Genomic DNA, 55,456 nt, shown 5'->3' with positions numbered 1-55,456 from the left:
ATATGCATATTTCACTCCCCATGCAGACTTTTAGAAATCAATACATGCCCCAATATTGGAAAGACGTGTTCCTTCAGGGTGATTGAAAACACATGCTCAAGCGTGTGGTTTCAGCCCCTCATTTCACTGGATTCCCAACTAGCACAGCCTCTGGGGGAGGATATGCTGGAAAAAAAAAGTGGGCTTGTATTTACCTACAAAGCTCCATATAGTCGTATATAGCGTATAACCCTACTTTCTTTTCTTTCTCTCTTCCTTTCTTTCAATGGTTTGCATTAACTTTCCAAAGTAGTTCCTTTGAGACATTGAGGAGCGTCCTCATTCTAGGAAAACCCATATTCTTCTGATACAACCCATAATACCAGTCCCCATGAGCAACAAACCCAAGCCTTTGTGAGACAGACTGTGGGATTTTTTTAATGATTTTCCACATGCACATGTGTTCGTATGTGCACGTGTGTATCACCAAGCCAGATAGATGCCAGCACTCATGGTGCACACACCACACTGCCCATTACATCCCATTTTAAACTTCACACCCTGAAGCAGAGCCCAACAGGTCCCAAGTTCATTTCATTTTCATTTCATTTGGACAGAGCCTGCATTTTGAAGGCCTCTCAGTCTCCCCACTGGCAGAGAAGGAGAAAGATTAACATGAGAGGTGGCAAAGAGGAAGACAGAGGAGAAAACATTTAAAAACAGGGGAAATGATGGAATTGATTTTTCAGGTGAGGGTAGATGGAATGGAGGAGGAGAGGGCTCACTGCCTCATTCGAGCTTTGGAGCAAAGCAACAGGAAGGGGCAAAGTCGATAGAACCTTCCTTGGCTTCCCTACTCCATATGCCCTCTGGGTTTCAAGAGGATGGACAAGTGTAAAATAGGAATGACCTTAATCCAGCCACAGCACCAGGGAAAGTGGGTAACTGTAGGGAGGTTCTGGGGTGTGGAAGCTGGAAGGGAACAAGGATCAGTAGAGACTGGCCATGCTTTTAAGAGGACAAGACTTGTGTTCAGATGCCCACCCTCAGGCTGCCATGAGAGATGGAGGCCAAGTGTCTTTTGGGCTCTTTGTCCACTCTGGCCAGTAGGTGGAGAAAGGAAGAAGGTCCAGGAGGACCAGGGAATGGATACTTCAGGGGAGAGCTGTCATTTGGCAGCCAGAATCTGAACCAAGAAAAATCAGTTCTCCACAGACTTCCTCAACAGATGGGTGGCCTTGGGGCTGTCCTCTAAGACCAGAGATGGCCTGCCAAGGAAGGGAGCTTGAACACTGGCAAAGGAGACTTTTTCTGTGTGGATATGGCTCTCTCCACTCTTACCCGATGGCAGAACACAGTGGAGGCCAACTCAAACATGAACTTGGGGCAACGAAGCAAATATATTTCAACTAATGGAAAATGTACAGCCATGGACTTTGAGGGGTGTCTTTGACTCCTCCAGGCAGGACAGGTGGCTGGGGATGAGGGAGAGCTGTTCAGTCTTCATGAGACAAAGGGCCAGATGGGGAAGCCAGCAGTGAGAACTTCACCTGACCTGCCATGTCAGCATGCCCCATCTCTCTGCACGACTGTCCCCAAATCCCCAACTCACATTTCTGTATGTCTTAGGCCAGTACCCTAAACCTTTTCCACCTCAGTCTTCTCTCTGCCATTCTTTCTATGGATCTTGAGCAGTGGATACTGCTGCCAAGTGGATACTGGGGAACCATTCCCCCTAAGAAAAGACTGAGCCAGGAATTGCATAACCCCCGTCCCCTACCCCCAGCCTCCCAAGGCTGGTCCTGATTCTTGAGAGGGGGCTCCCTCTTTCCCCCACTTCCTGCTTGCTGGACTTTGAATGGGCCTCTGCCCCTTGCATTGGCCCTTTACTGTCAGCCCTAAGGTGGGGTTATGGCCTGGTTTAACTCCACCAGACCCTTCAGATTTCCAAAGCTCGTGCCTACTGCTCCAAACCCGTGAGTCATCAACGCTTGCAGAGGATGATTCTGTGCAGCAGGCCATCCCTAGAGGAAGCTGGACCTTCTTGGACTCATGGAACTAAACTTCCCAAAAGGGAGATCTGGCCTTAGCCTGGGGTGGGGAGACCTCAGAGAGGGAGTCCTTGAAGGAAAGATGGAGCCTCTTTCCCTTGGCAGGGCAGGAGGGAAGGCAGGTTTGGAATGGCATGAGAATGTTGGGTCCTGGACAGGGTGGCCACCTCCTTGACTGCAAGCTGGTCACTGGCCAACTCACTCCTCACCCAGCAGCCTTGGACTCTGAGTTACCGGTAAATCCTTCCACGGGCTCAGATCTAAGCATTGTCCTCCCACCCCCCATGGGTGGTCTCTTCCCCCTTCTTACTCATGCCTCACTCCAGCAGTGGAGAAGATACCTCTGTCTTCCCCCCAAACTGCCAGGTAACTGAGAGGGGCCTCAGCGGGACGGATGTCCCTTCCCCAGCCTGCCCTGACCAGTAGTTTCTCCGACAGCCAGGCCTAGCAGCCAGGCCTGGGGACATTTAGCCCACACCAAGGAGGGAGGGAGGCCCCGTGGGGTCGCACCTCTTCTCCGCTCTCCCCGTTTTCCCATGGTATCCCTTCAGAGCTAACTTCCTCCGGAGGAGGTGGGCCTCAATCGCTCTTCTCGTACTGCCTCGGCAACTGCCAAGACCCCTTGAGGGAGAGCCTGTTCCCCCTCTCCATCAGCTCAGAATGGGAACTTCAGAGAGGAGGGGGCAAGAAGAAACCCTCTGCTCTCTAAGAGGCAGTTGTTGGCTGCCAAGAGCAAGGAGGCCACTTGTGGAGAAGTGGTGGGACAAGGGAATGGAGGATTTACCAACCAGCAGCCTGGGCATTGTACTGTCTTTATTTTTAAAACCACTAAAGTGCAAGAATTATTTTGCACTGTTTCTCTACTTTTTTTTTTCCTTTTAGGTTTTTGTTTCTTTACAAAAACAATACTGTCTTGGTTTTCTAATGGAGTATTTAGTGTAGCCATTTCCACAGACTCTGGCCTCCTCTCGGTAACTCCTCTTGGATGGGGAAAGGGAAGGCGTGAGGGGCAGAGGGGCAGGGGTTGCCAGCTGCCCTGGGCCCGTTCACCCCACTTCTCTGGCCCCAGGTCAGCAGCCAGAGCCCGGCACCTTCCACCACCACCACACACAGTAGCCCACATGGATAGCACAGTTGTCAGACAAGATTCCTTCAGATTCCGAGTTGCCTACCGGTTTTTTGTTTTTTGTTTTAAACAGCAATAACCACAGCACATATTACTGTAGTTCTTTATAGTTTGACATACATACATACCATAGCTCTGTTCTTTCTTCTTTTGTGTTTTCAATTTTTTTTTTTTTTAATTTTAAATAAATGCTCATAATCTTTACTGGTGAAAAGGATAAAAAAAAAATAGTAAACCAACAAACAAAACCAGTTTGTGGAAAAAAAAAGGCGGGAAAAAAAATCACCTGATTGTCGAAGAGCTTGGCTTCTGTTCAGCCTTTTGTACTTCAGAAAATAAAAAAACAAACAAACAGAGGATCTCACGTTTTATTAAAAAGTGAAGATTACTGTATTCTATTTATTCAACTTATAATTTATGTTACTCCTTGATCTTTGTCTTTTGTCATGACAAAGCATTTATTTAATAAAGTTATGCATTCAGTTAGCCTGCGTCAGCTTCCTGAGAGGGTCCCAGGGAAGGCAAGCAAAGGGCAGGGCCCAGGATTCTCCGCAGCCCAGGTCTGTTTGCCTGAGCTGCTATGACAAATACCACACCGGGTTGATTGAAACAACCAGCATTTATGAGCGCGTAGTTCTGAGGCTAGAATTCCAAATGAAGACACCGGCAAGGCTTGTCTCTTCCCAGAGCCTGTGGTGCTCTGGTGCTGTCTCCTAGCCATCCTTGGGAGTCCTTGGCTTGCATCTCTGCCTCCCGTCATGCTCAGCTGTCCTCTCCTTTCTCTGCTTCTGTGTCTTCCGGGCTTTCTTTATAAGGCCTTCTTTAATCTAGACTAAGGCCCACCCTGGCTCAGGTGGCCCCATCTTAACTACAAATAACATCATCAAGAGGTCCTATTTCAGACACCCACAGGGACATGGATTAAGATCAAGAACATGTATCTGTTGGGATCCATAATTCACACTACCCCAGCCCACAAACCAAGGGGGAGGAGAAGGGACCCAGATGAAGGCAGGGGCTTGGTTTCTCCAGATGGACCCCCTGAACAGAGGGCGGCTGGCTCCGGAGACAGCACCTCCGATTGGCAGCTGGTTGCTCCTTTCTCCATCCCATCAAAACTGCTTTCCCACAAAGGTCTCTGCTGACGTGTGGACTGAGGCAACTTACTTTACCTCTCTGTGCCTTGCTTCCCTCATGGCTAATAACCTTATAGGGTTGGCGTGAGGATTAAATAAGTTAATGTATGTAAAACACTTAAAACAGTGAGTATTAAATACATATTCAGCTATTGTTGTCACTTCTACTATAATTATTATCATCATTTAATCCCAGTCCTTTACCATTAAAATGGACTTAATCCACCTTAAGCAAATAATGTGTCTCTTCTCTTTGGAAAGGACTTTAAGGAAGCTGTTTCTAGAATGTTCTTCAGTCTTTTATTCCAGTGCCTTATAAGCTTTTAATTCCTGGGAGCCTCTGGCCAAGGTGACTCCTACCTCTGGCTTCTACCCAACCCTCCATTGCCATTTCCTCCCAGGGAAGAGGAAAGCTGTGAAACGGCTCTTGAATCTGATTTCAACCCTTCAGCTGCTTAAAGAACAGAGTCTCTACCTTCTCTCTGAATCGCGCTTTTACTCTCCGTCCTTTAGGCCCCTTCCTCCCTCAGGCTCTTCCTACGATCATCCACGTCCCCTCTTCATTCACGGAGCCCAGCAGCACAGTGTACCTCACTCATCCCAGTGGTGACACCTGAGCAGGGACCTCCCAGTCCACTGTGACAGCTGGGGAGGCTGAGCTGGTGGCATCTCCACTCTGCCCAGCTCGGCTGGGAGGCTGGGCTCTCCAGGAATCCCAGTTCCTGCAGCATCCAAGCCACATGGCAAGTGAGGTCATTGGGAGAGCCTTGGCCTTGCCGGGCACCGGCCCACCATCATCGTTAGGCTCGCTGCCTTCTGGAGTGCCTCGTGGCACCGGGTCTCCTCAGGGTCTTCAAGTTGTTGGGTCAGCCAAAGAGGCCGTGTCCAGCTTTTCAGATGTCCAGCTGTCCAGATGCTCACTCTCCTCTTGCCTGGAGGGGGTGTGAATGGAGATTCTGCTCCCCCTCATCCTCCTTGGGGGCTCATCTCACACCCTACCTCATGACCCCTGCCCCACTCCACCACGCTCTCCTGCCCTTGAGCCCCCTCTCGCCCCTGTGACCCTCACCTACTAACTTCCTGCCCTCCTCCCACAGTCAGGTAGGACTTGGGCTTCTGACCGCTCCACCCTTTGTCCACCCTGCCCCAGGGACATGCCACACTACACTTTAGTGTCCGTCTGAGTCAGCCAAGGTCCTTGTGGAAACGGATGATTCTTGGGCCCACCCACCCCAGAGACTCAGACCCGGTGGGACTGGGGTGGAGCCTGGAATCTTCTGCCCCCTGCCCCCTGCCCCCTACCAGCGTTGTGGCTGGTCCCAAACCCACCCTTCCAGCAGCTTCTCTGCCTATCTCCTCAACCCTACTGGCCTTTGTGTCCACACATTTCAGCCACATCCTGAGTCCTGGGACCCACACCTAACGCTGAAAAGCCCACTTCCCCACTCCAGCCGTCATCTCCCAGTAGAGCGGGAGGCAAGCAGCACGGTCAGCATTTTACCTCACAGAGAAGGCGAGTCTTCGGTCTCCCCATTTCTTTCCAGGCCCTCAATCCTCTCTGGCTCTGCTTCCTTCCTAAGGAGAGAAGGGCTCACAGCTCCACTGTTAGCTTCTGCTTGTCTGGGTCCAGCATTGTCACTCCCACACGGTGCTGCTGGGCCCCGCTGGGGAAAGTTCCACCACTGTGTGGGCCAGGATTACCACAGAATCCCCAAGCTCCGCAGGCACCAGATCCTCCTGGGAAACCTATTAGGGGCCCCCAATTCTGTTGTCCATAACAGACTTTCACCCTTCTCCCCGGACAGCTGACCACCTGCCCTCCCTCCCAGCAAATGGCCTTGCCTTCTGCAGACGCAGACCGGCAGGTGAGACCCCCCTCAACCTCCCATCCCAACCCCTACAGAGTTACCCACAAAATCACCCATCACATTCTCTTTCCCTCCTGTCTCAGTCTTCCTCTGTTTCCCAGGGACTACCCCCTTCCAACGCTCTCCCCACTGCTGCTCCCACACCTTTCTCCACAGCCATTCTTCTCCTCCGTAATGGCGGCCGCGCAGAGGAAGAGAGAATGGTGGGGACAGGAGCCACGCCTTGTAGGGGGAGCTGACAAGACTCGCTCACCAACGGGTTGTCAGGTGAGGATGAGGAAGAAATCAAGGCTGTCTGCCCACCCCACCCACATGTCCCTCAGGCAACTCAAATTCAATGTCTCCAAAATTGAACCCAGGTACTTTGTCAGCCCAGGCACTTCACCTATTTCATCATTTTATCTTATACCTTACAAAGTACAAAGCTCAATGACAACCACCAAGATGTCTGAACTCTTCATCTTCCCCCTAAACCTCACCTCCTCCTTCTTTCCTTCTTCCTCCCCTTCTCCTCCTTCTCCCCCACTTTTCTTCTCCTCTATTTGTTCTCACAGAGTGGCCCCACCATACACCCAGTCATCATTCTTGACTCCTTCTCATTTACCCCCTACATCCAATAAGCCACCAAGTCCTATCAGCTACCTCACTGACAATTCTTAAATCTGCCCCTTCCCTCCATTCACCCCCAACCACCCTAGTTCAGATCATGCTCACTTCTCACCTGGGTCACTGCAGTATCTTCCTGCCAGGCCTTTCTACCTACTCCCATTCCATGACTTGCCCTCCATGTTGTACATCTCGCTCAGAGTCCACTTTCTAAGACAGATCCAATCAAATCTGTCCCTGCCAAAATTCCTTTCTTTGCTCTTCGTAGCTTTGGTCCAAGGTTCAAATCCCTCAGCAAAAGTCTCCAGGCCTTTCCTGCTCCGGGCTTCCCCCTGGTTTCATCTTTAGCTCCTCGCCTACCTGCATCATCCCTTACCCACAGGTATCCTCAACCACATGCAGGTCTCCAACTTCATCACAAAGCTCCTGATGAAAGACCTTGCACATGTGTTCCCTCTGCCTGACCCCTTCTCCCCTCCAACACACATCACTCTTTCCCCCTAATTCCTACTTCCTCCTTAAACTCTACCTTTGTACCCCCCTTGGAGACAACTTCCCAGACACCTGACCCAGGTAGACCTCCTAATTGCCCCACAGCACCTGGACACACCTCCACCATATTTGTCCACATGGATGGTAATCCCTGAGTTCCTGGCTGTTCCCTCTGTAAGGATGCAGCCCTTTGAGGAGAGGAGCTGTAATCTGTTTCATCTCCATCCTAAAAGCCTAGAAATGAGCCTAGCACAAAGTAGTAACTACAATTAGGCAGCATTCATTATGGGGCAGAAATCATTTCATATGCTCACACAACTCTTTGAGATAAAAATCATCCCAGTATTTTAAAATGAGGTAGCTGAGGTCCACAGAGGTTAGAGATTTGTCCCAAAGTCACACAGTTCATAAGTAGTAGAGCCCACATTCCATTTCAAGCCTGCCTCACCTCCCAGCATCATATGAAGCTAGTACTCAAGACATTGAGCAGATGCAAGCAGTAACCACGGCAGTGACTTTCTAAGTCAGCGGACCTGAGAACAGGGCCAGCTTCCTGGGCATGCAATATGTGCGGTCACACAGAACCCTGAGCTTAGATTAATGTCCTGCTGTCACCGTCTCGAAATTCATCATAATTTCTGAACAAGGGACTCTGTGTTTTCATTTTGCCCTTGGCCCCACAGATTAGGTCATCGGTCCTGCCTAAGAATCACCCAGGAGGCATGTCTAAATGCAGATTTCCAGGTCCCTCCCCGTGCTTCCAATCCAGGAGGTCTGGGATGGGGCCCATGAATCTGCACGTTTAAGAAGGGCCAGGACCTCCCTATAATTGTGCCTAAGAGCCTCCTCCTGAATGCCTCTTTATTGCTCAGATGTGGCCCTCTCTACCTAAGCCAACTTGAAAGGTGAAATCACTGCCCTCCCCGCTACGTGGGATCAGACACCCAGGGGAGTGAATCTCCCTGGCAACACGGAATATGACTCCCGGGGAGGAATATAGACCCGGCATCGTGGAATGGAGAACATCTTCTTGATCAAAAGGGGGATGTGAAAGGAAATGAAATAAGCTTCAGTGGCAGAGAGATTCCAAAAGGAGCCGAGAGGTCACTCTGGTGGGCACTCTTACACACAATTTAGACAACCCTTTTTAGGTTCTAAAGAATTGGGGTAGCTGGTGGTAGATACCTGAAACTGTCAAACTACAACCCAGAACCCTTGAATCTCGAAGACAATTGTATAAAAATGTAGCTTATGAGTAGTGACAATGGGATTGGGAAAGCCAGAAGGACCACACTCCCCTTTGTCTAGTTTATGGATGGATGAGTAGAAAAATAGGGGAAGGAAACAAACAAACAAACAGACAAAGGTACCCAGTATTCTTTTTTACTTTAATTGCTCTTTTTCACTTTAATTACTATTCTTGTTATTTTTGTGTGTATGCTAATGAAGGTGTCAGGGATTGATTTAGGTGATGAATGTACAACTATGTAATGGCACTGTGAACAATCGAATGTACGATTTGTTTTGTATGACTGCGTGGTATGTGAATATATCTCAATAAAATGAAGATTTAAAAAAAAAAAAAAGAAAAGGAGGGCCAGGAATGGACTCGTTCTGGACCCTTAGGACCACCTCTTAAGGAGCAGTAGACCCTTGGAGGGTAATGGATGCTCAGCTGCAGTTCCTGGTGCTACCACACAGTAGCAGTATAGCCCTGGTATTTGGCTGCCAGCTTAATTACACTCTAAAGAGGAACCATTCCACAAGATGAGAGCTGCTTGCCGTCTTCGATTCTGCACAGCCAACCATCTCCTCACAGGGGTGCAATTCTGCTTTACCTCCGCAAAGGTTTTTAGATTGTACTACCTGCCAGTTAGTGCAATTTCCTGTAGCTGAGAGCCACAGGGGACGTGCTGCTCACGCCCCTAAACTCCACCTCTTTGGAGGGTCGGGAGTGCAAGGGGACTATAGGTAAGTGACATGGAAATGGGCAGGGAGGGTGTGGGATCCTCAGCAATCTGCAAAATGTGACAGGGTCCAAGCAAGCTGGCAACCTCGACGCAAAGGGGCTGGCATGCGAGCTGACCCCACCACTGGCCCCAGAATAATCCCTCCCATTTTAGTGTCCAAAACATGCTCACATCCAGTCTGACATTGATAGCACCCTGTTCTCTGAGGCTGAAACCATGCCCATTAGACAGAGGAGGAGGAAACCTGAGACTCAGAGAAGGAAAGAGAAGCCCAAGGCATATGGAATTGCAAGTGGTGGGTCTAGATGCAAACCCAGGTGTCCTGATCCCAGCACTCTTCTTGACTCCCTTTGGTTTCCATCCCTGGCTCTACATTAGAATCACCTGAGAACCTTAAAATATATCTCCTGCCTGGGCTCTACCCCAGAGGAATTAAATCAGAATATTTGAAGGTGGGACACTGGCATCTGAGTTTTTTCTTTAAGTGCCCCAGTTGATTCAAATATTAGCCAAGGTTGAGAACTACTGGGCTTCCCAGGAGAGCCCGCATGGGCTGCCCTAACCTGGGACACCAGCTGCCGACGACTCCTTTACAACAGCTGATGGAGGAGAGGAAATCGGACCCCCTGCTTCCCCACAGGCCCATCAGGATCCAAGCTGAGCCCAAAGCCCTGTCGGCTCTTCAGCGCGTCCTGCCCTGCCTCCTCCTGCAGGCGGCAGCGTAACTCAGGGTCCGTGCTCCCGGGAGCTGGAGTTAAGGGCCCCTCTTGGACCTTTCTCCTCATCCATAAAGTGGCGCTAACAGCACCTCCTTTTTAGAGTCGGAGGATGGACTACATTAATTAATGTACTTCCGTGGGCAGCTGGCGAGCGCTAAGTGACCGAATCTCCTGGAAGAGCCCTGGCTGGAATTTGCCCCTTTTGCAGGGAACTGGTTTTCTACCACCTGAATGAGAGAAAGCCCACCCTCAATAAAGACCTCAGGGGTCCCTCTGCCAACAGTTGGGGGAGGTGGCCCCTCCTCGGGGCAGAAGGGCTCAGACCCAAGCCCAGAGAGGACAGGGCATGGAAGCCAGCAGGCTCTGAACCACGTGCTGGGAGGAGGGGGCAGAGGGTGGGCAGAGGGCCTCAAAAGGCTGAGCGGGTCATCCCCCCCTCCATGAACCACTGCAAAGGGGGGAGGGGGGTCTCCTAGAACTCACCAGGGGCTTGGGAGCCAACAGAACAAAGTGGGTAGAGTTCGTGCCCTGTGCCTCAGTTTCTCTAGTCCCTCAGCCTTCATTCCTTTACACCCGCAGCCCTTTGTATCCAGTTAGCACTTGCCATTCTGGGAGCCTAACAATTACGTGAGCCCCTGCAAGGGCGGTGCCTGAACTGTCCTGGGGTAACACCTTTGCGAATGGCTGATCCCTTTGGGCTGAGTTGAAATGCCTCTTGCTGAGCAGGAGGGGGCTCTCCTTTATTTCAGGGGCAAGAGAACCCCAATTCCAACGTTTCCACTCTCCCGCTGTCCTTGCTGCAGTATCCTCTGAATGAGGGAGAGGAAGATAAACGTATTCTCTCCCCTCCTCAAGGCCCTTCCTGTTGGGGACCAGATGCCTCACCTGGGAGCCGACTGCGGAGACCAAATATTCCCAGGGGCTGCAGGTTGAGTTGGCTCTGGGTTGAGGACCTCTTGTTTCCATATGCCAACACCACTCAGAAGAAGTCCCATCCTCCCCTTTCCCATTTTAGGGATGGGAAAGAGGCCCATTTTCCCAGGAATCGGGGACAAAGCTGAATTGGAAGGAGGTTCAGCGGCCTCCAGACTGCTTTCCCGGGGAGGCCCCAAAGACTCAGGCACAAGACACACACTTTATTTTTCCTTCCTTTAATTGTAAGTGAAAGAGACACAGAGGTTCAAAAATAAAAATGTCTTTTTCCCACCTCCCAAACATTTACCCCAGCTCCCCACTGTAACCAGCCCTCTGTCTTCCCAGTGGGGAAGTGAGAAGGGGAGGCTGTAGGCATCTCCTGCTGGGGAGGCAGAAGGGGGATGGCAGGGGGTGTGCCCAAGCTCGGGGCTGGTCTCTTTCAAATATAAATACACATGTCAAAACTCCTGGAAAATCCTCCACCACCTCCCATCCAGGTGCTCCCCCTTCTCTGCCGGTGTTTGGAGAGGGGGGAGGGGGAGGGGGGACACCAGGCACGGCTGGCTCTGGTTTACTCTATCTACTGGGTGCGCCCGCGGGCCTCCTGCTGCTCGTTGTAGAAGAGGTGACACTCGGGGTCCCCACGGATGGTGGGGGCTCCCTGGATCAGCTTCCCAGTGTTGGGGTTCACGCACCAGCACTCCCCACGTTGCCCGTTCAGAGACATCTTGCACTGAGGAGAGAGAAGAGGAGAACATGGAGGATACCCAACCCCAGCCACCAGCTCTCCTTCCTTCACACAACCAAACGTTTACTGAGCAGCTACTGTGGGCTCTGAGCCAGCACTTCCCGGTGTTGTCTTTCCAACTTGAATGTGCACCAGGGAATCTTGTCAAAACGCAGATTTTACTAGTTAGGAAGCAAGATTCTGCTCTGCTAACAAGCTCCATGGTAATACTGATGAGTCTGGCTGTCCGGGATGCTCAAAGATGAAAAGACACAGCCCCTCCCTTCAAGGAGGTTCCATCTCCTGGGGACCTGGGGTACATCCTACTGGAGCTCAGTCACAGCATAAGTTGAAAAATGCAAGTGACACTCAAAGCCAGTGCTAGCCCAGTGCTTACTAAGGGCCAGGCACTGTGTAAGCCATATAGTCACTGCCCATTTAGTCAATATCTAATGTCTATCTTCACTGCATCCTCACAGCCACCTTGTGCAGCATTCAGAACCATTACTGCCCCCATTTTACAGATGGTAAAAATAAAGCACTGATAGGTTAAGTAACTCACCCAAGGTCACACAGCACATGAGGCAGAGCTGAGATGTAGACCCAGGCATTCTGGTTCCAGGGTCCAGGCTCTTACCCATCTTGAAAATCCCTTTAGTTAGCCATAAAGTATAGCAGATAGCCCTCTTTCATCACTACTTTTTTTGAGCTCCAAATGAAATAGCTGGCTTGTATTTAGAGAGTGTATAGTGTGTGTACAAACAGCTTTTAACACTAGAATGATATTCAGAGGGGCTAAGAGCTGCCCTGAGACCCTGAGAATGACCCGAGTCTGGCTCCCCATCTCCTGGCTCCAGGCAGCCGCCCTCTAAGTCCACCCTGACTGCCCTTTAGAATCATCAGGGGACCTTTAGAAACTCCTGATACCCAGAAAGCACCCAGACCTATAAGATCCAAATCTCTGAGGGTGGGGCCCTGGCTTCCCAGGAGATCCCAATGTGCAGCCAGGGTTGGGAACCTCTGCTTAAAAACAGTCTCAGGTGAGCCCATACTATGTACCACCAGCCCCCTTCCTTTTCCTTCCTTTTCTCTGCCTGAAGTGAAACAGACATGACTTTCACTCCCTATAGATGGGGTGAGGGGTGAGGTACAGAGGAGCAGGCTAAGTAACAGAGCATCCGATCCATGGAATATTAAACAGCTGCTAACAATGACCACTACAAAGCCTATGTGAAAAATACTGACAATAGAGTGGTAAGAGGAAAACACTGTCCGTGCACATTGATCATGTTAAGGACAGACAGTGGGAGGGAAAGGGGGCTCTTAGGTGACTTCTACTTTCTTAATTTTCTTTAATGTGCTTATAGTGTTATTCTATTCTTATTTTTAGAAATACTGTAAATGGTGTCTCTTCACTCTCATCTTCCATTTCCTGAAATATCTGAAAATCAGAGCAGCTACTTGGCCAATGGATTCCATCAGTGGTTCTCAAAGTATGGTCCATGGCCCAGGAACATCAGCATCACCTGGGAGCTTGTTAGAAATGCAGAATTCCGGCCCCACCCCAGGCCTACTGAAATCTCTGAGAGTGAGTGCCAGGAATCACCACCACCTCCAAGTGATTCTAATGCTTAGTAAAATGCGAGAAGCAGTGGTTTAAACCTCCTTCACTCTTCTAAGAGGCTCCCTCCCAACCCAACGCCCAGGGCTTGTGGCAGATAGCTGGGTACGTGGCGTCGGCCTCTGGCCCACCCAAAGCCAAGGAGTGAAGGCCTCACCCTGCTTGACCTGGTGGCTGGCATCCCCACGGTTGCAGAAGTCTGGGGCTCCTTCTCAGCACTTAGGGCTCAGAAGTGGAGCCAGGGAATGGGGGCAGGAACAAGACACACCCAGGCCTGGGGCTGAGGCCCGCACTTGCCTGTTTGAGGTTGTACAGGCCATGCTTGTCGCAGTTGGGGATGTGCAAGGAGTAGAGGTGCTCCAGCGGGCCCCGCTCGTCTGGAAGGCGCATGGTGGAGATCCGTTCCAGGACCTGGTCCAACTCTTGCTGGCAGGGGGTCTGTGGGCACAAGAGGGCACAGAGGATGGCTGGGGTGAAAAGAATGGGCTCCCACACACTAGCACTAGATGCAACCTCACAAGACTCTCATCCATGGGGAAGGAACTTTCCCCAGGTCACACAGCCAGTTGGCATGCCATATTGTTGTGCCTTCCCTACTCCCTAAAGAAAGTCAGACGGCTTTAAGACTTCCCTCTTCTTGCTCTATAGCAAAGGCTCTCATGGATCAAAAGGGGATCTATTTGCAAGTACAGAATTTAAGTGGTTGTCTCCAGAGGATCTGCACATTGACTCAATCATCCAAACTCCCTTCCTTTCCATAAACCCAGCCAAGGCTGAGGCCCAGGACAGCAGAGCGGAGTTGGGAATTGGAAGGGGTGTAGCTGAGTGAGGGGAGTGTATCTCAACAAGACGGAGCAAGCTCAAGTGAATCCGTCTTCATATCTGGGATTCATCTTCTCTGCCTATATCCCAAAGACAAACCAAAATGTGGAGGTTTTAGAAGGAAAGGACTTCAAGAAAATCCTATGCATGGTCCATTATACAGCCAGAGGCAGAGGCACCCAAAGAGAAGTAACTGTCCCAAAGGTCACTGAACATGATAATGGCAGAGCTGGTGACAGGAGGGCTTTGACTCTAAATAGCACAAGACATACACAGATCTTTTAGGGACGCCCTGCGCCAGCTGTGAGAACCCCACCCCTCTACACAGACAGGACTTCACTGACCCTGGTAAGTGGCGGCCGCAGCTTCTTGGGGTCCTCCAGGCTGAGGTGCTGCTTGCCCCCCTTGCCCATCTGCCGGTGCTGCTCAGTGACCTTCTCCCGGAGCACGGCCAGCTCCTTCATGCCCGACGTAAGGGTCTTGCGGCCAGGAGGACCTCCACCATTCAGCATGTTCACGGTCCCATCCACGTGGTTCTCAGCCAGGCCACCCTCGTCTGCAGCGAGAGGGAGGAAAGAGCTCCACGTCTGGGCTCCGAGAGACGTGACCTCCAGGGGCTCCCCGGACCGCTGACGATGACAAGGTTGGAGACGGCCAACCTCTAATGAGTGCTTCCTACACATCAGGTCCCGAGCTAAGCAGTTCACATGGATTACCTATTGCAATTTTATTGCAATTTTCACAATAATGCTTATGCGGGTACCACTTGCACACTCCTTCTGGGGTCTCTTGTACTCCTCTGTCAAGATCTCCCAGATTCACCTATTTCTAACCCCCAGTTTAAGAGGCTCATCATCTATTGTCCAAAAGAACACAGATAAGGTGGGTTTTAAAGGCTCAGGCAGCAGAGACTATGGGGCCATGCCATGTCTGGTGAGGCAGTGAGAAAGCCGAGAGCTGCACCGCCAACCGGATTCCTTGGTTTCCAACACTCCGCTCTGTTAGTCTTATTTCCCCGTTTCCTCACCTCAGAGCCCACACAGTGCTTTGCTCCTATGGTGGCTGCACCCCATTGACTCATTTGTATCCAGGTCTATCTGGACAGCCCCCTCCCCCTTACAATGCATGCCCCAGGAAAGGAAACATGACTTCCTCAACCTTTCATTTCAGCCTATTGTCCACCCTGAAGCCTCATCAGCTGTTTGTCCAAGGAGCGTCTATTCTTGAACCACACGAAAAGGCTCCTCCTGTGTGCACAGCCTGGGCACAGGGGTCTGAAAGCAGCCCCTAGCTACCATGGCCTTGCTCAGGCTTCAGCACGTCCAGCCAGGGGAGGAGGACAGCAGAATCACACGGCAGCGGTGTAAGCAGGGAGACAAGTCCCAGCAAGACTCAGAAGGGCCGGAATCAAACAGCCCAGCCCAGCCCAGCTGCTGTTGACAGAGCAGAGCAAACAGAGCCCCAGACCACAGTGCTCAGAACAGCTCCCCTGCGGGCCCCAACAAGACAAGGAAGACGGTAAAGATGGTGTGTGTGTGTGTGTGCGCGTGTGTGCGCGCGCGCATGGGGGCTCAAACGGCCGTTCCCAGGCAGTGTTGTACACAGAAAGAGCTGGCCCTGCTGCCAGCCCTTACCTGTGAAACAGAGGCTGTAATGCCCACCTCTGGGATGCAGTGAGCTGAGCGCTCACTCACTCACCAGCTGAGGGATGGGGCACCTCTTCTGTGCCAGGTGCGGCCTGGGGTGCTGCCAGTAGAGCAGCACCTGCTCCCACGGTGCACGCGGACCACCGGCCCCCAGGAGACAAGCTCTACCGTGATCCCGGACAAAAGCAGGCTTTGACAAGGGCTCACTCCCATCTCTCCCCTCTCCACAGGGTCCTAATACCTGGTCAGGTCTTACAAGTTACAGGAACACCCCTTACAAACCTGGCTCACCATTGCTAGGGCAGCTAGACTGGTTACGAGGGCATACTCAGCTTCAGTCCCAGCTCCACCACCTTCTCCACCAGCTGTCTCCCCAATACGGCCTCTCTGTGCCTCGTTTTCTTAACTGTAAATTGTGAACAATGACAGCTCCTACTTCCTACAACTGTCGAGAGCCTATTTAAGGTAAACCCAGGGCATGGAAACGCTACCTATGGGCTGTCTGTCATTACTTCTATGATGCCGATGAAAATGGCAATTGCCTCGGCTGCCCACACCCTCTGCAACATGGAAGCCAGTCGAGGACGAGGAAGCGGGGGACAGTGAGCCTGAGCATCATCCCAGCTGTCGCCAGGTCTGTGCATTCTAAAGTTCTGGCATTTTTCTCGTGAGGCATGTGCAGAACTGGCATGTTAAGAACCTTGGCAGCTCGAAATAGTATTGTTCTGAGAAGCAGGGATGTCTCGTTTCTGAGCCTGCCACAGAATAAAATAAAAAAAATCAAAAGGAAAAGAAGGAATGCATGTGGACAACAGCAAGAAGTATCAAATGGCAGTGAGGAAAGAGGAAAGTTAAAAAAACAAAAACAAAAAACAAGCCTAAGAACTCTGGGGACACTTGGTACAAGGCCAACAATTCCACAGTCATCGGTGACCCCTGAAGATGTCCGTTTTGCAGCACAAAACATGAATTGTGTTGACAATGACAAGCTGGGAAACCAAAAAAAAGGAGGGGGCTAAAATTTCAAATGTCCAGCACTAAAAAAAAAAAAAAAAAAAATCGAACCAAAAGTGTTAAACTTCAGAAAAATTAAAAATTGAATAAACCCTCTGAAACCTGGAATATTCCTGTATCTAGAATGGATGACTACTTCCCCAGGGGCTCCTGGTTCCCTGGGGTTTACCTTAAATACAACCAAGCACAGGTTCAACCCTGTTCCCAGCAGCCGCCACCCCCACCTGCAGAGGAAGGCAATCCCGAAGGCTGTGCCTCCAGATGAGGTAGTCATCCTGTCCCACCGGGTTGCCAGACCCATTAACCCACTCCAAATGCTTCTCATCCATCTGCCCTCACTGCAACTTGAGGCTGAGAGCAGCAGAAACCCAAGGCCCCGTGGGAAGTATTCAGAGTTCCCCTTGCTCAGCTACCTGCCAGGTGTCCCAAAAGGGAGAGGCTGAGTAGCCCTGCCTTGCTGCAGGTTTTCTCTCCACTGCTGCCCCTCTGTCTGCGCAGGGACCCCCCATGTCTGCACAGGGCCCCCTCATCTGCACAGGGACCCCCTCTGGGTCTCGGTCAGGCAGCTGGAGCCAACCATGGAGGACACAAGAGGTGGAGGACAGGAGGCTGGGGGTGGGGGGTGGGTGCAGCAAGAGGCTTGGGAAAATCTGAGGTAACACAAAATAAACAGGAGTGGTCTGATTCAGATAATTCTCTATCCCTTAAAGGTAACCTTCCAAGCATAATGAAGAGGTTGGCACAAGCTCAACCCCCTTCTCACTACCTCAGGGCAGATCCACCCTCTCCAGCCATTCCCCACCCTCAACAGTCTTCTCTGCACCCAGAACTGGGGTGGGACGATTCCGGGCTCCCCTGACTCTCCATCCACGCAGGCACTGGCCCGGGGAACACAGAAGGAGCAGAGCAAGATGGCTAGGGAAGTCCTTTTCTCCCCAGCTGCATGGGGCCATATAGAAAGGCCCTTTGCCTCCTTCCCAAACTACCCAGGATCAAATGGTGAAAGCCCCAATAGGGACCTCCAGGTCACCCTCACCCGGTCCCCTTTATACTTAAGGTCACACTCCGGGGCACAGCCCCTGGCCCACCACCATCACAGCACCCCGCCCAGCTGGTCGGCAGAGGCAGCAAGAACCTCTGGAGCCCTCCACACCATCCTCCAGTCCTGGAGACCTGGGGCTCCGCTTACGTGGTAGCTACAGAAGACAAGGGCACTGGGAATCTGCTACCACAGCACGTTGCCACCATTGCTGGGACAATCCACTCTGGTGATGGAGCTCACCTGGCTCCTCCCTTTCAGGAGGCCTCTTGCCCATGCACTCCCACCCCACCCCACTGCGATAAGACTGCTGGTCTCCATTATGCCTATAATTAGTTTTCTGGGTGAAGAAGAGAAAGGCAGCCCATGTTCAGTCCTGTGTAGAAGCTTCTGGAAAGCCCCACTGTCCTGACCCAATGCCTAGAACATCCTTCTGGGGCAGGGTTTCTCTGTCTCACACATTTTGGACCGGGTAATTCCTCTTTATGAGGAGCTGTACGGTGCATTGTAGGATATTTAGCAGCGTCCCTGGCCTCTACTCACTCGATGTCAATAGCAGCCATCCCAAATCATAACAACCAAAAGGTTTCTCCAGGTATGGCCCAATGGCCCCTGGGAGGCTAAAATCTCCCCTAGGTGAGAATCACTCACTGTTCAGGAGTTAGGCTTTTTCCAAAGGCTTAGAAGTTTCCCAGCCCACTGACGAAATGGTTCCATGTGCCACAGAAAACAGATCTGAGCTCTCCTATAATTCCCACCTACAGCTAAGACCCCTCCCCTCTACCAACCCTCCAGCCTCAGCCATACATCTGGACTTGACTCCACAGCTTCTCCCCCAGGCATCTCAGAGGACTTTTAGGTTGCCTCTCCCTCTTCCCTAAGCCCTCCCGGGCCCCTATATCAGTGACACCAAAGCAGCAGCCTCTGGCTGAGCCCTAGAGGTCAGTACACATTTGTCCTTCAGAACACTCTGCACACTCCGGAGACAGATACACACAGATAAATGTACATTCAGGCCTCGGGGCTCCAGCTAGGGCCAACTCGTCCCTGAGGCAAAGGAGCCTTGTAGTTTAGGGCCCATGATGCTTTTAGAGCCCATTAATGTCTTTTTAATGTCTTTTTAAAAATCAGAAGGGAAAAAAAAAAACCATTAAGGTTGAAGAAAATGTCCTAATATACAATAGTAGTACATTCATCTTTATATCAACAGTTATAAAATACAATTTTTAAATATCTTTTTATGGAGGAAGAGGTCCACCCAGGCAACAGTGCCTAGGGCCCCCCAAATCATACTGCAGCCCTGGTTCCAGGTTCCAGGTCCCAGGAGATGGGGGTGGGCGTGGGGGCAGCTAGGCAGTTTTCTCCTGGGAGGATAGAGTTGGCTTCCTGTTCTGAGATGTCACCTACCTCTCCCAAGGTGAAGGTCAGTTTGTTCACTCTCACGGAGGTCACCTAAATTCAAGGGTGTTTTATTCCATTCCTTTATTGATCCCGTCACTCCCAGCGAACATGCCAGGAAGATGAGGAAATCCAGGGGCCTTGTTTGCTGACACACACTCTTTTTGAAGATAGTAGAGCATCTGTTTCTTTCTCTGGAACAGACTTCAGGACCCAAGTCCAATGGCCAAGTTTTGAACTCTACATCTTGAGTTCGAAGTTCAGGGAAGGGAAACGAAATAGCTGACTGGGAGGAGATCAGAAAGGATTGCAGGCTGAGAAAAACCTTGATTCCATTCCCAACCAAAGAGGTTCAAGAATTCAAGCTCCAAAGTCTAACTGCCTGGGTCTGCATCCCAGATTCTCCACTTGGCTGTGCAGCCCTGGACAAGTTACTTAAGCTCTGTGTATCCTCAATGCTCATCTGTAAAAGGACAAGCAGCACTCACGTCTGGTGGGCTGCTCGGAGGATTCCGGGAGCTACTGCAGGCATATATGGCACCTGGCACGCGGTAGCTGGATACAGGGTTAGCTCTTAACTGCTTCCATCTCCTCCCCCACCCCCCAGGACAGTCACACAAGGGCATCATCACATGTTCCCAAGTTCTTCCCATACATTCTCTTATAGGCTACGGGAGCAATCCACAGGAAAACATTCCAGATGTAGAACTCCAACTAGAGATGGAATTTGCCCTCAGAACAAAAACACCAACTTGTATTTTTTCTGCCTAAGAGAGTTAGGTTCAGAATAATATTTTTTAAGCAACCATTTATGTATGCAGCTCGGCCGGCTCTTACCTGGACCGGCTGCAGCAACCCAAATCGTAATGGGAAAAGGCATCAGGCTTAGAGATGACTGCTGGGAACCTCTAATGTCCCTGAACATGTCGCTCCCTAGTGATTAGTAAGCATTAGCTATGTTCCCCTGCATAGCGATGGCTGAAATGGGTCAACAGGGAGTTTCACGATTATACACAGAAGGTAAAACTTTGCCAAAGACAAGTGGGGGAGACTATAAAGGGGCAGTATTGAGAAATCCTGACCCCATTTGGTAGAGGGCTTGAAAACAGGGGAGAACTTCCATATAGGCAGACTAAATGAGAGCAAATGGATGAGTTGTCGCATTTTTCAGATGCCAGGCATAAGGTCCAGAAGTACTATCGTCTGGGTTCACAGGGGCAAGCACCTTCTCTGCCATCACCACAGGTACTTCCCAGTTGGCATGGAGTCCCCACACTGTCCCGTGACCTACTCTTACAACTCCAGTCAAGGAGGGCAGCTGGAAGCTGAAGAGCTTATGTCTACTTTTTTTTTTAAATAATTCAATTTTATTGATATATATTCACATATCATGCAGTCACACAAAGCATACAATCAATTGTTCACGTCTCCTTCTATGCATTAATACACTCATTTGAAAAGATAACACCGGCATAACTCCCTTTGCCCGATACAATCTTGTTTGATTCTAGCACTGTCCACCTTTTTCAGTGAATCAAAACCCTTGTGGTCGATAAGATTCTTATCTCATAAAACCTCATTTTTTCCTAGTTTCTGAAGAAAGTGTAACCATTTTTCCAGCCTTCTCCTCCTATGATTATCTTTCAACATAAGAGCCAGGCGCTCGAGCCTACCACAACCTCCAGTGGCATTACCTCCTTCACCAGGTATTAGCATTCTGGGCCGTGCCCACCAATGGGCCTGAGGGAGGCCGGCTGCTCTCCTGGTACCACCCTGACTGGACACACAGCTCTCTGGGCTCCTTCTTTGTTAATTTTACCCAAAATGCACTGAACCTTGACATATGATAGAAAAGAATGAATACCCACCACCTTCCCCCTTAACCTCCCGACAATGTCTCCATTGATACCCGTGCCAGCGGAGCATTCATTAACTCCATGGATGAAAAACACCAGCAGTCAAGAGCCCTGAATTCTAATCCTGCCTCCGCCACTTACTGTTCACCTGTGATTTCAGCCAAACCCCTTAACCTTTCTGGGCTCTCTAATTTCTCAAATCTTAAAATGGGAATGTAACTCTGCTAAGGTAAAGACTACTATTTAAATGTGATACAAGATTACTGTATCACTTTGAGGTCAAAATCATGATTTAGAAGAAATGTTTGGGCAGATGATCTATTTCTCAAATAGGTAAATGAAATGAAGAGGTAAATGAAAGGGGGAAGAGAGAGCAATATCTGATGTGTAGACTGCAAATGAATGGGAAAAATATTACGTGTTACAAGAGAGTTCTGCTACCCTATTTGCATATTTCTCCACTTCTTTTTGATGATTGTATAAATTCTGTCCATTGCCACATATCAAAGCCTTCTGCCATTTGATGATGTCCTTAGGTAGCATGGATTTGCCTAAATTATTTAACTTTTGTTTACAACATTTAGGGGAAGGAATGGAGGCAAGGTGGGAGAAGTTTCTTAGGGAGAAGTTTATAGACCATCTTCAGAAGTCTCCAATATACTCACTAATTCTTTCCCTATAAATCCTGTGGGATAATGACAGGCAGGGCTGAGGCTTCCTGTTCTCCAGATTAGAAAATTGGGCAATGGAGAAAATTCTGCAAGGCCATACAAGGCAACATAGTCCAGAACCCAGATCTCTGCAAGGCCACCCTGGATTGAAGGGCCATTGAGCTGGGTGGGAAGTGAGGAGAGACAAATGGCAGGGCAGGGCTCACAGGTAAAACTCGCTAACACACAAGGGAAAACAGCTTTCGTAGGAGAGAACTCTAAGCCAGTCTCTTTGGATGGCTGATTGTGGTCACCAAACTCTTATCTAGCACGTGGCCACTGTGTTCAATAACACAGCCCACCCACAGGGCTGGGAGTGCAGAGGCAGGCCATGCTGAGGGTGGGGGTGGGCAGGGGAGCAGTGAGAAATGGGGTGGGAGAGGAAGGGGGCCTATTTGTTATTTTTTAGCTAAAGTTTAACCTGAGGCCCTCAGTCTCTCTGGGTGAGTGACACTGTTTATGTTTGTTCCCCCGTCTCTTTCAAAAGGTCAGAGGCGGTAGCCTGCAGGGGCCTCTCCGGCTGGAATTTGGAGTTGTGTGTGCACGTCTGCTGCAGTGCAGGCTGGCTCCCAGGACACGGACCAACGCAGTTAATGACATTCTCCCGGTCGGTTGATTGGACCATCTGTCTCCTGCTGACACCCCAGCTTCACCCCAAACTCCCCTCCTATTCTTTCCCACCCTCTGAACCCCAGCTCCCTGCACGGGGTGGGGGGAGACAAAAAGCCAGACATCCATCAGATGTTCTGAAAGAAACTCCCCTTTGGCAACTGACCTGTTGCTCCTCAGCATGATTTCTGAAAAAAAGGTGGTTCCCCTCATGGTAGAATATGACCAACACCAGACCTCTCAGAATGTTCTAGATTCACAAGCCACCCACATTATAATATCCCACAAGTACAGGAACTGGCCTTTCTTATCTCCCTGCCCTGTAGCCACCACAGGCCTATCACTTAGCTAAGTGACGACGAGCTCAGTGAAGTCTGTCACTGCAACATCCAGGAAACATACAACCCCACCTCAGACAGTGAAGGAATTGCTACAGGAGATGGCAGAGGAGGGCAGAGCCCACCAGCTGTCCTCCACGCCAGGCCACCCTCGATGCTTCTAGGTTTCTCTTTGGAACACTGGTTCTTGGGTTTGATGCCTTGGCCAAGAGCTTCTAGGCAGAAGACCAAGGACCCGGTCCTGACTGAGCGAGGCCAGGCAGGGAGCTGAACATATGTGGGCTTCAGGGTCTTCATCTGTAAATTCACCATCTGAAGACCCTGCTATAAAAATAGAGTCCCGCACCTCAGCCCCAGAGATTTAGAGACATCAAGTCTGGGCAAGGGCCAAGCAATCTGTTATTTTTAACAAGCCCTTCAGGCGTCATTTCCAGGGCCCCCATTCCTTTCTTTTTCTCTCTCCTACCCAGGTTTCCTGATGCACTTCTTGATGCAAGAACGATGCCTCTTCTTTTCAAGAAATATGGCCCTGTGTCCACACTTTGCAAAGGCTGAGGCCTCAGAAGCTCTTTCTACCCGTAAACTCACGGGTTCATAAACAGACACACACGTGCCTTTGGAGGCACACAGAGAGGCTCTTCTTGGCCAGCCAGCATGGAGATTTCTGGAACATGACTTTACCTCACCATCTCACTTGGGGCTCCTCCTGAGAGAGCAGAAACAGCACAGCCTCTCCGGAGCCTCCCTGCCTATGCTTTATAAACACCAGGGTCCTTCCTGGAATCATAAGGGCCTGGGGAGGGTCGGGGCTGAGGCAGACGGTTTGAGAACAAAAGCATGCTCAAATCCAGCCAAGGTCCTCTGGGGCTCTGCGAGCCAGAGCCATGCTGTCCTTGAAGAGCCAGGAGAGATTTCTATCGGGACAGCAAACAGCACTATCAGCTTTCACACCTTCCTGTGGGTCCCGAACACTTCTCTTGTTCAACGAAAGCCATCCAGGAACCTGGGAAGGTGACCTAGCTGCTGAAGGCCTAAGAGGGCAGAAAGTGGGCTCTGGTGCAAACTTGGACCAGGAGTTACAGAAACTGGAGACCGTGCCTGGCCCAGGAATTCTGTTTCTCTCACACATAGGGCACCTGCAAAGATATGTTCAATACAGCATTATCTGTAGTGCAAGAAACAATTAGCAATCCAAAAGTCTGTCAAAAGAGAATAGATAAGTACAATCAGCTGGCTACTATGGTGGACTACCACACAGCGGTGAAAAGGAATAGCTCTGACCTGCATATATCAGCACGAGCAGATCTCAAAAACCTATTGTTGATGAGGGGAAGGGTTGCAGAATGAAATCTTCTATGTACATTTTTAATTCATTTTCAGAGAACAACTGTCGATAATGGTCATCCATCATATATTTGCATGCAAATTTGTTTAGGCTAGAAAAATACACTAAATAATGCCTGCTAGCGGTTGGCTCTGGGACAGAAGGATGGGGAACAGGAAGTGGGGTGTTTAACTTTCATATTTAAAAACAAAACAAAACAAAACAAAAATCCTTGGAACACAAATGACAAAACATCAATCACTCAGTTCTGAGAGGGCTGGGGTCTCTATGGAAGCCCTCTCGACACGACAGACTTCCACGGCCATGGAGAGGTCAAAGCACCCTTAACGGGGTCACCACCTGCCAGGCGGAGCCTGACCATAGGCTTCTGTCTGGTTCTCTAGTCCACAGAGAACTGGGAAATGAGTCAGAAGAAAGACCCAGAGACAGTAGAACAGGGCCACAGGATCAAGGAGGGGAAGATGAAAGGAATCAAGATGGCTGGGCCTCAGAAAGCCAAGGGACAAGCCAATCCTATCCATTCCACAGGGCTGGGGGGTTGGCGGTCTTAGGGTGCAGAGTGATGGAGGGGCCCAAGGGCCAACAACACCCAATAAGAAGGACACATTGTTCTGGCTCCCTGATGACCAGAGAAGAAAGAGCCGTTTCCTGAAACAGACACCCAGGTTAGAAGCGCCACCAAAGAGTTTCATGGATGACAAGGTGCAACTGGAAAAAGTCTTTCTCCTTCGGCTTTCTCTGGTACAGTTTAGGAGGAACTTTTTGAAGAAGGAGGAGGATGGACAAGGTGTCCTCCAAGTGTCCAGAGGCCACTTGCCTGACTCAGTGAAGGGCACCCCTGGGCAAAGAACCCTTGTAATCTCACTCAGCTTCTCCTACAGAACTCTAGCCGGGGTCCATGGCAAAAAACCATGGGCCCATACCTTTCCTTCCCCCCTCCATAAGACGGAAGCTTTCTGGAAACACAAACTTGGTCTTAGATTCCATAGAGCTTTAAATAAAAAATTATCTTTAACAAAAAGAAAATAGAAAAGAAGCCATTCCGCATACTGAATTTACTTTTGTGGAAAGAAGAAACTGTGTTCTTCTTTCAAGACTGAAGAAGCCAGCACCTGTCAGACTTGAATTGCTCACTTCAAGGGCCTCATCACAGAGGACCCTCATTCTTTAATTTAACATCAACATCTTCCCAAGAGCCTGGTCCAAAGGCTGAAAGAGCCACCATTTATTTGCCTTAGATTTATATACATCTGTACTAACTTGGTTTTTTAGATAATAGTCAATATTTTTTAAATGCTTTTTTTGTTCCACTCTGGAATCAAAAAGCATGGAGTGAGAACTGCATTTTTTATATCTAGTCTAATTTCATTACTTGCTTATGGTGTGTGTTCCATCAATGTTCAAAGACTGGTAAAGCTGACTATCCAGAAAGCAACCACTAACCTAGGCTCTGCTCTGCCCTACAATATCTTGCTATCTTAGTTCTTTTTCTCCCCTTTTTGGCATCTCCTTCAGCAGCCAAGCCCTGCAAGAGCAGTGAGTGGTGGTGAGCATGAGATGGGTTCCTCTTCCAGGACCCACAAACCACTGCAACACCCAGTTCTAATGATGCAACCCCACGGCCCAGATCCCAGAGAGTAATAAACACCAAATCCTCTACCCACCTCTTTCCTGCCCCCTTCCCCTTCTGCCAGACTCTTCTCCATCCTCACAAGAATGCCCCCAGATACTCCAGGTCTGACACTCTGAACCTGGAGGATGCAAAAAGGGAATCGAAAACCTGCACAGATGTCCAGGGTTGCCAGCCACGCTTTCAAACCAGCCCAAGAAGCATCCTGAATATAAATAAGTGTCTTTAAATAGGTCACCACGTTTTTCTCTTTCTTTGACAAAAAGTTTGCTGATTTGATCTGATGCTGATAGGCATCACATCAGTTGCCTTCCTTGACTATACATTCTTGGCTTAGGAGGCAGCCAACCAAACCAGAGAGAACCAGCACAGCCTCTAGCAAGAATTCCCATTCAGTGGGGCATAGCCGGGCCACAGCTGGCCATCTGCTATCAGTAGAACCATAAATAGTGACATCAGCACCAAAGGCCATGTCTGCCCACTGCAAACATCTCAACCACTGACTGACTCCAGTCTAGGACTCACGATGGCTGTTCTGAAACAAAGGCAGCTGCTCAGAAAAGCCACACCCCATGGGATAAACCACACCCCCGAACAGGATTCCAACAGGCCTTCCCCTTCAATCCATAAGAAAACATCAAAAACCAGCCATGTGCCACTCTCCTTCCGTTCTGCATATTGAGGTCAGAGGAAGGAGAAAAGAGGGGATAAGTACCAGCACAATGCTATTTGATTTTCTGAGTTTCTAATAATAACAGGTCACAAGGTTTTATTCTGTGTTAACTGGTTTGTATGCATTACTTTGTTTTATCATAAGCAAACCCATTTAGTTGATAATCACTTATCTCCCTCTCACACTTGACAAAAGAGCCAGAGAGCAGGAGATCAACTGCACAGTCAAGCAGTCATTGGCAGAGCCGGAACCAAACCTATGTTGTTTAGCTTCAAAGGTCTTAAGCACCAGAAGGATATCTGGTCATTTGAAGTCCCCTAAGGAAAAGGCACAGCCAAGACCTTTTAATCCAACTGCTTCACTCCTTCTGCTCCCTATCCCCTTGCCCCATCCCTCTCTCCACAGGGCCATCACCTGTCCAGAGAAGAAAGCCATCAGCCATATGCCAGCTGGCTCTGACAACCTCAAAAGCCTTTAGGATCCAGGAAAACTCACTCCCATTCCCGTTCCCTCCCCCTTTCCCCTTGCCCTGCCTGATACACCTTCCACCACTGTTGCTATAGAAACCATGCAGCATTATCTGGCAGGGGCAGGGGACCAGGAAGTGCCATTTTCAATTTATCTTGGCCTCGGGCACGGAAAGCAAGTTCACCATCCAGAGGCAACTTGGCATGTCTATCCAGAAGTAAAGACCATAAACCTAAAAGAAACTTCCTGGGGAGTCACATAAAGGCACATTTTTGTGAAGTTATGCCTTAATTACTAACTCCCAGGGAAAAGGAGCTTTTCCAAGAAGCAGTATGTAATTCCCTTTTTTTTTTTTTTTTGCATGTGGGAGTCTGATGGCATAGGGTACTGGAAATTAGAATCCAGAAACCCAGACTCCATTCTGGACTGTGCTGGACTTTTGGTATTTGACCATGAATGCAGCCTTGATTTATCTGTGATGTGGGGGGTGTGGGAAGTGGGGGGATTCCAAAGCTAAACAGCCGTAAAAAACTATGGGCTCCTTGGTACGGGGGACCCTGTCATTATTTTATCATTCACCCTTTTTGAGATGGCCTCCTTCACTCCCAACACCCACTCATTGCCAAGGACCCTCTGCTCCCCCACAATCCAGCTTGGATCACTCCTGCTAGAAAGCTCCTCGTCTTCTCTACTCATCGGGGTGGAACCCAGCTTAGCAGGCTCCTCTTTTGCCCACTTTACCCCACAGTTTGCCAAGGCCTTCTGGGGCTCAGTCTCTCTCCCCTCTCTTCCCCGGTTCCCTGCATGAACACAAGCTCACACCCCTGCATCCGCCCACTCATTAGAAACCGCCCCAGGCTTTGCTCGGGGCCAGCGTCTCCAAGCCCCCTGCCCGGCAGCTGGATGCCTGCCAGGCCCTGCCCCCTTCTCCTCAACCCTCACTCCTGCCCTGCCTCCCACCAGCCAGGAAGAGATGTGGGGCTGGCGGCCAGAAGGGCCCGGAGGGCTGCCAGACTCTCCCCACCCCCACTCCCCCCAAAAAAGGAAGGGAAAAAATTCCTGACTGCAGGCGACTCTATTTCTTTCCGGGGGAGCAGGCTTTCTGAGCAAGTTCTTCCCTCTGAGCCTTGACTGACACCCAGGAGCAGAGCCAGCCCCGTCCTCCCTGGCTTTGTTAAGGAACAGGAGTGGCCAGAGGAGGGGGCAGGGAGGTCAGAGGGCAGGAGCCAAGGAGGGGGAGGGGCATGGGGGAGGGGCCGTTTTCCAGTGGGGGAGTGGGGAACGCTCTTACTTCCCATACATTCTGCTCATTGTGGGTGAAGAGGGTGGGAACCGAGGAGTTTCTCAGTAATCTGAAAACCAACAAATTTCTCTGGGCCTCCGACCCCAGGAGAAAACGGGCTTTTTCTTTCCCCTCCCCACGAAGGCCCTTTGAGTCTAGGGTGACTGACCGTCCACCCCAGATTGTCCCAATGGCAAATTCTAGGCTGTGGTGCCCATCTGCCTGGATTTCTGGTTTAGTAAATAGTCACCCAATTATACGCTGATGCCCCAAGACTTACCTGGAGCCTCTCCTCCAGACCCCCTCCTGCCACTCCAACAGCCCAGAGCAGCCCAGCCCAACAAACGAGCAGTCGGCATCCATGTGCACACAGGCCATCACTCTAGGGGGTTTCTAGTACCGCAGATGAAATCAGACAATAGGGAGTGTCTCCAGTGCCCAGAATACACTGTCCCTGCCCAGTTTTTCTGCTGAGAACCCATCAGCCCCTGGCAAGATGAGACGGTGCTCCCTGACTCAGGGGTAAAGTGGATTCTGGAGACGATGTTGTAAGAAGACGTCATTCTTTTGGATCGAACATCCAATTTCTTTGCCTGGCTCACGTTCAAGTTTCTGGCATCCAAGGCCCGGAGAGGACAGGCTGAAAGCCCCATTTTCTTGGAGCAGGAAATGGGCGCCAGAGTCTTCACAGGCTTTGAGGCAACTGCACACCGTCCCATCCTCCATACGTACACGTACAAAGGGTTTTAGGATGGTTTTGGTTAGTGCTTGATCCTATCATTACGAAGCCTGTGTCCCAGCAGGTGTCCTCAGTAGGGCCATCTACAAAGGAGGGAGTTTCCCCTTCCTGACTGTGATCTCAGGGATTCCCCAGTGCTCTGAACGCCTACAGCTGGAGGGCTGGATCCTCTAGATTGGCTGGCAAGTAAAGGCCAGCTCAGCCCCACATCATCTGCTTTGTCAGCAGCAAGGCAGGCAAGGGAACCCAGGCGTCCAAACCCAGGGGTCTTCTCTGTCCCCAGTTCCTCCCACCCCCAACATAGGCACTGCAGAGTGAAGCTTCCACACCAAGAACGGGCCTAACTCATTTATTAAAAATGCAAGCTTGCAGACCTCAAACCATCCCTTTACTGTCAATTGGGTTTGTACATCATTTAAAGTACAATTTCATTACCCTTCCCAAAAACTAAAGCTTGCTACAACCCTGCAAAAGGGCCCAGAAGGTATGAAAATTTCCATTTTATAGGTGAGCAGATGGATTAAGTGACTAATAACAAAAAAGCAGTGCTAAGGCTTTATATGCATCATATACCTTCACACACATGTGTACATGTACTATTAACCCCTGATTTACAGATAAAGAAACTGAGGGTCAGAGAGAATACAGCTCTTGCCTAAAGTGACTAGTAGGAGGTGGGGAACTGGGATTTGAACCCAAACAGCTTTGCCTCAGATTCAAGTGCTTCAACGTTGTGGCATCACCTCCAGAGGCTGGGGGCTTGCTGGGCACCTCCACTTGGCCTTCAGCTAACTAAGGTTTCGAGAGGACTCCTCACTTGCCAGGATTAGGGCAGCTAACATCCATGAGAACCTTCTAGGTGGTGGGCACTTCCCATCATCACAATTCACCCTCATGCAAATCCCGCAGCAGAGACACTATCGTCTTCACGTTACCAATGGGGAGAGGGGTGTTTGTGGAAGGTCCTTGCCCATCATCGCCTGGGATGAAAGAGGCAGGTCTCAGTTTGAGCCCAGCTCAATATGACAGCAAACAAGAGACTGTTTCCACCGCCATCGGCTGCCTACCAGCTCTTCTCTCCAGAGGCCAACCCTGTCACCCTTTTGTCACTCCTGACTGTCCACTGTATTTGGCCACTTACATTTTTGAAGTCCCCAAGCTCCAGGACTTGAGGCCCTCAAAGAAGTCAAGACAGTCCAAATACCCAAAATATGGTGGCCATGTGCCCGGCATCCAGGAACAAAACTAATGGCTAACTGGGTTAAAAGTGGTTTTCCCAACCCTGGAGGCAGAGGGCTGCAGAGGACAGGTAGCCAGGCTAGTCTCTTGCCTCGTTACTTACCAGTTGGGTCACCGCTCGACTGAGCTCCAGTGTCCACACCTGTGGAGTGGAGGAAATACAGCCTCTCTCACTGGGGTGTTGTAAGACAGGAGACAAAGCAGGCCAGGAAATCAGTTCACCCCAGGCAGCTGCCGCCATCTCAGCAAACAAGTCAGCCAGAGGCAACAAGGTGAAGCAGAGGGGCCTGGAATTTCTGCCAACGGGATCACCAGCTCCTCTGGTGAATTACAAGTGTAATCTCGCTCTCCCATGCCTTGGGGTCAATAGACGTAGCCTGGGCAGTAACTCCCTTGGGGGAAATCACCACCTCCCCACTCCAAAAGTCCTTTCCCATCAAAGTCCACCCCTGTGCTCATTTAAGGATCAGATTTTTTGAAACCTTCCAATTCCTAATCACCCACATGATTTTCTAACAACTGGCTCTTGGAGGAAGGGAGGGGCCGATGCCTTTTCTCTGAGTCCTGCCCACCTACTGCAGAGTCCAGCCAGGTGTTTTTCTAAACCAGACCAGCAGTTGGGAGTGGCATGGAAGAGAGAAGAATGGGAGAGCTTCTAGGGGAAGCTGAGGGTGGAGAAAGCAGGGGAGGACGTGAGGGGTGGGGGTGGGGGGCTGGGGACACAACAAAGAGAGGAGAGAGAACAGGGTGAAATGGAGCCCTCCAATACAGTGTCCCTTTAAAAAAAATTCTAAGAATTTTCTTGGTAGTGTTGTACAAAGGAAAAGAATCAACAACAAAACCAGTGTGGACACAGCCTGTTTACTCTCTGCTCTTCACTCATTCCATGTTAGCAGCCCCTGCCCTGCCCCTCCAGGTACCATTCATGGTTCCCTATTTCATTAGAGCCAAGAATTTTTTTAACTTCTTTTTCATATCCAAACTTAGCAGTTGTACATCCCATTTTCATGACCCTTTTTCACTGGCAGAGAAGCACTAACCTCAGAACCAACTGGAGTCTAAGCTGATAACAGGCCTAGATGTTTGATAATGACTGACTGAATATTCCCGTGCCCCCAGGTAACCCACGGGTGCTTTTATAGGGCTAACAGTCCCTCACCCCAAAAGTGTTATTTGCCTGAAAAATGTATTTTCAAGGTAAATGCTAAGGTATGCTGAGAGTGAGAACCATTGTACTCAAAAGCCTCTCTTTTCACTTTGCCTGCCAGGAAACTCAATGGTCCAATTTGGCCAAGAACCTCTGCACAAAGACAGCCACATGACCACAACAGATGGGTTCTTCTTTCCCCCTAGATTCTACCACCTATTTGAATTCAGATTCCTTAGCCCAGTTTTTGTTTTTTAAAGATATGTTAACATTGTTCCATAGGATTTTTTTTCTCAAAGTTTCCTGTATTATCTTGTCAAAAGAATGGGGTCATTAGGACCGCACAAAGGAAGCAGTCACAGTCAACATTTTGGACTTATGTGGAAGGTGAGTAGGGAAACTGAGGGCAAAGAAGACCCAATTCCGTGGCTTCTTCAAATCCCAGCACACCAGACCCAATGGCAGCCGGAGGTGGCAGGTGGGAACATTGCCAGCTTTCAGGTCCGAAACCTGTGGGTCCCGCCCTTCAGATCAGCCCAGCCTTGGAGACCCAGGAGGGCACAGAACCACACCCTGCCTGGTCTCTTAGCCAAGGAACTCCGGATCCCCCAAGACAGGACCGAAGAGCAGCAGCCCTGAGCTCCCCCATCTCCTTCCCGCGTGCAGTGGTGAGTCAGCAGAGCAGCTCTGCAGAGTGAGCTCTGGATGTTCTGTCCAGAAGGGGGGAGGGGGGGCGGAAGGTAGTGGTGTTAGCCATCAGCGACAGTGGGTCCCACTCATTCCCCCAGCCTATTTTACGACTTTGAACTCGGTATGCAAATTTATGCAAGACGAGATGCAAAGCAGCACTTTGAGCCAGAAGTCCCATGGCTTTTTTCCCCCTTTTTTTTTGAAGCTGCACTGAACCACTGTAAATCAGTGCTCGCCTCTGCCCCCCTTTCTTCTTCCCCAGCAACTGCAGATGCAAAGCCTCCCCTCCGGCCCGCATGCCCGCCCGCCCCAGGACTTTGAATGACTGCACATTTCTATAGCACCTTTATATGTGCAGCCCGCCAGACGGCCACTTGGGCGGCTCCGCCCCTCAGCATAATCCCCTGCATTGTACAGGGCAGGGAAGGAGGCAGGGAAGATGCCGAGGGAACCAGTCCAGCCCCGCCTGGGGCAAGCCCAGGCCGTGAATTCTGAAAGGGCCCAGCCTGGCCCAGGCCCGTTCCCTCCTCTTACCCAGACATTTCTAGGCAGTCCTGCGCACTCCACCGCCACACACACCCACACACTTTTGAGGTCCAGACGTTCCACTGACCTCGGCAGAGCTCATGGACCATCCCCCACCACTGCTCCCATTTTTCTTCCAGACCCCGCCACCACAAACCCCACTCGGACTTCTCGGTTTCCTTGAACCAGCAATTCCCAGGCCATCAGCCCCACGGGGTGCAGGCTCACTACCACCCACTTCTACGGCCGATGTGCCCACCCCACCCCCCCTGCATCCCTGCCATCCCCAGGAAGCTAGCCCTGAGTCCTGGGAACAAAGACAAAAGAGCTAACAGCAAAGCCGGAACTGCTGGGGTTTGCTGCCTGGAAATAAGAGGGTATGTTTAAAATTCTCAAAAGCAACCTGCTCAAGAGGAATGCAGGCTGGGGGTGGGGGGTGGGGTGCTCATTCTTCGGAGTGGGGAGAAGAGATGCGAGAAGGAGAGCAGAAGGCAGCGGCATTCTGTGCTAAGGTTCCCGTCTGAGCCGTGTTCAGTCGGCATTGCCCCCCCAACCCTGACCCGGCACCCCCCTGCCTCACAGAAGCCTCAAACCTCTCTTCTCAGCATCCCTAAAGGCCAGGCTTTGCCCACCAGTCTTATTCCTGTCTCAAGCACCCCTCTGCACTTGGCCACTTCCTTCCTAGGAGCCTGCTCAGCTTCCACATCTAGTTTCCACCACCGCCAGGATACCCAACCACCCACCCTCCCATCCCCCCAACCCCCCAAATAAAATCCTTGGTTTCCCCTCTTCACAGTCTGGGTCCCAAGAGAAAAATGCGGAAGGCATCTGGGCAGTGAGGAAGAGGAGCAGGCTGCGAGGCAGCTGGTGCAAGCTGACGGGAAGGGAATCCCATAATCCAGGCAGAAAATCTAGAGGGACATTCTTCCCATGAACTCACCCTATTATCCCTGAGCTCCCCTGACAACTCCCCCCTCCAGACTCTGGAGAAAAGTGAGTGGGAATACTCTCCCTCATCTGTTCTAGTCCCAAGGCTCTAACCTGCTTCTGGAATCTGGGAAGCAGGCGAGTTGGTTTCCAGGCTTAGAGTGGAAGGAACAGAGAGTTAAAGAAATACTAAAATATTTAGGACGAGAACGTACCACACACTTATTAAAACAGTCAAAATCCAAATGATTCTTTTAACTTAGAGGCCTTTCAAAAAGTTTACCCCGCTGAGGAAGATGTTTAGTTTGTCAGAGTTGAGGTCTGAAGCCCCACGGTGCATCCTCGGTGGGCCCCAGGGTGCAAGGGGGTGATGGGGAGTCAGGGCTTGGAGAGGAGGCCCTCAGACTGGGGGAAGGCCCCCACCACCAACCCCCACCCCACAGTCTAGGGACCTTTGCCCAGTCGTTTTCCCCTTATGATTATTTTTTAAGAGGAGCAGGAAGGAAGGGTTAGTTGTGGTACAGGCAGGAGAGAGAAGCAAGCAGGAGAAAGAAGAAAGGGTTCCACTTGGAACGAGCCCTAACTTGCTCTGCAATCAAGGTCAAAATGCGCCGGAGAAATGGAACAAAGATTTCAACTCTGACCCCTAATTCCATTCTCAAGGAGAAGAGGGAAAGAACAATAGTGAGCCAGAGGAATCTGGGGGTTGAAACGCATGGGGTGGGGGTGGGTTGCACAAATCTTTTTGCTTTTTCTTTACTTTTCTTTCTCCTTTTTTTTTTAGTTTGAGAAACTTGGTCAGGCTTGCTTTCTTTTTAAAAACAGTAGTGGCAGGCAGTGGACACATTTCACCACTGTCTCCAAGAAGAAAGAAAATAATTACAGCTTCCTCCAGAGCACTGGGCGGGAGCCTTTTGCAATTTAAAAAAAAAAAAAGTAAGATGCCTATAGCCTGGTTTTGTCCCCCAAATAACTTTTTGGAGAGGATGAGGGCCCCTTACTGAGAACCCCAGGGCGCCCATTCTAAAAGAGAGGAAGGGATGGAGACTGACAAATAGCTCAAGTAAGAAAAGCTGCGTCCACCGCCCAAGGATCCTCCTGCCATTCAGCCCTGGGGCCCAGATGCAAAGCTGCCACCGCCTGGCTGCCCCCGCCCCGGGATGCCGGTAGGCCGGCCGGCTTAAGTTACTTTAACTCAACCGCTGGGGTCCCCTCCTCGCCTCCCAAAGGCCGCACTTTTATTTTTCCATGCCACACAGTGACAAGTGCTCTCCTCGTTCTCTACGTAAAACAACAGCGCTAGTTTTGATTTTTTTTTTCCCCCTAAGAAACCCACCTTACAAAGTACCCAAACCAGACATTCCTTCCACCTCCAGAAGGGCCTCTCTACGCGCCGGTGTCTCCCCTAATTCGAGGTCCGCAGTGTGCCCGGCATCCGGCAGCCTCCGCCCCCAGCAGCTTTCTCCGCAATGACCCTTCCGTCGGCGGTCACGTACTCCAGCTGTACCCCAGTAAGTCTCAAGATTCCTACTCCATAGAGCTGATCAACGCTCTCCTCCCGACTAAATCCCCCCTCTGAAATTTAAATCAGGGGACGTTTCACCCTGACTAACAAGCACGCCCTTCCCTCTCTTCAATCTATCCCCACCAAATTGGTAGCCAGGACTCTCCCGCACGCTCTAACTCCAGTTCCCCTCCCTGGACCTGGCTTTCGGGTCACCCCTCTCAATAACCCCTACCACCGCCACCCCCGAGTCGGTTAAGGACTCCTCTCATCCTCCCCTAAAACCGTCACCGAGTTCCCACCGCGCACTCCTTCCCCACGTAACGGCCGCCAGCCAGGATCCCCCGCTGCCCTCCAAGTTTCTCCAAACTAGTTGTCCCAGCCTGTTACCTGTAACCTGCTCCGGGCTGGCTCCGTACTCGGTGTCCCGGCGCTTTTCGCAAGTGCCCTCGCCCTGGACCAGCGCCTGCAGGGGCAGCTCAGAGTCCGGGTGGGGATAGCAGCGCAGCCCCTGGGCGCAGCGCGGGGTGTAGACGCCGCACGCCTCGCCCTCCAGCCGGGCGCACACGGAGCAGCAGCCGCAGCCCGGCTCCCGAACCAGCTCCGCGCAGGGCGCGCGGGCGCCACCGGCCTCCCCGGACCCCGCAGCGGGCGGCGGGGGCCCGCAGGCGGCCAGGCGCTCGGGCGTGCAGGGTGGGCAGCGGAACAGCACCTCGGCGCCCACCTCGCGGCGGCTGCTGCCCGCACCCAGCAGCAGCAGCAGCAGCGGCGACAGGAGCAGCGGCAGCGCAGGGCCGCCCATTCTCGGCAGCATGTTGGCGGTGATGAGCGCGACGGCGGCGAGAGAGCGGGCAGGTGGCTCGGCCCAGCGAGCGCGGGAGCCGCCTGCTCCGCTTCTTTCTCCTCCCCCGCCGCCGCAGCCGGGTCCTAAAGGGCCCTGCTTCTCCCCGCCCCCTGCTTTCTCCCCTCCCCCTTTTGGAGACCACCCCCTTCCCCCTACACTCCCGCGCCGGGGCACGTGCGTGCGCGCACACCCACTCGCCCACGCCCGGTTGGTTCCTGCCTCTGGGGGTTCCTTACTCTTTTCCGCCCTCTGTCCCGCCACAGTCTTCCACTCTGGGCTCACTGACTACCGGGAATAAGACTAACTTGGGGGTTTGGGTAGGATCAGCGTCAGAGGGGAGAAGAGTAGGTGCTTTTGTCTCCCGTCTATCAGTTCAGTTCCGAAGGGCTTAGCTGCACGTTTCCCCTGTGCCTGGCACTGGGCTAACTACTGGGGCGACACAAAGGACCTCAGGCACTGGCTGGGCCTTCAGGAAGATTTCAGGCCACTCCCACCAACTCCCTCCAGCCTGATCTGTTGCCTGGTGACGCCTTAGGTCTGGGGAGATTCAGACCCGTCCAGACCAGCCTAGTTTTCCCTGTACAGCCCCTCTTATTGACCAGTGCAGCTTCCTAAACCCTGGAGTTTCTGACCGTAACAGATAAGAGCGAGAAATGCAAATTCTGGCTCTGGGAGTCCTGCTGCCTTCCTCATTCCGCACCCCTCCCTCATCCCCCAAAATCCTTTAGAGATGTGGGTTCCCAGCCACAAATCCTGAGGCATTTGCTGCTGGAGAAATCCCAAAACACCCTGCTGCGAGGTCTTGGGGAGGTCAGATCAGCCTTCCAGGTGTGAGAGAAGGCCGTGGGGTACAGTCATTTCCAGCTGTCTCCAAAGAAGCGAGGGACAAGGCCCGCCTGCCTTCATTGTTCTGTTTGATTTACTGAGTCCTCTATTTGAGCTGCCCCCATCCCCCTTCATTCCAGGCAGAGCTCCCATCGGCCTTGATCACGCATCTCCCTGGGTTGTGACCCAAACAAAGACCCTTGTCAGGGAGATTCTCTGGATGAGGGATGGAGCGTTAAGCTGCCTCCAGCCCAGGTTTAATTCCCCAATAACCCAGTGCCACCCTTCCCCCACAAGACTCCCCGACTCCAGCTCTTTCTAACTTTAGGGCTCAGGGCCATTTGATCCAATTCTACAGCCTCTTACCAAGTGGCCTCCTGGCCCTGAAGGAGGTGAGCTAGATGCCACTGTGGATGGTCAAACTCACAGCAAGTTCCTGATCTCAAGGAACTAACAATGTTATAGTAGAGAGTTTGATAAGACAAATAACTGGTTGCTAGGGGCTTTAAGGAAGAGATATTTAGATAGAAAGGTGAAGGGGTCAGGGAGGTAGGGGGAGAGGGACTTACAGGGAAGTTAAAGCCTGGAATTTCACCAGGGGAAATGCAGGGACAGCAGAGCACACTAAGCAGAGGGACCTGCCAAAGCGAGGGCACGGAAATGGGAAAGTGAGGTTGGAGATCAGAAAGTAAGTCCACTTTGGCTGGAGAACAGAAAGCTTGGAGGCAGCAGTGAGACACTGGCAGGAAAGGCCAGTTGGCTTGTGGAGAGATTTGGCTTAATTTGGTGAGCAGCCAGGTTATAGCATTGATGTTCAAGCAAAGGAGTGCAATAGACAGAGCTGGACCTCTGGAAATCATCTGGAGCTGTGCAGTGCAGACCTGATGGAAATAAGAAGAGCCAGCCTGGGAGGCTCCTGGTCACTCCACCTCCCTGTGGCTTTGGCGTCTCATGCCTGCCTTGTAACATTTGTTTCTCTTACTCCCGCCCCTAGAAACTGAGCTCCTGCAGAATGGGGACAGTGCCTGGCATGATGCTGTCCAATAGAAATCTAACACACACCGCAAATGGAAGCCACAGGTATAATTAAAATTTTTATAGTGGCCACATGAAAAATTAGGAAAAAAAATAGGTGAAATTCATTTTAATAATATATTTTATTTAACCCATAATATCCAAAATATTATCGTTATTAACAAGAGGTTTAACACTCCTTCAAATTCTGATGTGTAGTTTAGACATAAGTACATCTCCATTTCAACTAGCTAACATTCGAATGCTGAATAGCCACAAGTGGCTAATAGCCACCATATTGGAAAGTGTACAGGTCTAAAATATAGTGCCTGGCACCTAGTAGGCACTCGATAAATTATTTGTTGAATATATGAATGAGGGCATGAATGAAAAACAGTGTCTCATTCTAAAAATATGCTTGGCAAGCCCCTTGTTTGCATTCCACTTCCATTGTAATGCCCAGAGGCTGGGGATGAAACCATAGTGATGGATCTAATCCATTGAGAGGATAGGAGAAGCATTTGTTCAGGCCTCCACACATCTATCTTTTGAGATTCATTCTCCTTCCCCCTCCTTTTAAAGTTCATCTCTTAGCCAAGAGCAGTGGTGATGATCAGGTAGTGAAACTACCTTCACGAGTGCAAAGTACTCACTAAGATTTCTCCTTTTAATGAGTCTAAAGGCCAGGCCTCAATTATTTTCTCCCAGTTCCCGGCTCAATAGCCAATATTTACCCACCGCTACCCATCATCGCCACCACTAAACCCATCTCCTGAAGTCTCTTCCTAATGGCCACAAGCCTCAGAAAGGGCGGATGCTGGTGAGGCTCACATCTCAGAACATCCTCAATCAACTGAAGTCCTGGGACGTGGAGGCTTGACCAAGGCTGCAGGCCTGCTCGCTGGCCCGCTGTTCTGGAGCATTCCTTACTTTAAAGTTCTCCTGAGCCCTCTGTAAAGGAAGTGTCCTTAGGCTTGGGAGCCTGCTGTGCCCTGCAGTGAGGATTGGATTGGTTGAGGGACAACAGGCTGAGACTGGTTTTTTCCCCTCCCCCTAATCCCTGCCTTTTTCCATTTGAACAGTTTCACAAACGCCACCCTTACAAGGTTTGCCGTAACTAAGTATCACCTGTACTATTATTTACATAATATTTTTTTAATGTGAGTCAAGTCACTTTTCTTTTTAATCAAAGCTATTTTTAAAAGAAACTTTATATCACTACCATAAATGGAAAACCAGGATTGATGGCCATATATAGATGGTAACCATATAAATAAACACAATGAAAACAAAACAACGGTATTCAGTTCGAGCTGGAGGGTGTTGCTTGCTGAAGCCTCTGAGCCTGGCACACTCTACCTAGTTAAAAAAGATGAGCAAGCCTACAAAAAGTGTTAAAGGCAAGCCAGAGCCAAATTGAGATTTTTCTCCATTAAGTAATCAGAAAGATAGGAATATTTTTTAAACATTTTATTGAAGTATCACAGACAAGCAAAAAAATGCACACATCGTAAACTCAACAAATATTCACAAACTGACCACACCATATAACTAGCACCCAGATCAAGAAAGAGAGTAGAAAAACACTCGGAAGTCCCTTCATGTCCCCTTCCAGTTATTACACCCAAAAGCTACCATTATCCTGGTTTCTATTAGGATGGATGAGTTTTATTTGAATGAAACATACAAAAGGCACTCTTTGTGTGTTTGACTTCTTTTTTGCTCAGCATCATGCTGTGAGATTCATCCATATTCTCTCATGTGGTTGTAGATTGTTCCTTCTCACTGCTGGCTAGTGTCCCATTGTGTGACTACACCATGATTTATTTATCCATTCTACCACTGATGGGCATTTAGGGAGTTTCCCATTTTTGACTCTTATGAATAGAGCTGTTCTGAACTTTGTTGAACATGTCATTTGTTGAGCAGGTGCCCACATTTTTGCCAGTTCTACACCTGGAAGGAGAATTGCTGGACCATGCAACATGCTTGTGTTCAGCTTAAGTAGATTTAGCCAAAAGTTTTCCCAGGAAAATGTATGAACTTATACTCCTATCAGCAGTGTCTGAGCATTCCACTTGCTCTCCATCCTCACTAACACTGGGCGTTTTCCATCTTTCTTAATTTACCCATTCTGGTGGGTATATAGTGGCATCTCATTGTGGTTTTAATTTGTAATTCCCTGATGACTAATGAAGCTGGGCATCTTTTTTATGGGTTTTGAGCATCTTTTTATATGGTAGAATAGGAAGAATCTTAAAAGGGAATAACTTCGTATGTATTATGTAATGTCGTGCCCATGTGTCATAACTGAATGTCTGAGTAGCACATGAAATCATCTTGCATGCACAGGTCTCAGATGTTTTTATTATGGAGGTTTTAATTTTTGTTTTAGTTGTTTCAGGAGGAAGGAAAGAGGCATAAAATGATAAGAGCATTGCTTGCGCAGAGGAAGTTTGCTGTTCTCTCTATAGGTTCCCCTGGGATTTGCCACAGACCAGGCTACATCCCCCTTGCTGTTCCCTGAAACACAAAATGAATAGGCATGAGGACCTCTGCCACTTCTCTGACCCAATTCCTCGGTTAGACACTTCCTAATGGAATGCTGAGTAGCATCACTGTGCAAAAACAGAGATTAAAAATGTGCCCTTGGGTGATGAGGCAGCCAGGACTGTATGTTTTGTGCCGATTTCCTAAACAAGCCTCAGTTCCATGCCAACAACTCAGTCTGATCACCATCATCATCTTTGTCTTCAGAAAGTCTTTGGTAGGGTTATACTTTCTAGAAGTTGCTGAATCAGGTTGGGTGACTCCAAAGTGACCAAATGGAGAGGAGGCAAAATAAGTAAACAAATGCTGAGCCCTGGGGTGGGGGGGAGGGGGGTCCGGAAGAGTCATGAGAAAGGGCTTTGGGGCCAGAGTGCCTGGATTCCTATCTAGCTCCTCCATTCATTGGCTGTGCAATTTGGGGCAAGTTGCTTAGCCTCTCTGAGCCACAGCTTCCTCAGCTGCCACAAGGGAAAGCTCACAATCATACCTGTTCCAGAGGGTTGCTGTAAAGAGTAAATGGAACAATCAAGATGAAATCCATAGCACACTGCCTAGCATACCATCCTCAAAAAAGATAGCCATGCTGTTCTGCTTCACACACACAAGGAGGGGCCCATGTCTTTTGGTACAGGGCAAGAGTGGAGTATGAGTCTGGGAGTTCCTTAGTGTGTGGACAGGAAAGCACCCACCCCACCCTTTCATAAAGCTGGGAAGATGCTGGAGAGGAGGGAGGAGTTCAAGGGAGATGCTTGGTGGGAAGGAGTGGGAGGAGTTCCCGAGAAGGTAGTGAGGCAGGAATGGGACAGCTGGTTCCACCAGCTTCCAGCAAGTGTGCTGCAGAGTAATAGGGAAGAAATAAAAGACGTCAGAGAACAGTAATCCTCGGAGGTGTGAGAAGACATGGAAACCAGCCAAGGGATCCAGAACCTGATCTCTGCTGTGAGTAGGAGGTCCAGCTAGTCTACATAGCAATGAAAGGCAGTGACCAGAGGAAGAAAGAGAAGAAACTAAGAGCAGTGGTTCAATAGAAAGTCTGTGTGAACACTTTTACAGGTGTTATTTCATTTAATTCGCACAAGTGTCAAATGAGGCTCAGAGAGGTTAGGTGACTGACTGTCCCTGGTCACACAACTAGTATGTAATAAATCCAGATGTCAAACCTATAACTTTCTACTACTCTAGGGTAGCCAGGAAACCAGGACTCTAATTCTAGATGGGCTGCTAACATGAAGATGTGTGGCCTTGAGTATACCATGGGATTTTACTCAAGTTCTCTAAATTTACCCAAGTGCTTCTGAAGAGTGAGGGGGTTGGTCTAGATGCTCTCAGGTACCGAGTGAAGGAAAGGGTGGCAAATGGAGGCAGTACAGAGTGATCATGAACATGCATAGTCACCTGCCTGGGCTCAACTCATGTCTCAAACCACTGTGGTAGAGATTGCGACTGTCCACACATATCCTGTTCTCTTTTCCTTCCTGGTCACACAGAAGCTTAACTTGGGCAGAACCTTATGTGACTAGTTCTGGTCAATGAGTGAGTGGAGTGACTTGTTACGTCTAGCCTGAGGCAATTTAAGAAACCCCATGTGACTCTCCAAGTTCCATCTTTCCCACGTGTTCCAGATGGCAAGGCTACAATATGGCGGAGCCTCCATCAGCCTGGATTCCTGTGTGACTGTGTGGAATAGAGAATAGAGTTTCCTGCCAACCTGTCTTGAAGAGGTAATGAGTGTCCTAGTGAGCCTTTGTTGTCTTAAGCCAGTTAGATCTGAGAGGGTAATTTTTTATTCTAGTGTAGATCAACCTATCCAACTAATGCAACCATTTCCCAGCTGTATAAACTCGAGCAAGTTGTTTAGCCTCTGTGCGTCTCCATTTCTTCATCTATAAAATGGAGATACTGGGTTTTTGTGAGACTATAAAACAGCACCTGAAACATTGTAAGTACTATGTAAGTATTATTTAGTACTTTTATTTTGCAGTACTATTTTGACAGTAGCATTAGGAAAGTGTTTGTCAGTTTTGATTCAAATCAGAGCATGCGCCATAGATCTGAGTTTACATCCTACTTTGCTACTTGCTTGTTGGATGTTGTTGACCAACTCAACTAACTTCCGCGCTTCTCTTTCCTTTTGTTTAATAAGGACAATAATCTCTACTTCAAAGGGTGGTTGTGAGGATTCTTTGAGCTCGGCACCTGGCATGCTGTTAGCTCAAAAAAAATCCCATCTTGATATATATTTAGTTAGGGAGTTGGTGATGCTTTTCTAAAACAGGGATACTGAGGCACAGAAGGGCAAAGTCTATATCTCCTACAACTAGAGGAAGCTTTCCAGACCAAATCAAAGATCGCCACCTCAGGAACCAACTAGATGCCCCCAGTTATCCACCATGCCCATCACAGCCCGCATTGTCATTGCCAGTGTTTTAGTCATCACCTGCTGTGTAACAAACAATCCCAAAACTTAGATCTTAAAACAACCATTTATAATATCTCTCATGGTTCTGGGGGTAGCTGGGTTCAGCTGGGTGATTCTTGCATGGGCTTTCTCACACAGTTGCAGTAGACAGTGCCTGGTGTTGGTGTCATCTAAAGGCCAGACTCAGCTGCTCGTCCAGGAGGGCAGCGCACCCACACAGCTGGCAGGTGATGCTGGCTGCTGGCTGGGAGCTGAGCTGGGGCAGTCAACCACAGCCCCTACAGATGGCTCCTCCATGTGGCTTCTCAGAGCACATGGTGGCTGCATTCTGAGAGGGAGTGTCCCAAGAGGCCAGGTGGAAGCTGCAGGGCGTCTTGCAGCCCCGGAAGTTCCATGGCATTGCTTCCCCTCATTCTTCTAGCCAAGCAGTCCCAGGCCAGCTCATATTTGAAAGGGCTGGGGAAATAGCAGGTGGGCAAAAGATATTGTTGAGGCCATCTTCGGAATTTACCAACTCCACACCCTCCTCACTAGGAGAACGTCTGTGATCAACCAGGCCATGTTCTGAGGAGTCAGTCTGTTAGGCTTCTGCTTCTCAAACTGCCCAGTCATTCCCTGGGGAGGCAGGGGCAACCGCTCCTGGGAGATTTAAATAAAATGAGCCAAACTCTTCCCTTCAGCCAGATCACCCTCTCCCTCCCCGCCTCTGATGCTTGCAGTTTTACAAAGAGCGCCCCAGAGCCCCACAACTGAGTTGAGGTGCTATCCATGAAAGAAACTGAGGCTTTTGTCCCTCCCCTTTCAGAAGATTGTTGGGGACAGATGGGTTCAGGACCCGGGGCCCACTGCATCTGAAGAAGGGGCTTGTCAAGCCAGGGGTCCCTTAGTCAGAACTCTAGATCAGCAGTCAATAAATTTTGTGAAGGGCCCTATAGTAAATAGTTTAAGCTTTCTGGTCTCTATGCCATTAGAGCGCAACAGCAGTCAAAGACAATGCTTAAATTGAATGAGGGTGGCTGTGTTCCAATAAATTTGTATTTACAAAAACAGATGGAGGCCAGAATTAGCCCATGGACTATAGTTTGCTGACCCCTGTTCTAGGGCCTCCTCAATTACAGATAGCAGACTTTCAGAGGTTGTCATGGTTAGGAGATAGTGGAGACCCTACAGTATTACTTCCCAACCTGCTTCCAACCACCTTCCCCCTGCGCAGTTACTGCTTCCTCATGTATAATCCCAACAGAGGAACAGGATGCCTGTTGGAAAGGCCAACCCCATAAATGTCAGGTTCTTTATGAGGATCCCCAGCTCCCCACCCTCCTCTCCCATTCCCCAGCATCACCGAGGAAGAGTCGATGAACCTGGCAACTGGCCAGCCCAGGCAGACCCTCTCTGGTCATCTAAGACAAGGTTGGGAGCCAGAAAGAGTGCTCCTGGAGACTTCTTGGAGAAGGGCAGGGCAGATGCTACAGATCAGAGGGGGTGAGAACTGGCTTCCCTGAAAAGATTGCAGGCAGGGTGCAGCATCTGTGAAAAATTTGAGCAGGCTGCTGCCTCCATTAGCTAGGCCTCCCTCTCCCCCCACAACCCCCCACCTCCCCACTGCAGCTTTTCTTTCGAGGAACAAGACTACATCTGTTTGGTGATACTCTATCTGGAATCGTTAAATAAACCTTTCAGGCCCTGGCAAACAACTGCTCATCTTATTCCGATGGGGGAGCTCCTGAAACCCAGCAGACTTCTTAATCCTAAATCTGTTTGCAGCATCCCCCTCGCCTCCAAGTAAACCCCTGCTTCCCGCAGGCCCTGGCTTTCAACTTGGAGAAAGATTGCACACACTTTCAACTTGGAGAAAGATTACACGCACTTGCTGGTGTTCATAAGGCTGCCACCTTCACCCCTCTCGACTCCAACATATTCCTGTTTTTGAGTCTTCACACTTACTTTTAGAATTGCTTATACTTGGATTTTCTTTGCTCCGCCCCCCCCCACGCCCTCTTTCCAGGGTCTCTTTCTCTCTCCCTCTTGCTCACTCAGTGGATCTCAGCCACACCATACTGTCTGAAACACACTTGTTCAGGCCCCCACAATTATCTCATCTCCCCATTACCCTCACTCTCTCGAGGTCAGGAGAAGCAGGCAAAGCTAAACAAATAAAGGATGGGAAGTGATGCAGCTAGCGTTGTGGAACCACAAGTTCATTCACTCAGCTGGCCGCCTTCTCAGCTCTCCACAGGCACCAACCTCCCCCATCGTCACCACCATAAAAACAACAGTGAGAAAAGCTGAGGCTTTCCTCTACGTGGGTTTCATACAGCTGAGACTCATGCAGAGGCATGTTGCAATGCAGGCTGCAGACCTGGATGTCCAGCTGAGCACACTGACCTCTCCCCCTTTCCCAGTCCTTTCACTCTCTTCCTCCAAAGTAGCAGGCATTCTCCATCACCCAACTCCCCTCTCCAGGAAATCAGCTGAGAATTATGGGAAAGCAAGACGTTGCTATAGGCCCATTTGGTCTCTTACAAAATTGCTGCTGGGTGGTGGTGAAAAATGAGTATGAGTTGCACCCTTCTGCCTCCCCACCTCTTTCCCGCTGAGGACAGTGCAATTTTACAGACAGGTCTTGTTTCTCTGTTGCTCTATAATTGAACTGCAGCCTCTCCTCCAATCAGAAGCCAGACTACAACTGCTCAAGAGAGATTGAGGGGAAAGGGAGGGAGATTTGAGTATGTAAAGAAATGATGAAATAATCCAATTTGGAAACTGAGCCACTGTGGGGTGGAGGTAAAAAAAAGAATCATCTTTTAGGGGAAAATGTAGGACCCTCAATTGAGAGACTCTTTATAGGCCTGTTTGAGAGTTGGGGAAGTTCTCTGGAAGGAAGGCTGTCTTCTAATATGTATTCTAGGTTCACTCCTTGCAGAGCACTTTAACAAAGCTTCCCTGGACAAACCTCATCTGGCCCTGTCCATTGCTGCAAACGCCAAGCCTTCAGGAATGGAGCTCTATCAAAGCCGTCCTAAGATCTGAGTTTGTGTTGCTTTGTGTTTCCTTGTGTGGTCTCCATCCTTCTCCCCTATCTCCCCCATGACTCTGAAAGCTCTGTGAGGGCAAGGATTGGTCTTCTCTGGCTTCTGGGACCCACCCCGCACCCCCTCCTGCCAGTCTTTGCCTACATAGACTGGGATTACTCCATTCTCCCAGTCTGCCTAGAGGCGATGTCACTTTGCATAAATGGAAGAACTGCGGCCTGAAGAAAGGAAGCTCCTCATACACGGTCAGTGGATGATTCTGTGGTTTCACTCCCCAAGCACTGGTCATTCCACTTGGCTTTCCTACCTCTTCATCCTGGCTGCAATCAGCCAACAAAGCACCATTGATCAAGCGCCATAGTGTACAGAGCTGACGCCGAGCGGTGTTTCTCACACATTGGTCATTCAAGGACCTCCCTCCTAATTTTTGCCAAATCTTTGAACCACATCAGTTATTATTTCCTTAATATTTCTCTTAAAAATCAACTCACTTATCTTATTTAAACAAATTTAGCCTTAATGTAAGCAACAATATCCCTGAAAACACTGGTTTAATGTACTGTTTCCCTTATTTTGCACGAAAAATATGTATAACTTTTCAATTAAAAGATGTTCCTTGGAATATAGCCTACAATCAGATTGTGTACCACACGTGGATACATATATAGAGGTTATTTTAATCTTTTGGCCAGGTTAAGTAATTTAGGCATGTCTCTGAGGCTCAGTCCCCTGATCTATAAAATGGGGATAATAATGGCTGCTCTGCCTTCCTTCATAAGGCACTAAGTACCACATGAAGGGCACTGAACAGTATAGACAATGACCAAGTAGGAAGGGTTTTTTTTTTTTTTAAATGTATTGTAGTAACAGATATACAACTCAGAGTTTCCCATTCTAATCACTTTCATCTGTACAATTCAGTAATATTTATTACATTCACTATATTGCTACCATCACCAATATCCATTACCCCGACTTTCTCATCACCTCCAGAAGAAACTCTGCATCCATTAAGTAATGACTCCCACTTACCCTCCCTGCTTCCGGCCCCTAGTAATCTGTAATCTACTATCCGTCTTTATGAAATCTGTTTCTTCTGGGTATCTCAAATATGTGAGAGCATACAATATTTGTCTTTTTGTGTCTGGCTTATTTCACACAACATGACGTTGGGTAAAATAAGCATGCATCAGAACTTCCTTCTTTTTAACAGCTGTATGATATTCCATTGTGTGTTTATACCACATTTTGCTTATTCGTTTATTTGTTGATGGACACTTGGGTTGCTTCCACCATCTGGCTATTGTGAATAATGCTGCTATGAACATTGGTGTACAAATATCTGTTCAATTTCCTGCTTTCAATTTTTGGGGGTATATGCCAAGAAGTGGGATTGTTGGGTCATATGATAATCCTAGTTTCAAGTTTCTGAGGAACAGAAAGAGGGTTCTAACAGAAGACATGGCCAGGAGAATGGCATAAAATTTAATAAGCTTGGGATTTTTTTTCAAAGTATAATTTGCTAAAAGAGGAAGGAGTAAAGAGGGATGTACAACTCCAAAGAACAGGAGCCCTGTCCCAGATACTGCAAAAGAGATCTAACAGAAATAGTAGAGAAATGTACAGGCTATTAAAAGAAACAATACACACCCACATGAAAAACACAAATAAAAGAGCCTACAGAGAATGATAACCCTGATGATAATTCAGCGGAGCTGTGAATGCAAAGCCAGTGTACCGTGAGCCTCTAGAGGGGTCCAGGGAAACTCTGCAGCCACCCTAAGGGAGGGCTTCCTGGAGGAGGTGTTAGAAATCAGAGCTCTGGCTCCTTGACCACGGGGTGTTTCTGCAGTTCTTTCTCCCTTCCCAACAGCTCCACACCACATTCCCCTTGGGCGTCAGCCCTGCAGACAAGGCAGGTGCCTGTCAGAAACTGCTCTTCTGGAGCCTGCTGGCATCTCGCAGGGCATCAAGACGATCAGCGGCAGTGCTGGGTCTCTGGGGTGTCTCCCAGCACTCAGCACCCTCTGCTGCTCTGAGGTCCTGCCCTCCTCACCCCCACCTCTCTCACCCTCAGCCCCCCTGTGTGGACCTTCTTCCCACTTGCAATCTTCCTGGCTACCGCCTCCATTGAAACTTCTCTCCTTCACTTTCTGTAAAGCGTTTCTCTCTCCTCTGCAGCTTGTCACTGTGCAACTATTTCTATCTTATTTTGCCGTTCCTCTCAGTCACACTCTGGCTTATCTTGGGGTTGGTCTCACTTTCTCTTTCTCACTGCATTCTCTGCCTCGTTCTAGGAACCAGCCCTTGCCTTCAGTAATCGGTAATGACCCTGCTATATTGTAATGATAATCAGGGGCCAAGAGACTCTAAGGGGACATTGTCTGGGGGTTGGGCAGAAGGGAAGGTTTAGAGAATCACAGTGAATCCTCTACCGCCATTCCACCAGCCACTGACACAAGCACGTGTGTGTGCACACACACACTGCATGGCTGGAGTGCAGCACCGGGCATCTTGCAATACTTTCCCAATTATGCCTCCTGCCCACACACCAGAATAAAGAATCAATAATTGTTTCCATCCACATCTTTACAAAATAGTAAACAGCCTGAAGTCTCAACCAAGTCAATGACCTCAGTTCCTGCTCTTTTTGTCCAGAATTCTGCTCTCTGGACTTCCTGTGTGTAGAGGGGCATTTAAGTTGTAATGCAAAGGAACTCATAGCTTGAACCAACTAGAATGAATGCAAAGGAACTCATAGCTTGAACCAACTAGAACGAGCACAACATACATGGAGGCAGTTATTTGAGAGGTTTCAATCCCAGCTCTGCCAGGTAACCCGGAATGTGACTTTGGTGCCTCAGTTTCCTTATCTGCAAAATCAGGTAAGAACACCTAGTTCATGTAGGAGGATTGAATTTATGACTTCATGAAGAACTCTGGCAAAATGTCTCATGTAGAGTGGGGGCTTGACTAGATGTCTGCTGAATCTGAAGCTGGGTGTTTATGGGGTAGAGGGGGAGCTGTTGCTTCTTGGAGCCATCTAACTTTGAAAACTCCAGTCAAGAATATGGGGAGCTGGGAGTTCTTCTGGACCACCTGAGTGCACCCAGAACCCCACCTTCCCTTCCCCGGCTGAACCCATCCGAGGGAGACCTTCACCCCGCAGGTGTGCCCCTGTCCCTGCCCACCTGCCCACTCTCCTTGCTCTTGGCTGCCTGGAACAGAACCTTCTCTCTAGGGGAAAATATTATTGTTTTTTGGCCACATGTTTGATCCTCCAGGGTCAATATTTGCTGAGATAAGCCCAGTGAGGTGTAGCCAGTGGGGTTGTTTATGACTCTGTCCCCATCCCGTTGGGTTCCGGTTCCTTGTGGGCCATGGTGTGCTGGGAGGGGGTGCATTTCAACAGCCAGCTGGTCCTGTCACTCACCCAAACTGCCTTGCAAGGATGGGGGTGGGTTGGGGAGTGGGGTCGCTTTGCTCCTGGCTCCTGAAGGTGGCTTCTCAGCTACCCTGAATGCTAGACGGGAACTTAACATGACCTCTCCAGGAAGCAGAGAGCCCAGACTCCTTCCCCCTGGCCTTTTCTGGAACACACTCCCCAGGACTGCCCCAGCCTCACTACACTGTGAGGTCCCAGAGGGATCTTCTCTATATAAACACGATTTTCCATTTCCACCGCACATAAAAATGGCGGGATAGATTTTTCCTCCAGATTTGGAGGGCTTGTTTCAAGTGGTTTGACTCAAAATATAAGCTATGAGGAATATGCAAAATTCTCAGAGGGCTGGATGGGCTGCTGGACTCTGGGCAGCTTCACATGGGGTATGGTCACCATACCCCATGACCGATTAGGAGAGACTCAATGCGCATATTAAGAAAATGAGGACAGAGAACATGAATATGGTTTCAAATCTGAGCCCCACACCGAGAGTCACCAGGACATATGCTCCAAAGCTGCACTGAGCTGCTCCTGACGTGGGCAATTCCATTTAATTATCAGAGAGTAGCAGCCAGGCTTGATTTATTTAACCATTGTTAATAGTTTTCTGGAGAAACCCAGGGAGCTGGTTAGATAATAATAAAAATAATAACAACAAGGAGAGTAGGAGGAAGAATAGGAAGGAGAAGAAGGAGGAAAGGAGAGGGAGAGCAATGTCATAGCTGGGTTGTCCACTAAGTGCCTGACACTTAGAAAAGTGATTCGCAAAACTTATCTCATTTATGTCTTACGAAAACCCTAAAACACAGTTATTGTCATTCCCACTTTCCAGATAAGTAAAGTGAGGTTCTAACAAGTTAAAGTGATTTGTCCAAGGTCACACAGCTTGCAGAAAGCAGGTACCTAACGGAGGTTTTGCTGATCTTGATTTAGTTGAGAAACTCCCAACAGATCAATTGTGATAAACTCACCCTTCTACACTGTAGACAGTCCAGCCCTTGTTCTCCTGCTTTTGCCACTTCCTTGATTACTCGTCCTTCTCCCTGTTGAGACAGTGGATCCTTTGTGCCCTCTTGGTTGAATGAGACAAGATGACTGATGCCCCGCTTAGCCAGTCAAGGATGTGAGATTGGCATACACCTGCCCCAAAGCGCTTGGGAATTTTGGAGACATGCAGGCATCTGGGGGGCTCTTGCTATGTTCCAGGTACTGCTTTTGTTGCTGAACAAAACAGACAACTCTGTCTGCCTTGGCGGAGGTTGCATGGGGAGGGAGCGGCAGGAAAGTGGGGCTGAGACTGGCAGACATTACAGAAGGTATCTGCTCACTGCCTTCCTGTTAAGAAAATGAGACCCAGCCCCAATCTGCTTTCCACTTTTCAGCCAGAGAACATCCTTTTCCAAACACAAATCTGATCAACTCATACCCTTGCTCAAAACCCTTCAGTGTTCTCCTACCACTCCCAGGATCAAGACCCAAAGCCTTAGTCTTAACCTTCATGGACTCCCAGCCCCTCTGCAAAATCATTTTGCAGCAAACTCCACACCTCTCCCCCAACTCTAATCATTCCCTAGCTCTCCCAGTCCCTTTCCTTTTTATAAGTTACCTCTTTCTTCCTCTGCCTTCTCAGTCATTACAGCTCCAAGGTTTCTCTTCCACGCGTCAGTCCCTTTCTTACAAGTTCTCCAAGTGCCTTGGGCCTCTCTGTAGCACTTCCCATGGTTACAGTGTCATTTACTTGTGCAAGAGTCTGATGAATGTCTGTGTCCCCCGCTAGACTCTAAGATCCTTGAGGACAAACGCTGTGTCTCTTGCACTTACCACCATGTGCCCAAATCTCACCAGGGCCTGGTACAGCTCAATTTATTAAATAAATGAGTGACTTTTATACACACCAGTCCCTCCACTCCCTCCATGACCTTCATCTAATCTGTGCAAACCTCCTTTTCCTAAAAGGGGAAGGTGAGAGCTGCGGGCAAGGTGACAGTGGCACCGAAATCTCAAATCAGGACCTGTGGTTTTTTGGCATTCAGTGCACATCATGGGGACGAACACAGGATGTTTAACCTCAGACAGTCTGAGTCATGTGGTCACTGTACCTGGGATGAAAAATACAAACCACTGCAGTGTGAAACCCTGGAGAAAGAATGGGGCAAATAGGTCACTAGCTCGGCTTCCCTCTTCAGCTCCATCCTGGCCTCTGGATGTTTCCAAGGGTTGACTGACTGCCGTTCGTCACTGCCACTCGCCACTGCCGCTGACACAGCAACCCCACGTTTCATCTTGCAGGTTCCTGTGCTTTAGGAAATGGGGTGGGGCAGAAGCTATGTCCTCAGAAAGTACCAGAAAGAGGGTCACTGGACAGTAATCTTGGTGGTTTACCCAGCTCAAATCAAGAAGAATCTAAGAACAATACCAGCTACTACACACACCACTCATTGTGTGCTAGGCGCTCCTGGGCGCTTATCTTTGGAAACTCACATAATTCTCACCACCAATAGGAGCCATTACTATCCCCATTTTACAGATGAGTAAACTGAGGCCCAGTGAGTTTAAGTCATTTGCTTTAAGACATTTATCCTGTTTTCAAGCATATAAACTGTGCTGCTCAAATTCCTTACAGACGGATATTTTAGTAAAATACAATAATAACCTGAATTACTAGAAAAGTGCACACAAGCTTGGATGGTGCGGTAATGCCCGATTGCTCTAGAAACTTCTGAGTGCTTCCTCTCTCCATCTCTGTACTTATCTTATCATGGTGCAGTTACAAATGGCACACGGAGCATCACGGGGCCCTGGGCCGCATGTGCTTTGGGCAGCTACGTGCCGCTGAGCCACCTCCTTGTACTCTCGCTCACGCTTTGAGGATGTCAAGTACTGAGCTGGATGCTGAAAAGAATCGCCCATCTGGATTTCAAGGTGTAACTCGGTAACCTCTACTGCTTATCCCAGCACCAAGGATTCTTGAGAGACTCTAGCTCCGTATTTCTGGTTTGAGTGATTTGGGTGATTAGGGAGAGGTCCCTTGTATTGTGTTAGTTCGTTCCTAAGGTCGCTTCCAAAACCAAAATGCTAGGATTCTGTCTCCTTTTGCAACACCCCAGCTCTGCAGAAAGGTCTGCCGGGCCAGCTGTTTTTGTTCATGCACTCATTAATAAAAGTAGTGAATGCAACAAGAGCCACCCTTTTCTTTCCTTTGTCAGGTCCTGAAAGGGGGCAGGAAGGGAGCAGGAGAGCCTGCAGACGCCGGAGACGTGCCAGACGTGTGACAGGAAGGGCTCAGGGAGAGGAGGAGCTGTGAGTCAGGCAGGCAGGTGGGCGGACGGCCTGGGGGCGGGGAGGAAGGGGGGGGGCCGAGTGACAAAGGCAGGCGGACACATGGAACCAATTAGCCAAGGCACGGAGGGGGTGGGGTGCACCTGAGAATTGAAAAGACACCTGGCATGGTTTCTGGAACGGAGGGGATTAGGAGCTGTGGAGGAAAGAGGGGCCCCTAGAGCAGGGGCTGGGTGAGATTGGAGGACACAGAGAATTGCATGGCTACCCAGGGACCTCAGATATCTGAGCCCTTGGTGATTGGGGAATGGATATTTCCTATCTAGGCCTTTGATTCAGAGACTTTAATCAAGGAAATTGGTCACAGAGGTGATAGAAAAGCCTCCTTGGGCTACAGGGACCAAAAGACGGGGTGGTGTTACCAGTTGAATTTGCATTTCAGATAAATAACTCAATTTTACTATATTGAATTCAACATAAAATTTATTTGGTTTATCTGATATTCAAATTTAACTGGGTGTTGTGCATTTTATTTGTTAAATCTGGCAACCCTACAGCCATGGGGAGCTAGGATGATGGGGGGTAAGCGCTGTGCCTGGAGGGAGCTGTAGCCACTGGAGAGACAAGGAGATGAGGAGAGGTTGTAGCCAAGGGAATGGAGAAGAAATGAGCTGGCTTCTCCCCTCCTCCTGTCCCCCAGTGATCCACCATCCCTCCCATTAGTCAAAGCTACCTAGAAGCCAGAGGGCAGAGGGACACCAAATGCAGGGGCAGTGAAGGCTCTAACAGCAAACATGCAGTCCTTTTAAACGACCCAATGCCCACAATTTTTTATTTTATCCACAGGCTGAAACAAAGCCACAAGGCTCAATCTTCTCATCTCTTTGAGGGCCCTGCCCTTGGTTAATGATAGTTGACAGGGAAGCAAACAAGAGCATCTTCAACTTACAAAGCTCCAAGCTAGGAATCCTGGAGGAGCGCTTGAGTTAGGAAGCTTAAGATCTGCTTCCTGGACTGCAGCTGGGTGCCCCAAGGGCCCTTCATGCCCTCATTCATTCAAATCTACGACAAGACTGGCACTGTCCTGGCACAGAGAATATGCAAATAAATAAAACAGACAACACCCCCCCCCACACACACACACACCTTCTCAAGGTGCTTACAGTTACAGTCTGCTGGAGAGATATAAAAGACATCGGAAGTTAACTAAATTCAAGATTTAAATGACAGACGCAAGAAAAGACTGGCAGAGAAATGACAAGGCAGCGCCTGATGAATAGGTAATACAAATAGTGGGGAAATAGTGTGCCCGGCCTGATGCCAGGTGTCAGGAGAACAGAACAATGGAATTAAACATGTGCCGCCTTCTCCAGGCACTCATGATATCTCTCACAGGAATCCCCAGGAGGCAACCACAAATATTTGTCCACCCATCTTGGCTTCTCATAGCCCTGCAGGGAGGCGCTTGGTGGGAAGAGAATGGAGGTGGTTGTCCAGGGGTCTTGGGTCCCTGCCAGACTCTCCGTCCAGCAGTGGGGGTGCCGGGGCCTCGGGACCTCATCTATGAGGTGAGGGACTGGCCTCGCTGAGCTCTGGCTGTCTACTCCGCCATTCCTCCTGCCCTGTGGTATCGGTACAACTCGTCCATCTCTGCCATCAGCCCTCCGAGAAGGGGCAGGGGCTGCGTTGAGTCATAGCTGGAGCCCTGGCTCAAAGTTATGAATGAATGACCCAGTCACATTGTACAGGAGTAGCCCAAAATCAGAACATGGCCCTAGCTTCCGGCTGCCAGAGGTTTGCATCTGGCTCTGCTGCTCACCAGCTTGAGTGAAATGATGTACATTCTCACCATGTGTCTGTTCCTTCATTTGTAGAATGGGAATAATAAAGGTATCTCATAGATTTGTAAGACTGAGTAAAATAGTACATGTAAAAGTATTTAGAAATGTGCCTATTAGCTATCATTGTTTCTTATTATTGTGAATTATTAGTATTAATTGCCCTTCATGGATTGAGAAACCAATAATAAGTTCACTGTCAACTGCCTATCTTCAGGACTTTTTTGTTCTATCTGTGGGCTACGAACCAGCACTGGGCTGTGAAACCAGTTCAAGAGGTAGAGACCAGCATACAGAAAACAAGATGATAGAAGAGAATATACCAGCACGTCACTTGTAGCAAGGGTGAGGACTGTTATGTGACACTTGGGTTTCCATTGTGTGTGTGTGTGTGTGTGTGTGCAGGTGTGTGGTGCACTGTTGCAACGTAAAATGTATTTCTTCCTGTGGGTCGTGGTCAAACAATTTTAAACCACTGCTTTAGGTTAAACAGCCCTTCCCCTCACTCTTTTCAACACCTGTGCTCTTTCCGACCCTGCAACAAACATCACTTCCTCTTCTTCTCCCACACAACTTCTTCCCGCCCCGCCTCCCCTCCCCTCCCTGCCCCCTCCCCTTCCTTCCTTTTATGATATTTACAGATACTTTCAGATATTCAATCTTTCCCTCCCACCGTACCCTTGGTTCCCTCCCCACTCTCTGGATACCAGGAAGGTGCCACGGACAGAGGAGGGACGAGTGGAGGACAAAGGAACTGTCACTGTCTCCAAATAGTGGTAGCTGCTGGGGCAGGGAGGAGAGAATCCAGCCCAGGGAGGAGCTTTGGCGTTTTACAGTCCGAGCCTGGAGGAGAAACTGAAGGGAGAAGGTTTGGGGGTTGGGTGAAGAAGGGGAATAAAATGAAGGCTCTGGGCTCAGTTCTGGAGGAGAGACCTTCCTGAGAGGTGAGAGGAGTTAAGCTGCAGGGACGATGAAGAGAAGAGAAGGAACCGGACAGCCTATCTGGAAGGGGAATCCTTGAAACAGGAGTCAAAGAGGTGTTCTCTGAGGACATGTTGAGAAGAGAAGTGCCTTGTGGGTGGGTAAAGGCAAGGCGGCATCTCCGAGAGGGCAGGGGCTCAGCCCCCAGGCCTGGCCCAGAGTCTGTAGGTAGAGGTTTCCCTGGAGGCCTGGAAAGCATCTCTTGAGGGGACCCTTGCAGGGTCCTCCCCTGGGCTTGTGAACTCTTGGCAGCGCTGGGAAGTAAAGAACTCAGGTTGCTGGGGTTAAGCCGTCTTAGCTGCAGTCATCACTGCTTTAGCCAGCCGGCCCCTTGGCTTTGTTCATTCCAGCTTCAGCTCCCTCGGTGTCTGAGGGCTGCCCACTTTGCATGATAAAGGCTGGAGCCTGGGCTGGGGCC

General features: G+C 49.7%; 1 protein-coding gene across 1 annotated transcript; it reads right to left on the bottom strand.

Annotated features, from left to right (window-relative positions):
• Positions 1 to 11,082: 11,082 nt before the first annotated feature.
• On the bottom strand, positions 11,083 to 35,721 carry IGFBP2 (insulin like growth factor binding protein 2). Its single transcript, XM_037849706.1, has 4 exons — positions 35,202 to 35,721; positions 14,377 to 14,588; positions 13,508 to 13,648; positions 11,083 to 11,595 (listed from the first exon to the last, which is right to left on the bottom strand). Exons 1-4 carry the CDS (start codon positions 35,623 to 35,625, stop codon positions 11,443 to 11,445), a joined length of 930 nt encoding a protein of 309 aa, XP_037705634.1. The 5' UTR covers positions 35,626 to 35,721; the 3' UTR covers positions 11,083 to 11,442.
• Positions 35,722 to 55,456: the final 19,735 nt, after the last annotated feature.

This window comes from Choloepus didactylus, chromosome 9 (assembly GCF_015220235.1).
Source record: "Choloepus didactylus isolate mChoDid1 chromosome 9, mChoDid1.pri, whole genome shotgun sequence".
Lineage (NCBI taxonomy): Eukaryota > Metazoa > Chordata > Mammalia > Pilosa > Megalonychidae > Choloepus > Choloepus didactylus.
This window is presented reverse-complemented; position numbering and strand designations above follow the sequence as displayed.

What these genes read in the sequence shown, in the direction of transcription:
- IGFBP2 (XM_037849706.1), bottom strand. Translation starts at nt 35,625, where the DNA reads ATGCTGCCGAGAATGGGCGGCCCTGCGCTGCCGCTGCTCCTGTCGCCG. An exon ending in CAGCCCGGAGCAGGTTACAG is followed by an intron (nt 14,589 to 35,201) that starts GTAACAGGCTGG and finishes CTCTCGCTGCAG; the next exon opens with ACGAGGGTGGCCTGGCTGAG. An exon ending in TGCGGCCGCCACTTACCAGG is followed by an intron (nt 13,649 to 14,376) that starts GTCAGTGAAGTC and finishes TTGTGCCCACAG; the next exon opens with ACCCCCTGCCAGCAAGAGTT.